We start from the raw sequence: 72,089 nt of genomic DNA on the forward strand, positions 1-72,089 counted from the left end.
GACTGGACCTCATAGTTTGTCTGCTTCTAGGGAATAGACTTTCTGGAAGTCTGATTGGTTTTGCTCTATTTTGTCCGAAGAGAATGTTCGGCCACTTCTTAAACATCAGGCCTCTTTTCCCAACAAATTCCTGACTTCCGGGCTACTTCTAAGACAAATATTGTCCAACTGATTGTGGAGAGCTCAAGCACCTGGTTAGGCTTTGATTGCTAGTGGGTGAAGGGACTGTGCTTAAATTGCATCATTCCTTAGAGCTTAATTGAGGTATAAACTGCTATACAAGAAACATATATTTGAAGTGTGTAACTGGGTAAATATCGATGAAAATTTATATATATAATCTTATATATTATATATATCATATATAAATATATAAAATTACCTATTAAGTAATCTTACATATATAAAATCGTGTGTGTGTGTGTATATCTATATCTATTTATCTATCATCTATCTATCTATATATATCTCCATGCAAAATAAAACACCATAATCAAGATAATGAAATATCTATCATTCCCTAAGTCCCTTAAGCTTCTCCATGGCCCTGGACAGAACATCCAGTGAAAAGTTGAAGAGAAGTAGTCCAAAGTGGTGTCTTGACTTGTTCTTCATCTTAGAGGGTAGTATTCAATCTTTTACTATTAAGTATGATGTTAGCCTTAGGTTTCTTGTAGATGTGATTCATCAGATTGAGGATGTTCCCTTCTGTTCCTTGTGTCCTGGGAGGGTTTTGTTTCTGTTTTTATTTCTTGGTCAGAATTGGATGTTAGCTATTGTCAGATGATTTTCCTGAAACTGTTGAGAAGATTGGTTTTTTTTTCTTGTTAATCTATCTACTGGTGAATTACTCTCAAAATCCTTTATACCCTTTAGATTCTGTTTGTCTATGATTACAAGTTATTTAAATACTTGGATATATCTTAGCAAAATTCTGGTATTGCTTTAGGCATTATATAGCTGAAGGCTAATAACTAAAGATGATATAAATATATATCTCAATTAGTATAGCAAATTCATAATTATAAGATACATCGCTGGATTTCTTATGACACCATGCAAATAAATTATATGGACCTTAACATTTATTTTTTTTTATTTTACATAAAATAAAATTCATTCCTGATGCATATAAGTCTGTCGGTTTTGATAAATACAGAGAGTAAGGCAACCACTCCTAAAATCATGATACAGACTCGTCTCTCTCTCTCTCTACCAAAATTCTCTCATGTAGTTTCTAGACCAGCCCAGCCCCTGCTTCAACCATGGCAACCATTGATTTGTTCTCCAGCCCTACAGTTTCACCGTTTTCTGAATATTACATGCATGAATTCAGAAAGTGTGCAGTCTTTGGGGAGGGGCTCTTTTATCTACTAAAATGCACTTAAGATTTGTTGATATCTCCTGTATCAATAGCTTGGGAGCACATTTTCCCACCAATTTCCTGAAGGGAAAAGAAAATAAGTTGTTAGGAATGTGGTATGTTTATCAAAAGGAAAAGGAACAAAATATATAAGTGGTGAAGTGGGGATTTGCTTTCCTCTTTGCCTTGCTGTAGTAGTCCAAAACTCACATTTTTTTCAGTATGTAAAAAAAAAAAGAAAGAAAGAAAAGGAAAGGAAAGGAAAAACTGTGAACTCTTCCAGTCAACAAGTGACAGTATCCTTTGATCCCACAATCAGGAGTGACCTTGTACCAGGCCCCAGTCTTTGGCATTTTTTCTATCCACATTCTATAGTCAGTTTGCCTGTTTTGCATATTCAGTAGTAATTCGTTAAATCCTTGATTGGTAAATTAAGCTGGATTAGATAGCATTGTGTGTGTAGTCTATATGGTATTGAGAAGGAAATAGTAACAGAGATGGGGTAGGTGGGGTCCGATTTAGTGAATGGATTTCTGTTTTCCTCCCCATTGAGGGCCCCTATTGGTCAGATACTCTAACAGATCAAGCAGTGTGGATCTAGGGCAGCATGAGGCCCAGAGGAAGCGTTTCAACAACAGCAGGAAAAAAGGATAGACATCATGTTGCCTTAGCCATTTTACTCTAAAGGTTTTCTCTAACTCTCTGGGGAAGTCAAATAAGACATATATATCAGGTTCCCATTGTATCATATATGCAATGGAATGTATGTTATGCTTTTGTTAACCATATTACAAACTATATATTCTTAGTCCATAAAGTAGGTTCAGCTCTGAACTGATATGTTGGCTATCTTGTAAGTCCTAAGATGTTAAACAAAATGAAACAATGCCCAGCCCCTAACCTCCCCCCCGCCCCCAACAAAAAAACCCCAAACAACTTCTCTAGATATTTCTAAAGACTGGCGGGTACATTTCAGGAGAAGCCCTCTTATTCCTAGCATAAGTCCTATCTGACCCATAGCTAGGTCAAGGTAGTTGGTGTTGGTGGGGAGCAGCGAGTCCTGGGGGCAGGTTGGAAGACTGACATTGACACTTTGTAGGGCATTTTGGAAAATAACGTTTCCTCCCTAGACAGCAGGGAGCAAATTACTAGGCAAAAGAAGCCCAAACTTAAAACAAAAGCTGTCAGGGGCGGAGCAAGATGGCGGAGGAGTAGGAGACCTAGATTTCGTCTGGTCTCAGGAATTCAGCTGAAGAGGGATCAAACCATTCTGAACACCTACGAACTCAACAGGAGATCGAACAGGAGAGTAGCAACAACTCTCTGAACAGAGAAGCGACCACTTACTGGAAAGTAGGGCGTGCGGAGAAGTGAATCCGAGGCGATATTCGGGAGGATAGACGGTGGGGTAGGGGCCTCCGTCGGCCGCTTCTGGCAAGTGCTAGAGCCGCGGAGCACAAAATCGGACCTTTTAGAAGTTGGCTCGGCGGAGGGACGTTGCTCCAGTGGCTAAGCGGGGGGTGGAATCCTCCCGGGACAGTGTGGTCTCAGGACCCTTGGGGTCACAGAGAGACCGGGGGTGCCTGAGTGCGCCGGAGCTCCCAGGTATCAGAGCAGGGAAGCCGGCTGCAGATACGGAGCAGAGTCGCGGGCTCTCAGCTCGGGGTTGCCATAAACTGTGATCTGCGGCCCAGTCGGGGCACGGCTCCCCCAGCAGGGACCCAACAAGCAGCAGATCCGGGGAGACTCCCCTTCCTTCCCGGGGAGGAGCGGTGCGGGAACGCACTGCAGGGATCTGCTGGGTTTGGAGACTCTGCGCAGGGTCGGGTGCCAGAGATAGAAACGCTCGGTCACAGGCCGGGTGAGCACGGAGTGCGGCCGGAGACCGGGGACACGGGAGTGACTGCTTTTCTCTGGGGGCGCACTGAGGAGCGGGGCCCCGAGTTCTCACCTCCTCTGAGTGGAGATTGGGAGGCCACCATTTCTGCCCTGGTCCTCCAAAGCTGTACCGAGAGCTTGCAGGGAACAAAAGCTCCTGCGAGCAAACCGGAGCAGCTTCCTTAGCCCGGACCGACAAGGGCGGGGCAATTCCGCCTCCGGCAAAGACATTTGGAAACCACAGCAACAGGCCCCTCCCCCAGAAGATCAGCACAAACAGCCAGCAAGCCAAGACCAAGTTGATCGATCAAGGAGAATAGGAGAACTCCAGCGCTAGGGGAATACTGCACATAGATTCATGGCTTTTTTTTTTTTTTTTTACCATGATTCATTATTTCATCAAAGTTAATTTTTGTTGACTGTTTTTTTTTCTTTTTCTTTTTCCCTTTTTCAACCAACATCTTATAAATCCCTTTTTAAAAAAAAAAAAAACATTTTTTATTTTTCATTTTTAGAGTCATATTTTATCCCTTCATAGTAGTTACCCTTATTTTTGGCATATATATATGTTCTCTCTTTAAAATTTTGAGGTACAGTTTCTTCTAACAGATCAAAATATACCCTAAATCACTAGTGTATGGCTTTGTTCTAGTCTCCTGCCTGATCACATTCTCTCCCTTTTCCTTTTTTTTTTTCTTAAATCTTCTTTCTTTTTTCAAACAACTTATCTTACCAAGTCCTTTTATAAAATCTTTTATAATTTTCATCTTTACAGTCATCTTCCATCCCTTCATTGTATCAACCCTTATTTTGTACATATATGTCTTTCTTCCTTTAAAATTTTAGGAGGCACTTTTTTTTAACAGACCAAAATACGCCCAAAATCTAGTGTGTGGCACTGATCTATGCACTAGCCTGATCATATTTGATCATATTCTGCCTTTTTTGTATTGTTTTGTTTTTGTTTTTATCTTTTTTTTTTTCTTTTTCTCTTTCTTTCCCTTTCTTTTCCCCTGGTTTCAGGTCTTTTCTGATTTGTATACAGTATATTTGCTGGGGACGTTGTAAACCTGTTAGCATATTGTTCTCTCATTCATCTATTCTCCTCTGGACAAAATGACAAGACGAAAGAAATCACCTCAGCAAAAAGAACAAGAGGTAGTACCGTCAGCCAGGGACCTACTCAATACGGACATTAGTACGATGTCGGACCTAGAGTTCAGGATCATGACTTTAAAGATACTAGCTGGGCTTGAAAAAAGCGTGGAAGTTATTAGAGAAACCCTTTCTGGAGAAATAAAAGAACTAAAATCTAACCAAATCGAAATCAAAAAGGCTATTGATGAGGTGCAATCAAAAATGGGGGCACTAAATGCTAGGATAAATGAGGCAGAAGAGAGAATCAGCGATATAGAAGACCAAATGATGGAAAATAAAGAGGCTGAGAAAAAGAGAGAGAAACAACTACAGGATCACGAGGGCAGAATTCGAGAGATAAGTGATTCGATAAGACGAAACAACATTAGAATAATTGGGATCCCAGAAGAAGAAGAGAGAGAGAGAGGGGCAGAAGGTATATTGGAGCAAATAATAGCAGAGAACTTCCCTAATGTGAGGAAGGAAACAGGCATTAAAATCCAGGAGCACAGAGAACCCCTCTCAAAATCAATAATAATAGGTCAACACCCCGACATCTAATAGTAAAACTTACGAGTCTCAGAGACAAAGAGAAAATCCTGAAAGCAGCTCGGGAGAAGAGATATGTAACCTACAATGGTAGAAACATTAGAGTGGCAACAGACCTATCCACAGAGACCTGGCAGGCCAGAAAGGACTGGCAAGATATCTTCAGAGCACTAAACGAGAAAAATATGCAGCCAAGAATACTATATCCAGCTAGGCTATCATTGAAAATAGAAGGAGAGATAAAAAGCTTCCAGAACAAACAAAAACTAAAGGAATTTGCAAACACGAAACCAGCCCTCCAAGAAATATTGAGAGGGGTCCTCTAAGCAAAGAGAGAACCTAAAAGCAGCAAAGAGCAGAAACGAACACAGACAACAGACAGTTAACAGTCACCTTACAGGTAATACAATGGCACTAAATTCATACCTTTCAATAGTTACCCTGAATGTAAATGGGCTAAATGCCCCAATCAAAAGACACAGGCTATCAGATTGGATTAAAAAACAAGACCCATCCATATGCTGTCTGCAAGAGACTCATTTTAGACCCAAAGACACCCCCAGATTGAAAGTGAGGGGGTGGAAAACCATTTACCATGCTCATGGACACCAAAAGAAAGCTGGGGTGGCAATCCTTATATCAGACAAACTAGATTTTAAAACAAAGACTGTAATAAGAGATGAGGAAGGACACTATATCCTACTGAAAGGGTCTATCCAACAAGAAGATCTAACAATTGTAAATATCTATGCCCCGAACATGGGAGCAGCCAATTATATAAGGCAATTAATAACAAAAGCAAAGAAACACATTGACAACAATACAATAATAGTGGGGGACTTTAACACCCCCCCTGACTGAAATGGACAGATCATCTAAGCAAAAGATCAACAAGGAAATAAAGACTTTAAATGACACACTGGACCAAATGGACTTCACAGACATATTTAGAACATTCCATCCCAAAGCAAAGGAATACACATTCTTCTCTAGTGCCCATGGAACATTCTCCAGAATTGATCACATCCTAGGTCACAAATCACGTCTCAATTGGTACCAAAAGATTGGGATCATTCCCTGCATATTTTCAGACCACAATGCTTTGAAACTAGAACTCAACCACAAGAGGAAAGTCGGAAAGAACTCAAATACATGGAGGCTAAAGAGCATCCTACTAAAGAATGAATGGGTCAACCAAGAAATTAAAGAAGAATTAAAAAATTCATGGAAACCAATGAAAATGAAAACACAAATGTTCAAAATCTTTGGGATACAGCAAAGGCAGTCCTGAGAGGAAACTATATAGCAATACAAGCCTTTCTCAAGAAACAAGAAAGGTCTCAAATACACAACCTAACCCTACACCTAAAGGAGCTGGAGAAAGAACAGCAAATAAAGCCTAAACCCAGCAGGAGAAGAGAAATCATAAAGATCAGAGCAGAAATCAATGAACTAGAAACCAAAAGAACAGTAGAACAGATCAACGAAACTAGGAGCTGGTTCTTTGAAAGAATTAACAAGATTGATAAACCCCTGGCCAGACTTATCAAAAAGAAAAGAGAAAGGACCCAAATCAACAAAATCATGAGTGAAAGAGGAGAGATCACAACCAACACCAAAGAAATACAAACAATTATAAGAACATATTATGAGCAACTCTATGCCAGCAAATTAGATAACCTGGAAGAAATGGATGCAATCCTAGAGAGGTATCAACTACCAAAATTGAACCAGGAAGAAATAGAAAACCTGAACAGACCTATACCCACTAAGGAAATTGAAGCAGTCATCAAAAATCTCCCAAGAAACAAAAGCCCAGGGCCAGATGGCTTCCCAGGGGAATTCTATCAGACATTTCAAGAAGAATTAATACCTATTCTCCTGAAACTGTTCCAAAAAATAGAAATGGAAGGGAAACTTCCAAACTCATTTTATGAGGCCAGCATTACCTTGATCCCAAAACCAGACAAAGACCCCATCAAAAAAGAGAATTACAGACCAATATCCTTGATGAACATGGATGCAAAAATTCTCACCAAAATACTAGCCAATAGGATCCAACAGTACATTAAAAGGCTTATTCACCAGGACCAAGTGGGATTTATTCCTGGGCTGCAAGGCTGGTTCAACATCCGCAAATCAATCAACGTGATACAATACATTAACAAAAGAAAGAGCAAGAATCATATGATCCTCTCAATAGATGCAGAAAAAGCATTTGACAAAGTACAACATCCTTTCTTGATCAAAACTCTTCAGAGTATAGGGATAGAGGGTACATACCTCAATATCATAAAAGCCATCTATGAAAAACCTACAGCGAATATCATTCTCAATGGGGAAAGGCTGAGAGCTTTTCCCCTAAGGTCAGGAACGCGGCAGGGATGTCCACTCTCACCACTGCTATTCAACATAGTATTAGAAGTCCTAGCCACAGCAATCAGACAACAAAAAGAAATCAAAGGCATCCAAATCGGCAAAGAGGAAGTCAAACTCTCACTCTTTGCAGATGATATGATACTGTATGTGGAAAACCCAAAAGACTCCACCCCAAAACTGCTAGAACTCCTACAGGAATTCAGTAAAGTAGCAGGATATAAAATCAATGCACAGAAATCAGTGGCATTCCTATACACCAACAACAAGACAGAAGAGAGACAAATCAAGGAGTCGATCCCATTTACAATTGCACCCAAAACTATTAGATACCTAGGAATAAATCTAACCAAAGAGGCAAAGGATCTGTACTCAGAAAACTATAAAATACTCATGAAAGAAATTGAAGAAGACACAAAGAAATGGAAAAACGTTCCATGCTCATGGATTGGGAGAATCAACATTGTGAAGATGTCAATGCTACCTAGAGCAATCTACACATTCAATGCAATCCCCATCAAAATACCATCCACTTTTTTCAAAGAAATGGAACAAATAATCCTAAAATTTGTATGGAACCAGAAGAGACCCCGAATAGCCAGAGGAATACTGAAAAAGAAAAGCAAAGCTGGCGGCATCACAATTCCGGACTTCCAGCTCTATTACAAAGCTGTCATCATCAAGACAGTATGGTACTGGCACAAAAACAGACACATAGATCAATGGAACAGAATCGAGAGCCCAGAAATGGACCCTCAACTCTATGGTCAACTTATCGTTGACAAAGCAGGAAAGAATGTCCAATGGCAAAAAGACAGTCTCTTCAACAAATGGTGTTGGGAAAATTGGACAGCCACATGCAGAAGAATGAAACTGGACCATTTCCTTACACCACACACAAAAATAGACTCCAAATGGTTGAAAGACCTAAACGTGAGACAGGAGTCCATCAAAATCCTAAAGGAGAACACAGGTAGCAACCTTTTCGACCTTAGCCGCAGCAACTTCTTCCTAGAAACATCGCCAAAGGCACGGGAAGCCAAGGCAAAAATGAACTATTGGGATTTCATCAAGATAAAAAGCTTTTGCACAGCAAAAGAAACAGTCCACAAAACCAAAAGACAACCGACAGAATGGGAGAAAATATTTGCCAATGACATATCAGATAAAGGGCTAGTATCCAAAATCTATAAAGAACTTATCAAACTCAACACCCAAAGAACAAATAATCCAATCAAGAAATGGGCAGAAGACATGAACAGACATTTCTCCAAAGAAGACATCCAAATGGCCAACAGGCACATGAAAAAGTGCTCAACATCGCTCGGCATCAGGGAAATCCAAATCAAAACCTCAATGAGATACCACCTCACACCCGTCAGAATGGCTAAAATGAACAAGTCAGGGAACGACAGATGTTGGCGGGGATGTGGAGAAAGGGGAACCCTCCTACACTGTTGGTGGGAATGCAAGCTGGTGCAACCACTCTGGAAAACAGTATGGAGGTTCCTCAAACAGTTGAAATTAGAGCTACCGTTCGATCCAGCAATTGCACTACTGGGTATTTACCACAAAGATACAAATGTAGGGACCCGAAGGGGTACGTGTACCCCAATGTTTATAGCAGCAATGTCCACCATAGCCAAACTGTGGAAAGAGCCAAGATGCCCATCGACAGATGAATGGATAAAGAAGGGGTGGTATATATACACAATGGAATATTATGCAGCCATCAAAAGGAATGAGATCTTGCCATTTGCAACGACGTGGATGGAACTGGAGGGTGTTATGCTGAGTGAAATAAGTCAATCAGAGAAAGACATGTATCACATGACCTCACTGATATGAGGAATTCTTAATCTCAGGAAACAAACTGAGTGTTACTGGAGTGGTTGGGGGTGGGAGGGATGGGGTGGCTGGGTGATAGACATTGGGGAGGGTATTTGCTACGGTGAGCGCTGTGAATTGTGCAAGACTGTTGAATCACAGTTCTGTACTTCTGAAACAAATAACGCAACATATCTTAAGAAAAAAGAAAAAGAAGAAGATGACAGGAGAGGAAGAAAAGGGGAGTATGTCAGAGGGGGAGACGAACCATGAGAGATGATGGACTCTGAAAAACAAACTGAGGGTTCTAGAGGGAGGGGGGTAGGGGGATGGGTTAGCCTGGTGATGGGTATTGAGGAGGGCATGTTCTGCATGGAGCACTGGGTGTTATGAACAAACAATGAATCATGGAACACTGCACCAAAAACTAATGATGTAATATATGGTGATTACCATAACAATAAAAAATTAAAAAAAAAAAACAAAAGCTGTCAGGCACTCATTTATGGCAAATGTCAGACTCCAGACACCAACTGCTAATGTGTTAGAAAACACTGATTAGGGATTACTGAAACTGCCTCTAAACTTTCTATTACCATTATTTAAGAAAGTCTGAAATGAGTTAATTCTAATTCCACCAGCATTTTATATTTTTCTTATAGGTTTCAAATTTGTGAATGTCAGCATTTACAAAATTGAGATGAGTGACATATTTCTAATAAATGCATTATGAAAGAAGGAGCCAGGTATTTAACAAATATAAGCATCAGCTTGATCTCTCTCTCCCTTTCTCTCTCTCTAGATAGATAGATAAATATAGGTATAGATATAGATGTATCAACTTTCATTTATACTGCATTAACTTTGAAATTGATTTGTATGATATACATAAAAATTATATACATTTAAACTGGGTAAGTTCCATGAGGGCAGAATTTTAATTCTGTTTTGTTAATTGATACACACCAAGCCCCCACAACAGATTTGTGCATACAATAAGCTCTCAGTAAATGTTGAACTGAAGTAGAGACCAGAAAATACAATAACAATATAAATATAGGTTTATATAGTTGCTTTGATTAGACCAGAAATTTGACTCTGAAGTTCTTAGAAGCTAAGGTGAAAATGAAGTTATACTTAATTATATAGCTCATTTTGTCAGAGAGGAGAAAGGATACCAATTCACTGAGGGGAAATTAAACTTACCTAGGGCTCAACTCCAGTGTGGAAATCCACAAGAAGCAGTAGTGGGATTTTAGGGTGATTTTTTTTCATAGCAATTGTAGGTAAAAGTTGAGAGCACATGCTAAACTTGAACATATAAAAGATATTTGTGAATGAGTTTAGGAAATAGTCTATTATAAGACGGGAGGAGGTGGAGAGGGGCAGCAGGGAGTGATACATAAAATTGTATAGGTAGGCAAAATCCCATGGTGGCTGAGAGAATTTGGCTCTTAGAAATATAAAGTGTTTTCCATTTGTGTTTTTAGCCATTTCCTGATAATATTGATTTAATCATTTTACTCAAAGTCATTTATAAATCAGTCTTTATGCCTCAGTTGCTGTGATAGATGTTGAAGATACATGACAAATTGTGCATAGTCCTGTCCTTAAGGAGTTCTCAATCTGGTGAAGGAGAAAAGCAAGTCAGTTGGCCATTATGGAGAATTGCTATGAGTAAGATCCCCTTAATGTGTGGGGGGGACACAGGAGAGGCATCTAAATTTAGCTGGAGTCAAGGTAGGCTTCCGAGAAGAGGAGACCGCAGAGTTGATTTTTTAAAGATATGTTAGGGTATCTGGATGAACAAAGGGGAGAAGGCACCCAGTGGAGGAGTGGCATGCAGACTGGGAAATTGCAATTATGGGCTGGGGTGGGAGGTGGTGCGGTAGAGGGAGACTTGCATCTGGGGTTTAGGAGAGAGGAAGGCAAAGGAATAGGAAGAAAGGTGATCAAGGACCTTGTAAGTTGAGATAAGAACTTTGAACCTTATCCTGAAGCTCTGGGGAAGTTATGACCATTGGAAAAATCCTTAGTGATTGCAAGGCACTTTTAATTTAATGATTAATGGCTTTAATCTTGGTCAAAGAGGGGTTTTAATGCTGTTCCTTTGGTTCTGAGAGATAATCAGTAACAACTCTTTTTACGTCAGAGAGTCAGAGAATTCTTTCTTTTCAGTGGTTCTTGGGACCAGAACAGTTCTCTGGTCCATCCTCAATATTTTATAGAAAAAGGTGCAAAGGGAGTAAATGGCTTGACCAAGGACACCCAGCTACCAAGTAGCAGAGCCAGGATTCCAACCTCACTGAAGAAACACTGTGATATGGTAAAAAGAACAAAACTGTGAGTCAGAGGATGTGCATTCAAATTTCAACTCTGAAACAAGTTTGTGACCTTAAGGTCATGTAATCTCTCTGAGCTTCAGTGCCTTCATCATAACACAGAGTTACTAATGACATCTTAAAATATAGATTTTAGGTTTACATTATGTGAAACAGCCCAGCTTATAGTAGGTGCTTAGTACTTGTTGATTCTGAAACGCAGGTGCTTTGGTTTCTACTTCAGAGTTGTTTCCCTGCAGCCTTTTTTGGAGGGTGGTGTCTGCATTATGGCCTCCTCTCTGTTCATTTTAGTCCACAGCATTCCTGTGCCTGTGGACTCAAGCTTCAGTCACATCCAAATGGACCCTTTGAGCTGGGACAACGTGGTTCTGCAGAAGGTTCCTGAAAAGTCTGTGTAGCAGACCCTGCAAGTTACTGGAATTCAAAGCAAGTGGCAGAAGCATGTGGTTCTCATTTGAACCTCTGGACAAGAACATTTCAAAGCTTAACACAGCCAGGATCTGCCCGTGCATCTGCGGATAGAGGTGTGAAATCATCCGGAACCTGAACACCACTCCTTAATGATGACAGTGCTTTGAGAAAGTGCTATGGCAGTGGGGGGAGGGTGGCTGGGACCTAAACACAGACACGGAGGCAGAAGCACATTTTTGAAATCAATTTTTCTTAAAATCAACCCATCCAACTTAAGTCATTATAAAGCTAACCAAGGATAACAGCTCTATCAATCAGAGCTTCTGCCTTCACAGTTGAGTGGAGTCTTTTTCTTTGCTTTATAACCAAAACTAAGAGGGTAGTTTAATTTTCCAGTTAGAGGCAAAGGAGTCTTTTCTTGACCCCTTGCTCTTCATCTTTACTGAATAGCTCACCCCATTTTAATGTTATGCTTTATTATTCATATTATTATTTTTGAAAATTATTCCCAGAGGGGGACGGATATAATGAAAAGGTATTAGGCTTCTCATTTGAAGAACTAATCAGATTTGAGGCAGACGAGCCAGTGTGCTGTGGGGTTTCCAGGCAGGAAGCAAAAATGATCTGGTCCCTGCTGTGCTTATGGAAGTATAGGTTTAGCAGAGAGTAAGTTTTCTGGGCTTTAGAGGGAGGGCTCCTAGAAGGAGCTGGAAGGCCCTATTGTGTAGCTGCAGGAGGGATACCAGACCCATGTTAAGAATATTCCCTTCTGAAAAATTGAAATTTTTATCCTAATAGCTGCAGCATATTAATTCTTCAGTCTCATTCCAGGAAGAAATGAAGTTACCATGAAAGGGGTCTGCCTCAAAAAAGATACCTGCATCTCAGCCAAGATAGGTTGATTTTAGCTAATGTATTACCCATGTGGCTTACTGTACTTTACAGAGCCCAAAGTATACCATACTATACTCATGAGACCAGGTCAGCCACATGCTGGATCCAACCTATAATGGTCAGAAAAATCAACAAGGAAATGGGGGTTTTCTTAATACCACTCCAAGTATCTAAGGAGTTCCAAAATGTAGGTGAACTGAGCTTTCTGAAGAAACTTACCTTCAGGACATAAGACAACTTAAGGAAGCCTTAATTTCAGGCTTTGATGTCATAACTGAAGAGCCAGAGACTAAAGATGGTATACGATTTGCAGACCAGGTCTTCCCAATTGCAGTACCAGCCTCTTTAAAAAAGGAATACTACCTTTACTAAGAATGCTAATTTGAGGGATGAGGGTAGAGGAAGAATCTAGTATTTGTTGGATAGTTAATAGATACTTAGAGTGGCACTTGAGGGCTCTTAAATTTAATATCTCATTTAATCCACAATTATCCTGTGAAGTCAGTATTATGCTTCCTGCACAGAAGCAGAAACTGAGGCTCAGAGAAGTTAACCTGGTCAAGGTACCGAAGATAGTATACTGGAACTGAAAATAGATCCCAGGCCAATTAGGTTTCCAAATTACCACAAACCACTACTTAACACTTAGGCTCTATGAAATCCAATATTCTCAGAAATCCTATATTCTCAGAGTTGGAATTGATGTGACCAACTTCTATCCTCAATTCAATACGAGCTTTTTCTCTACAGAAATCCTGAGAGATTGTTCACCAATTTCTACTTTAGTCCTCCAGTGATGAGGACCTCATTGCCCCACAAGATAGTAACCCTTGTAGATAATACAGTAGAAAATATTGCCTGTATTTGATTTCTGAGTTTATCCTTGTAACTCATATCCCCTAGGTCATCCTTTTATATTCCTTTCTGCATGATATATTCAACCATTTGTTTGTTAATTCAAAAATATTTATTGAGCATTTATTACATGCCAGGCACTATGCTCTATTTTGAGAGTACAATGATGAATCAAGCACGTATCATCCCTGTCTTCATGGATTTTGCATTGTTTAAGCAGGATTTGGGTGTAATTCATATCTGAGTAACTAGAAGAGGAGAACATTAATAAAAGAGCACATAGATTTAAAAAAAATGTAACCCAGGCTCTAAAATGTGGCTTGCTCAACCCTATAATGTTTATGTAAAAAGGCAACTGACATGCCATTGAGATCACTTAGAAAATGAAATATGGGGAGAATTTTTTCTCTGAGAAAGGAATGAAAAAATTTGCTTAGAGCATCTAAATTACTCCTCAGAGATCTGGCTGAGTTATGGCTGGTGACAGAAAGGAATCCCCAGCAAATAGGGCTGGATGTTTGGCCGCAGGCAAACTGTGCTGCATGCTAGACTTTCCACTGTGCAAATATTGACTCCAGAACTTGGTGTGAATAGGGCCATGGTCTGGCCCTGAAGTAGCAGCTGCTTAGCCGGGCTCTCAGAGGACTTAGGAGGAAAATCCAATTCAATCATAGAAGAGAGGAAACAGGCCTGGGGAAGGCTTAAAAGAACACTGCTGGGAAAAGACCTTCACCAGGCAAGGTTGAATGATCACTAAGCACCTACTGTATTCCAGGAACTTTACATCGTGATCTTAGGTAATCTTCACAGCAGTTCTCTGAGGGACGAATTATTAATTCCATTTTGTAGATGAAATAGACCAAGTCTTCTGGAGGTTAAATCCCCTATCCAAGTTCATAAGTAATAAGCAGAGGAGTTGAAACCCCCACCCATGTGAATCTGACTCCCACTTTTATGCATTTTGCATTACACTGTGCTGTTGTCTGCACAGAAATGTGAAGAAAACTGGCAGATTCCTTGAAACTTTGAGTCTGATCCAAGAAGAGGCAAGTTGGAGCTGGAGAAGTTTGAATTTCAGGGCCCTTCATTTGTATGGGACTCATCTGGGGTCTTGGGAGAGGCCTTACTGATAAAGTCATATATTTTTGTAAACCTGGCAACACTGAGATATTCCTATTTTATTTTCTTAAAGAGAACTTCCAAAATTGTAAAGCCCTTTGGCTCTGTAAGACCTGTGAAAGCCCTATTTAGAGAACAGTTACTCAACAAATACTACTTGAGTGCCTATTAGGCACTGAGTTAGTGCCTAACTCAAAACAGAGATTCCTGTCCCCACAGAGCTAATAGTCTAGAGACCATGTGCACTGGCAGGGTTCTGCCAAGAGAGGTATGCCACACTTAAACTGGATGACTTGAAGAAAGTTTAATAAAGGGACTATTTGCCAAGTTGTGCTTGGGTGCAGGTAAGCCATAAAGAATAATGCAGTGTTGTCTGGCTAGTAACAGGAAAACACTAGATTGATGGGCAAGAGGAATGAGTAGATACCAACATGGAGACAGAGATAGCTGGGTGAAGTAAACCGCTCGACAGGGAATTAGACCTTTGGTTGATGGCAGCTAACCAGTTATAATGGGAGGGAGAAGGGCAATGAAGACTCAGCCTCACTTTGCTTTTAACCTCTGATTTCCTGATGGTATTCCCCATTGACCATACCCAACTGGAAGGTAGAGAGCAGGTTAGCCTAATAATATATTCATATGGACCAGTCTCCTGTATCACATGCACGAAGGGTGGAGAGGCGAGTTGAAGGAGAAACAAATGATATCCAACTCATTATATGTGTCCAGTTCAACCCTTACAACTCCAGTGAGGATGTGATTTAGATTGTATCAAGTAGAATGCCAATTCTCCAGTACTGATATTGCTCCAAAAAGAAAAAAATAAGACAAAACAATTATTGAAAGCATATTCTGTTATAGATGGGAACTGAGAGTTTGCAGCATCTGATACCACATTAGCTCGTTCCTTGAAACAATATTCTAAATGGCTCTAAAAATTGGTCTTTCGCCAACTTGGAAGCATTTTCCAGCAATGTAGGAAGAGTTAAACTTCCTGAGGGATCCTTTCATATCTCTCTCTATCTTACATATGAGGGTGTGTGAGAAAAAAAAGAAAACCATTGAGTAACTGTATATATGAAGAATTCACATTCAATCAAAGATTAAGCAGCACTAATTACTAAATTCAAATGGATACTCTTTTGCAAATGCCTTAGTAACCCCCTGGTTCTCTCTCATATCGAGCACTTGCTAAAGGTCCATTGGACCTAGGAGGCAGAGTGTGAAAGACACTAGTCATCGAATAGTTCCCATTTCCTTCTTAAAATATTCTTAAGTAGAAAGGCTATTCCCAAAGAGGACCAACAAGAACTGACCCATTTATGAGAATGAATTGATTTGTCCACCTGAGAGACATGTTTCAAATCACTCAGGCCACTGAGATTGGATATGCAAATAAGTTCTTCCAGAGTTCCTCAAAGGTACCCAAAGTGAACTTGGAAAAGTTCACAAATTTCAAGAAAGCTAATAATTATTTCCTATACACCCGTGACATAGACATCCATTAGCCATACTGAATATCCAGAAACTCCTCTTGGTTAAAGTAAATGAGCTGCCCAAAAGTATCAGGGAAATCTAGACTCCAAATTACATTTTGAATTAAAGAAACTTTAAGCTGTAAATTGAGTTTACAAATTATTCATTGAATGTGCTCCTTTGACAGATGACAAAACTGACCTAGAAAAGGAAAATGGCTTGTTCAAGGTCACAACATGAGCTAGTGGCAGAGCTGTGATCAGTAGCCTTGTGTCCCATCTCTAGCTCTCTGATCCTTATAGTTATATCATACTGGCTTTCAGAGACATAGAAAGGGAGACCAGCAGTCGGAGAGTTTCTGAAGGTTGCTCAGTCAATGGGAGAAAGAATATTGATCACTTCTCTAATAATATAGAAGGGAAGAATCCACTGTTAAAGAATTCAATTGGAGAAAAAGTAGAGGAGAAAAGAAAGCTCCTAAAATATTCTTATCTGCCTACACTAAAAAAGGGAAGGTTTAACCTGTGCAATCTTCTTTGACCTCACTAGGTTGTTAGTTTCATGGAATGTGGGTTGGAACAATATTTTCTTCTGAGACTATACTTTCTTTCTTTCTCTCTCTCTCTCTCTTTCTTTCTCTCTCGCTTTCACTATTTCTCTTTCATTCTTTTTTAGAATATTGGCAAATGATCTTACCTTAAAGATATGTTAAGAAGTTTAATCAGCAGATCATACTTTACAACACCAGATTAGGTGAGAAATGAGTAAGTGGGATCTAGGGTCTGATTATTGTTGAACAGCTTCATTCTTTAAGAGCTATTCAGCTAACCTACACAATTATTTTACTCCTTTTCCTGTGTAGTCATGGACAATTTGAGAGACTTCTGTGTTCAGACTCCCCGCTCTCCCAGGACTCTGCTATGTGAATTTAGCTTTGGACAAAACAAGAAAATTCAGCTGTGCCCCCCCCCTTTCTTTAAAGATTTTATTTATTTATTTGAGAGAGAGAGAGAAACAGCATGAGAGGAGAGAAGGTCAGAGGGAGAAGTAGGCTCCCCGCTGAGGCGGGAGCCTGATGTGGGACTCGATCCCGGGACTCCAGGATCATGACCTGAGCCACCCAGGCGCCCTCAGCTGTGCCCCTTTTTAACTAGCATTTTTCCATTTAGGAAAAGTCCCACTGAGTTTGCCTGAGCTATAATCTCGTCACAACTTGTTTTCTAAGAAGCCATTAACCCCACTAGCTGTTATCTGCCTAGCATCGATTGCCACCTGAAGCATGAATATTATGGACTTTTTGTCTGATGTCACCCGGGATGAGAAGCAGTTGACTCCTTTCACTTATAGCTAATACCTTTTTTCTCTTCATATCTTTCATGTTTTTATTGGCCAGGGAGTCCTTCTCTATTCCCATGGAGTTCTCTAAGAACTTCCCTGACTGTGTATTCTTCCAAGAATCAATGCTCCCAACATATTTTCAGCTGGTTGGTGTTGACAAAGTCATATATTAAAAATGTTGAATCTTGAAACAGATTAAATTTGGGCAAGAATATTTATGCTAGAATGGAGAATTGGTGAGCTCCCTTGTACTGCAAGTTGTTATCCCCATTCCCATTTGGCCTGAACATTAGTAACATATGGGGATACTGTGGAACAAGTAGGAAGTTTCTCAAATATCCTATAGAATGACATTTCTACATTTCAAGGGAAAGAAACAATGCCCTTCTTAGTACGTTTTTATTATTTTGAGCCCACACAAGTTATCCCTTCATTTCCAATTCTGTCTCATGACCTAGAGAATCATCCATGGATCCATGTTCTGGACTGCAGGCCATGATGAGTAACAAAGTTCAGGCTAATTTTTCTATGGCTGCTAATAGGGAAATTTGGCCCATGGTAGGTATATAATGAATCCCATCTGAGTGACTTGTCAAATAAGCCTACAGAAATATAATCTGAGGTTTGTGTTTTTATGCATTTAGAATGAAAACAAATATACTCTGTAAATCTATGAACATTGGCATAATCAACCATTGTGGATCCTTTGAAGGTGCCTAAGTTACCTTAGATGACCACAGAAATTCAGCTATGCCCATCTCACGTGTTAACCTCATAACATTCTGAAGTCTCATTTTTTAGCTACATACTTACACAATTTTCAATATATGTATTCACTGCACTGAGGAAGATCTATGAGACAAATTGGAGAGGACTACTCAAATATCGTTTAATAAATGTGATTTGTACTCGATGTAGAATCAAGACTTAAAATAGGGTGAACCAAGAGCAATGAGAAATGACAGATGGAAAAGTGTATCAGATCTTTTTGGGTTGATTGACTTATTGTATCATTCAAAAAATATTAATCAAATGCTTACCAAGTTTGATGTACTATATCATACTTTGGTGACTAAAACATATGGTCTGTACTCTTACGGAATATACAGTCCAGTGGCCTTTAGATTGAGATTAGGCAATATTTGTAGCAACAGTATGAAAGTACATATCCATGAGGGAGCAATAAGCTTTTTTGACTGTGCTTTTAGGTAAGAATAAAATAATCTTGGTACGGGCCCAAAAGTCTCTCAAGAATGGGTACTCCTTACATTGTTCCTTTGCCTCTGCTTTACCTCAAGTGCTTGGTTTGTTTTAAAGGTAAAAAAAGTACACACCAACTTACGTTTGTTAGATTACTCCTTTCTGCCCGTGGATGCCGCAGAGTAAGCATCGTTAAAGTCTCCCCTCCCACCGCCGTCATGTCTAAGTCAGAGTCTCCCAAAGAGCCTGAACAGCTGCGGAAGCTCTTCATCGGAGGTTTGAGCTTTGAAACAACCGATGAGAGTCTGAGGAGCCATTTTGAGCAATGGGGAACGCTTACAGACTGTGTGATAATGAGAGATCCAAACACCAAGCGCTCCAGAGGCTTTGGGTTTGTCACGTATGCCACTGTGGAGGAGGTGGATGCAGCCATGAACGCAAGGCCACACAAGGTGGATGGAAGAGTTGTGGAACCAAAGAGGGCTGTCTCAAGAGAAGATTCTCAAAGACCTGGTGCCCACTTAACTGTGAAAAAGATTTTTGTTGGTGGTATTAAAGAAGACACTGAAGAACATCACCTAAGAGACTATTTTGAACAGTATGGGAAAATTGAAGTGATCGAGATCATGACTGACCGAGGCAGTGGCAAAAAGAGAGGTTTTGCTTTTGTAACATTTGATGACCATGACTCTGTAGACAAGACTGTCATTCAAAAATACCATACTGTGAATGGCCACAACTGTGAAGTAAGGAAAGCCCTATCTAAGCAAGAGATGGCTAGTGCTTCATCCAGCCAAAGAGGTCGAAGTGGTTCTGGAAACTTTGGTGGTGGTCGTGGAGGTGGTTTTGGTGGGAATGACAACTTTGGTCGTGGAGGGAACTTCAGTGGTCGAGGTGGCTTTGGTGGCAGTCGAGGTGGTGGTGGATATGGTGGCAGTGGGAATGGCTATAATGGATTTGGTAATGATGGAAGCAACTTTGGAGGTGGCGGAAGCTATAATGATTTTGGCAATTACAACAATCAATCCTCAAATTTTGGACCCATGAAAGGAGGAAATTTTGGAGGCAGAAGCTCTGGCCCCTTTGGTGGTAGAGGCCAATACTTTGCCAAACCACGAAACCAAGGTGGCTATGGTGGTTCCAGCAGCAGCAGTAGCTATGGCAGTGGCAGAAGGTTTTAATTACTGCCAGGAAACAAAGCTTAGCAGGAGAGGAGAGCCAGAGAAGTGACAGGGAAGCCACAGGTTACAACAGATTTGTGAACTCAGCCAAGCACAGTGGTGGCAGGGCCTAGCTGCTACAAAGAAGACATGTTTTAGACAATACTCATGTGTATGGGCAAAAAACTCGAGGACTGTATTTGTGACTAATTGTATAACAGGTTATTTTAGTTTCTGTTCTGTGGAAAGTGCAAAGCATTCCAACAAAGGGCTTTAATGTAGATTTTTTTTTTTTTTTTGCACTCATGCTGTTGATTGCTAAATGTAATAGTCTGATCATGACGCTGAATAAATGTGTCTTTAAAAAAAAAGTACACACCAACTATTTAAATATTTTAATTTTTATATGTTAATTTTCAAGTCAATTCTGTTTCACTGTAGTAGAAGAAGATATTTTTAAGGTAGAATTATAAAATATATTGTTTATTTTTCTTTAAAGAATCATGTCAGAAGAAAATTCCCACCAATTTTCTATGGATTTCTGGTTCTATTGTTTTTTTTTTTCTTCTTTACTCTTCTCCATGATATTAATTACCTACAATAACTTATTTGAGAGTCAATTTGACATGTCTATTTTATTTCATGGACTTTTATTGTTTTATATGTCTTCCAAACATTTGGTTGCTTTCAGGTTTAGATATTTTTGCAAACAGGATGCAATGGCTTGTATTTGCTATAAGTTGATCTAGTGCAATGGGGCAAACCAAGAGCAATGACAAATGAGAGATAGAAGGGAGCTAGTCAGATAATTCCACCTCATTTATCTTTTGGGGGATTTCTCTGAGGTGAAAAATTTCTTTGTAAACCTTCCAAGAAATCCTGCAGGTCAAACAAACATATCTGACAACAAACTACTATAAGTCTTTCTGACTTACTGAGAAAAAGTAACCAATGTGATAAAATACATTGCATTGCTTCTCGTATTTCCTTGCCTCATTTATTTTTTCTCACCTTTGTATCTTTAGGCTTGCTTCTTCTAAATAAAGTGTTATCACTTCAATCCTTGCCTCAGGCTCTGCTTTATAGGGACTTGGATAAAACCAGATGTGATTCTAGAAAACAAGATTTTAAAATTATATTTCCCACTTGTCTAGATACAGTAAGACCCGTTGCTGGTAGTAGGATGCTATACATTGTAATCACTTAAGTTTTACCTGTGGATACTGGTGTAGTGCGGTTGAAGGGCAAGGCATTGGGAGACCAAGAGGTTGTAGCTCTTACTTGGTATGGCAGCAAGGTTTTTTTTAAATAAAGTTTGTACATTTAGGTGGCTACTTATATAGCATTAGAGACATAGTTGAAAAAATAAAAGACAAAGGAGAGTCAATTTCAACTTAAGGAAGAATATGAAGACCAGAAGATTTCTATCAGAGCTTTATAGGCCAGTCTTCGCTGGCAGTCTCAGGGCAAAGCTATGATGAAAATTAGGTCCAGGAACTTACTATAAGGGTGACTGGGCTACAGAGGAGATACATACATAGTCTAAGTATGTCTCTTTGCCCAAATCAGGGCCTTGATAGAAAAAGAGTAGAACTACCAGACCAAGGAAAGTAACATTTGAGTAAATAAGTCTGAGAATCTGGAACCCGCAACCCCCCCCCCAATTCTCTTGGATCTTTCTGGCCAATAAAAGCAACATCTCTGTCTTTTCCAGAAGACAATAGTCTCCCCTTCCCTGGAGACCATATAATTATCTTGCCTGGTGCAGGTGTCTCAAAAAGTGAATCTCTATCTCAAGACTCGCCTCTACCACCCCTGATTGCCTCTTGGTTGACAATCAGGGTTAGGTCTCAGTATAGCCACGATAGAAAAGTACAAGCTTAGGTCTGAAAAGAAAAATTCCCAAGTCAAAGCAATACAAGGATTTGTCTAATGTGTATCAGGAAGAACAGGAGGGAATGGTGGTTGGAAAGTGCAGATCTCTGTGTCTCACATTTAATGTTACCAGGAAGCATCTACTGCAGGAGGGAGAATGACCTATGCTTAGGATGTCAGCCATATATCTTTCCTTAGTATCCCTGTGCTTGCGCAACTAATAGATACCCCCTGGAGGCAGATAGGTAGGTTATGCACAAGCTCAACGACATAAGATCCTCCTCCCCTAGGCTGATATAACCACTGTCACTGCTGAATGCAAACCTGCCAGCAGCAAAAACCAAGGAGCATTCCTCAGGAAGGACCAAGCAACCACCTAGTAGCAGACCACATCATAATCCTACTTTGGAGGAAGAATGTCATTTATCTTTACTAGAATGATACATACTCCACATATCAGTTTAATGTCCCTTCCTATAAAACCTTTCCTATCAGCACCCTCTCAAGCTTACAAAAGTCTTATCCATTGATACGGATCCAAAACAACATTGCCTCTGATGAAGAGACCCCATTTTTATAACAAAGGGAGTATGGCAATGGGCTCATGGTTATGGGTAATGACCCTCACTATGTGCCTTATTACCTAGAAACAGCCAGTCAGATAAGAGTGGAAAGGCCAGTGAAGACTCATCTGAGGGCCTTAGGACGGGGCAGTGGGACAATGCTTACAGGATAGGATACTGTCCTTCAAGATGTGGCATATATTTTGAACTGGTAGTATTTTGTCCTTGTTTAATCAAATACATTGCTCCGGAGAATAAGTGAAAGTGAAAATGGCCACCAACCTCATGCTCAGTGATCCGCTTATGGAATCTGTGCTTCCATTCGTTTAATCTTAGACTCTCCCATGTTACAGAACCTAGTTTTGTGGTGAGGGAACATTCTTTTCCAGGGGATAAAGTGGATTTTTACTAAACTGGTTATTGTAACTACTACCAAATCACTTTGGACTCCTCATATGTCAGTAGACCAATAGGCTAAGAAGAACATGACTATTACTGGCCATAGTAATTTATCCTATCACTATAAGGAGAAGGGTGACTACTACACTAAGGGGGCAGGTCTGTAATCCAGAGGAATCTCTGAGGTGTCCCTTCATACTTCCATGTCTGGTAATGACTATGGTCAACTCTAGCAAACATATCTAAACAAAGGCAGAATAATGAACAACTAAGAACTCAGATCTCTTAGGGATTAGAGTCTGGGTCACACCACTAGGCAAACAACGAAGACCAGTTAACATACTAGACAAGGGTGAAGGGAATCTAGGATGCATAGTTAAGGAGTTGATAAAGGATTTGATGAATATCAATTTTTCCCTCTAGACAAACTAATCAGTAAGACTGTAGCTTGTTTTACAAACTCTTGTTTTAATCTTCCAGGATATCACAACTGGCCACCATATTGAATGTGAATTATTAGATTTGTACCTGTCTTCTCAGGGAAGGTATTCTCCTTCCTTAAAAAAAAAAAAAAAAAAGATATCTATAATAGTCTTGGAGCTTCCTATGACAGAAGAGAGCAAATGGATCTGGGTGGTATGGGAGGTTGTCCATACGCAAACTAAACCTTCCTTTTGAGCTCAGTGTTTCTCTGGAGGGATTTACCAATCCCTGTTTGAACTTTGTCAGTCAATTTCTGTGGTTTTGTTGCTTTCACTAGATCCTTGTGAATCCATCTTAGATGCTCCCAGTAAGCTCACACTGTGACTAGTTGCAAGCAGAAACAGAACCTGTCTCTCTGGTTAGCTCACACTAAAAATCAGTACCCTAATTCAACCCACTAACTTATAAATATATAACCTCGGACTTAAAGAAGACTTAGAAGCAAAACTGCTCAACAGGAAAAATAATACAGAACACTGATTAGACTGGTCATGCATCACTAGACATTTTATTAATCAATTATTATGTGCCAGACATTGAATTATATAGAAATATACAAGGCATAATTTCCACCCTCAAGAGGGTAATAGTCTCAAGAAGTGATAAGAAAAATAATGGCAATATAAGCTAAAAAATGCATAGTCTCTTACAGAGTTGAGAATAAAAGGAACTCTGCAATTTCTCAGGGTGTCAGGAAAGGTCACAGAGGAGAGCTATTTAGAAAACTAGCAGTTATAAATTTTCATTTAATTGTTAGAGGTTTGAAAGATGACATAGAAATCCAAGGGTAGACAGAAAGTTCTTACTGGTTAAAGTGTTCCATTAGGGCATGTTGTTATGCTTTAAGAGTGTTATAGGATCCTTCTGTTCTTTCAAGTAAGAACACCTACTTTCTGCATTCTCCCCCAGAGGCACTTTTTGAAATCTGAGGCAGATGTGTCATCTCATCAAGTTGTGTGCTGTGGTGGGTAGGGGAAAGCGGAGCCCAGTGACTCTCTAGATAGAAGTGCCCTTCGTCTGAGTTGAAGAGACCTTCACATCCTCAGCTTTGAATCATAATTAGCACCAATTGCTGGTAGCCATTTCAGACCATTTCAGGTTTCATTGTGTGGGGAACCAGCATGGAATTGGCATTCTTGCAGCCTGGAGCTGATGTGAAATTGGATAAGACAAAAATTATTGGGGAAGTAGGTACCAAGTATATTTTTTATAAAGATAAGAAAAATAATTTTGGCTACTGTTTCTTGATATAGTCCTCTAGTTTCTAGTTAGACTTATGAATACATTTAAATGTTTACTTTTATTGGTTCCCCACAACCTTTGTCATCATCATATCCATTAGACAATTAATTGTTACTGGTTCAGTTCCCACCTAGGCCATCCAGCTCTTGGAGAGAATGAAGGAATCTCATAGAATTGGAGGACATTGAAACAAGAAAAGATGGAATCTGCTTCTGGCACTTTTAGGAAGCCTATGGGTTGCAGGAAAGCTACCAGGATACTGGTGCCTGCTTTGAGGCCACGTGGCAGCCAGTGAAGCACTAGGCTGAGTTTTGGGTTTGCAACATCAGTGGTAGGCACGATTCTAAGAATGACACCAGTGATCTTCATCCTTGTATAATACCCTCCCCTTTGAATATAGGTAGAACCTATAGATATTCAGATATCCTTTCGTGATTGTTGTTTTATGGCAAAAGATTATCTAAATGGGTATAATATAATCACATGGAACCTTTAAAAGCAGAGTGTTTTCTCTGACTGGTATCAGAAGAAGTCTGAGAGATTACAAGCATGAGAAAGATCTGTTGTGCTGTCTGACTTGAGGGGTCATGTAATGAGAAATGCAGGTGGTTTTTAGAAGCTGAACATAACCGTAGCTGATAGCCAGCAAGGAAATGGGGACTTCAGTTCTAGAAACGCAAGGAATTGAATTCCGCTCGTAACAGGAATGAACTTGAAAGGAGCCTCCGAGCTCCAGATGAGAACACAGCCTGCTGGTACCTTAATTTTAGCCTACACAGAGAGCCCATCCATACACTAACTAACATTTCTGCCCTATAGAGCTGTGAGATAATGAATGGGTGTTGTGTTAAGCGGCTAAATATGATCTGTTTTATGTTTGTTCATTTGTAGTAGAAAACTATGCAATATCCAAGGGTGGAAACAGTTTGAACATGGGCTCATCCTGAACATCATTTGTTACACGCTGGGTGATTTTGGGCTTAATTACAGATGTTTATTTCCTCATCTGTAAAAGGGATAGAATATTACTCACCTGATTCCTAGGACTATTGCCATAGTTAGATGAGATATAGCTTATAAAATGCCTAGCACACAATAAACATTATTTCCCATCCTCCAGTAAGACTGACCATTCTATTCAGAAGAGATAGAAATAGCCCATGACAGATACTGTGACTGACTTGCAAGAATTAGAACCACAGTTATCTCTGGAAGGGGACTAGGATGGAGCTCAGGAGAGAAATATTTGGGTAAAAATTAGGGAAGCACATTGTATTTCTGATAGTTTGGAATCAGAGTAGGACCTGAGAGTTACAGGATCACTGCTAAGACCAATATCTCTTTTAAAGCCAAGAATCATAGAGGCCCACACATCCTGGTCTAGATATGCCTGAGAAATCTATAGACTGACAGGGCTGCCAACCTGCACCCCTAGGAAAAATCCCATGAATTTATTTATTCACCCATTTCCCAAATATTAATTGAGCACTTGTGTGCATAGTAGTTATTCAAGATACTGGATTACAGCAGTGAACAAAAGAGGGTGAAAATTTCTGTCCTCCTGGGGTTATGTTTTCATGGGAAGAGGCAACCAATAGACAAGATAGTTTGTCAGATAGTGATAAGTGCTAAGGAGAAAAATAAGCTCAAAAAGAGGGATAAGAAATGTAAGAAAATAGTCCCCTCTCCAGCCACAGTTTTTTTTTAATTTAATTTTACTATTTTATGTTAGTCACCATACAATACAACATTAGTTTTTGATGTAGTGATCCATGATTCATTGTTTTTCTGTAACACCCAGGGCTCCATGCAGTGCGTGCCCTCCTTAATACCCATCACTGGGCTAACCCATCTCCCTAACCCCCTCCCCTCTAAAACCCTCAGTTTGTTTCTCAGAGTCCATAGTCTCTCATGGTTCATCTCTCCCTCCAATTTCCCCCCCTTCGTTTTTCCCTTCCTTCTCCTAATGTCCTCCATGCTATTCCTTATGTTCCACAAATAAATGAAACCATATGATAATTGACTTTCTCTGCTTGACTTTTTTCACTTAGCATAATCTCCTCCAGTCCCATTCATGTTGATGTAAAAGTTGGGTGTTCATCCTTTCTGATGGCTGAGTAATATTCCGTTGTATATATGGACCACATCTTCTTTATCCATTCATCTGTTGAAGGGCATCTCGGCTCTTTCTAGTTTGTCTATTGCAGACATTGCTGCTATGAATGTTGGGGTGCATATGGCCCTCTTTTCACTACATCTGTGTCTTTGGGGTAAATACCCAGTAGTGCAATTGCTGGGTCATAGGGTAGCTCTATTTTTAATTTTTTGAGGCACCTCCACACTGTTTTCCAAAGTGGCTGTACCAACTTGCATTCCCACCAACAGTGTAAGAGGGTTCCGCTTTCTCCACAGCCTCTCCAACATTTGTTGTTTCTTGCCCTGTCCATTTTGCCATTCTAACTGGTATAAGGTGGTTTCTTAATGTGGTTTTGATTTGAATTTTCCTGATGGCTAATGACGATGAACATTTTTTCACGTGTCTGTTAGCCATTTGTATGTCTTCTTCAGAGAAGTGTCTGTTCATGTTTATCTGCCCATTTTCTGACATGATTATTTGATTTTTGGGTGTTGAGTTTGAGAAGTTCTTTATAGATCTTGGATACCAGCCCTTTATCTGTAGTGTCATTTGCAAATATCTTCTCCCATTCTGTGGGTTGCCTCTTTATTTTGTTGACTGTTTCCTTTGCTGTGCAGAAGCTTCTTATCTTGAGGAAGTCCCAAAAGTTCATTTTTGCTTTTGTTTCACTAGCCTTTGGAGCTGTATCTTGAAAGAAGTTGCTGTGACTGATGTCAAAGAGGTTACTGCCTATGTTCTCCTCTAGGAGTTCGATGGATTCCTGTGTCACATTGAGGTCTTTCATCCATTTTGAATTTATCTTTGTGTATGGTGTTAAGAGAATGGTCAAGTTTCATTCTTCTGTGTATGGCTGTCCAATTTTCCCAACACCATTTATTGAAGAGACTGTCTTTTTTCTATTGCATATTTTTTCCGGCTTTGTTGAAGATTATTTGACCGTAGAATTGAGGGTCCATATCTGGGCTCTCTATTCTGTTCCATTGGTCTATATGTTTGTTTTTGTGCCAGTACCATGCTGTCTTGGTGATCACTGCTTTGTAATATAGCTTGAAATCGGGCAACGTGATGCCCCCAGCTTTGTTTTTCTTTTTCAACATTTCCTTGGTGATTTGGTGTCTTTTCTGATTCCATACAAATTTTAGGATTGTTTGTTCTAGCACTTTGAAAAATGTCATTGATATTTTGATCGGGATGGCATTGAAGGTATAGATTGCTCTGGGTAGCATAGACATTTTAACAAGGTTTATTCTTCTGATCCATGAGAATGGAATGTTTTTCTGTCTTTTTGTGTCTTCTTCAATTTCTTTCATGAGTGTTCTGTAGTTCCTAGAGTATAGATCTTTTACCTCTTGGTTAGGCTTATTCTGAAGTATCTTATGCTGAAAAATGTTTGGGTCAACCAGGAAATCAAAGAAGAACTTAAACAATTCATGGAAACCAATGAGAATGAAAACACATCAGTCCAAAACCTATGGGATACTACAAAGGCGGTCCTAAGGGGGAAATACATAGCCATCCAAGCCTCACTCAAAAAAATAGAAAAATCCTGAATTCACCAACTAACTTTACACCTTAAAGAACTAGAGAAAATCAACAAACAATGCCTAAGCCATGCATTAGAAGAGAAATAATTAAGATTAGAGCAGAGATCAATGAATTAGAAACCAGAAACACAGTAGATCAGATCAACGAAACTAGAAGCTGGTTCTTTGAAAGAATTAATAAGATCGATAAACCACTGGCCAGACTTATCCAAAAGAAAAGAGAAAGGACCCAAATTAATACGATTATGAATGAAAGGGGAGAGATCACGACTAAAACCAAGGAAAAAGAAACAATTATTAGAAATTATTATCAACAACTATATGCCAATAAATTGAGCAACATGGAAGAAATGGATGCCTTCCTGGAAACCTATAAACTCCCAAGACTGAAACAGGAAGAAATTGACAACCTGAATAGGCCAATAATCAGTAACAAGATTGAAGCTGTGATCAAAAACCTCCCAAAAAACAAGAGTCCAGGGCCTGATGGATTCCCTGAGGAATTCTACCAAACATTCAAAGAGGAAATAATACCTATTCTCCTGAAGGTGTTTCAAAAAATGGAAACAGAAGGAAAGCTTCCAGACTCATTCTATGAGGCTAGCGTTACCTTAATCCCCAAACCAGGCAAAGACCCCATCAAAAAGGAGAATTTCAGACCAATATCCCTGATGAATATGGATTCCAAAATTCTCAACAAAATCCTAGCCAATAGGATCCAACAATACATTAAAAGGATCATCCACCACGACCAAATGGGATTTATCCCCATGATGCAAGGGTCGTTCAACATTTGAAAATTAATCAACGTGATAGAACACATTAATAAGGGGAGAGAGAAGAACCATATGGTCCTCTCAATTGATGAAGGAAAAGCATTTGACAAAATACAGCATCCTTTCCTGATTAAAACTCTTCAGAGTATAGGGATAGAGGGAACATTCCTCAAGTTCATAAAATCCATCTATGAAAAACTCACAGTGAATATCATCCTCAATGGGGAAAAGCTGAGAGCCTTTCCCTTAAGATCAGGAACATGACAAGGATGCCCACTCTCACCATATTGTTCAACACAGTACTAGAAGTCCTAGTAACAGCAATCAGACCACAAAAAGAAATAAAATATATTCAAATTGGCAAAGAAGAAGTCAAACTCTCTTTTCACAGATGATATGATACTTTATTTGGAAAACCCAAAAGACTCCACCCCCAAATTACTAGAACTCATACAACAATTCAGTAATGTGGCAGGATACAAAATCAATGCACAGAAATCAGTTGCTTTCTTATACACTAACAATGCAACTGTAGAAAGAGAAATTAGAAAAACAATTCCATTTATAATAGCACCAAAAACCATAAGATACCTCGGAATAAACCTAACCATCACAGTTTTAAATAGGGTGGTTAATATATGTCTCAGGGAAGGACCTTGAAGCAAAGACCCAGGGAGTGACCCAGATGACTATCTGGGGTGAGAACGCTCTAAGAAGAGGGCATCTGGCTTAAAAGGCTCTGCATAATCTGGTTCCCATTAAGGAAAGCAGTAGCATCAGAACTGCTTGCTCTCCTCCTGGTGCCTGGACGACCTTTAGCAATCCAACGATGTAGGGATTTAAGCTACACTTTATTTGGCCCTCAAAGTTTAAATAGAGCCCAGCAAGGGGTCAAGTCTGATAATGTTTTAAAGCCCATGTAGCTCCATATCTCCATTACCAGGTATTTAAATACTTGTATGTGGCAGGCAGTGACTTTAGTGCTGAGAACACCTCCTCAGAAAAGCAACAGATAGGCTCTCTGATTCTTAAGGAGTTGACATCCCTTAGGGATGAGAGGAGATAGACATTTTAAGAAAATTAACAACCTCATTACAAATTGTGCTAATGGAAGAAAACACAGAAGAGCCCGAGGTAGAGAATGGCAGGGCAGGAACCGCTTTGTGCTGGTGAAAGAGGAAGGCTCTGAGAAGAGGACAGGGAAGTTGGTGCTGCAGTGTGGGGGCGGTGCTGGCCCTCTGTGCCCATGTGTGGCTCCTTGGGGCACTTGGGAAAAGTGTAGGGTTCTTACACCTTTCCTCAAGACCTAACAAATCCATTTGCACAGATCCAAAACCATCTCTGAGCAGCACTGCTCAAGACAGCCAAAAGGTGGAAACAACCCAAATATCCATCATTGTTTTGTTGGAAATTGAATGTGGAATGAACAAGGAATAGAATATTATCTGGAATCTTGTCATGCTGCAATGTGGATGAACGTTGAAAACGTGATGCTCAGTAAAGATGATGCCACCACGAAAGACCACATGTGGCATGATTCCATTTATGTGAGATGTTCAGAATAGGCAAATCTATACATAGAGACAAAAAGGAGGTTAATGGCTGCGAAAGGCAGGAGGGAATGGGAAGTGAGTAGTAATAGATACAGGGTTTCCATTTAGGATAAGAAAAAGTTCTGGAAGTAGATGGTGGTGATGCGTGCACAACATTGTGAATGTACTTAAGGTCACCAGAATGTATACTTCTGAATGGTTAAAAATGTACATTTTATGTTATGTATACTTTGCCATAATAAAAGTATATGAAAAAAATGGTCTCAAAAGCAGATGTGTCTGCAACAACTGTTTAACTCTCCAGTTTACCTGACTTCTTATACTTCAAGTCACACACGTGGAAGGCAGAGGATAGCAGCAGAAGTGGGCAGTCCACTTTTTCTGTCCCTCCCAAACCACTTCCTCTGTCTTGTGTATTTGAAATTACAAAAACTAGCATGGTCCACCCCCCACCCAACTCTCATGAAAAACATGTGTACAGGGTAAAACTGTACCACGCTGGAGTTGCACCATAAAGAGTGAAAGCCAGAGGAGAGAGAACATTCACAGCTGCTTATGCTTCATGTCTTTTGTGGGCACTCAGAAGTCTCTCTTGGGTCTCACTGGTTTTGTTCTTATTGGACTGATTTAGTTTTTCAGAATGTGTGCTTCTAGTTCTTAATTTTAAGGTCAACATCTTTCCTGACTGCTACCAGAGATGTTTAACAAGGATGACTAAACCATTCCTTGTTTCCGACTTTCATTTTCCAGTGTGTGTCAGAAAACATGCCGGCAGGAGATCAAACACCCAGGTTGAGCGCTTTGAAGTTGATGTCATGATAGATGTTGTAGAGGCAAAGACCCAACACGTTCTTTCAAGAAGCTAGAACAGGAGCAGGCAAGAATATTAACCCTTTAGAGACTGGACAGTGATGTCTCATTGATACACACTGTTCCCAGGCACCAGCTCTATCTTTTTTATGTGCCAGTGTGGAACTGTGGAGAAAGCGGAGGCTTTGGAGTCAGATAAGGGTTTTCAAATCCCAGTTCATCAACTCGGCTAGCTGTTGGACAATGGACAACTAAATTTCATTGAACTACAATTCCCTTATCTGTAAAAGAATTGAAAAGTACATATCAAAAGCAACCAGCACAGCATGATAGCTCATAGAAAATACTCAATAAAAGGAAATTAATAGTGGCCATAGTAATAATCAGAAGCTGCTCTTCAGTGAAGAAAGTGAGCAGATGTTTGAGGTGGCAGTTCACCAGTATAGAGCAGAAAAGGACCAGCTCTAGCCAAATTTTCTTAATAGATATAGGCCTATTCAGATTATGTATGTCTTCTTGTGTGAGTTTTGGCAAATTGTGTCATTCGAGTTACTGGTCCATGTCATGTAGGTTATCAAATTTGTGGGCATAGAATTGTTCTTAATATCACTTCAATATCTTTTCAATGTACATGAGATTGTAGTAATTAATGTCCTTCTCCTAAGATGGACTGTTCATTTATAGATTGGGGAAGAGAGAGAAGGAATATTTTGGGGGAATATCAAACCCCAAGTTTTAGACTGGTTAAATCTGAGATACCAATAAAACAGTTAAAAGGAGAAGTTGAGAAGGAGTTGGATAAACAAGATGTAGTTTAGTGTGTCCTATAAGCTAATTGTATGAAGGAAGAAGGAGGGAGGAACTATACTAAATGCTGCTAGTAGAGCAAACTAATGTGGATAAGATTTCATTTTTCAATTTATCATTTAATCTTTCAAAATAGTGATCTGGAATTGTTGATGTTTTGACAAAAACAGTTTTAATGGAGCTATGGCTCAAAAATTTGATTAGAAAGGATTCAAGACAAAGTGAGAAGAGAGGAATTGGATAATTAAAAAAAGTGAACTCTTTAGAGGAGTGAGTTAGACTGAGTCTTCTGAGAAGCATACTCCAAGGTGGGATTAAACGTACAAATATTCTATTAGGAACATACCTATGTTAGAGAAAATGGTGGGGAGCTAAACAAAACAAACAAAACAAAAACCAGGCATAGTCCTTTGTGACACAAGTCTGACCTTGCATGAAGGAGAAAGGGGTGGAAGGTTGGGGGGACACATCAAACTGCCATGCAGCTTAAAGACATTTCCATGGGTTATCAGAGGCCTTGAGCCAAAGTCTACCATCTGAGGTGTCCCAGTTTAGTGGACTAAATGTACCTCCTTTGGTGTCACACTGCACTCAGTCACTAAGAGTAACTGTGGGAACATGATCTTCATGCAAATGTAGAGGTAGATTTCAAAGCATAGCAATTGAGCTCTTAGTTACACTCCCTGTAGTTGGAGGCCACCAGATGCATTTTAATGGCTGCCAGAAGTATTATTTTCTGAAAAAAAGGTAGATGAGATATTGTGGTGCCTGGAGAAAAACCTTCTCTTTATAAAATGGGAAAATTTGCATGTCTATATGATCATGAAAATTGAGGATATAGGAAATAAAGTGGAGAATTGCTGGAGCTACATTCTTGAGGAGGTGTCAGGGATCTTGTTGAGGGTGGAAGGGTTGAGGTGTCCATGGGGGTGTAAGGAGTTTGGGCATTAAAACAGAAGGTAAAGAAGAAACAGGTAAATATATTTTGGGTTGTAAGCTTGTAAGTCATCTTTTGATTACTTCTTTCTTTTGATGGAAATAGTAAGCAAGGTCTTGAGAAAAGATGGGAGTAGGTGTAGTGGTTTGAGGAGAAAAAAATAAAAATAGATGGAATAGTCATGTAACAGAGTAAGAGAGTGAGTGAAATTAGCATAATTACCAAGCAACCTTAAAGTTCTGCTTGAGTTTAATAATTATGAATTTAAAATGAGAGCAATCATTAGGGTTTTGCTTTTTTCTCTAACCAATTCTGCTGTGAGGACTTTGGAGAGTAAATAGAACATTGTATTTAACTGAGATTGGTATTAATTGGTAACATGATGACTACACTTATCATGGTGAGCATTGGGTAATCTATAGAATTGTTGAGCCAAAATATTGTACACCTGAAACTAATATAACATTATATGTTAATTATACTTCAATAGTTAAAAAAAGTAAATTAAAAAATTTCCAATTGTATATTGTTTTAAATTATCTTTCTGTGAGTAACTTTCCACTGTATTAGTTATATTATGATCAGAGAATATGGTCTATATGGTGACAAATACTTGAAATTGGTTGAGACTTGTTTCATGACATAGGACATAATTTTTCAAAAAGGGTCTAAGTATGCTTAAACAGGTTGTGTGTTCTCCAACATTGATGCAACACTGTTCACTTATGTGTTCATTAGACCAAACTTGTTAGTTGTGTTGTTCAAAGTTTCTATATCTTTACTGATTTTTGTGCTTAATTTTATTTTTTTAAGGATTTATTTATTTGAGAGAGAGAGAGCATGAGCAGGAGGGGCAGAGGGAGAGGGAGAGAGAATCCCAAGCAGACTTTGTGCTGAGTGAGGAGCCCAACTTGGGGCTTGATCTCACAACCCTGAGATCAGGACCTGAGCTGAAACCAAGAGTTGGATACTAAACTGGCTGCACTACCCAGGTGCCCCTTTGTGCTTATTTTAGACAGATAATTATTTTAGGTATTTTAATTGGCCTTTGGTTTATCCATTTTTTACCTGAGGTTTCACTTCTTTTTGCCTTATATATTTTTAAGGTCCTCTTTTGAAGTGCATACAGATTTAAAATCATTAAAATTACAAGAGATTTGTGATATTTTACTATTATGTGATAACCTTTTTGGTTTAAAAAAGTGCTTTTGGGGCACCTGGGTGGCAGAGTTGGTTAAGTGTTGAATTCTTGATCTCATCTCAGGTCTTGATCTCAGGGTTGTGAGTTCAAGCCCCATGTTGCGCTCTACACTAGGTGTAGAGCCTACTTAAAAAAAAAAAAAAAGCTTTTGGCTTTCACATCAGTTTTATTTAATTTTGGTATAACTGATGTAAATTTCTTTTGGATAGCATTTGCCTGAGAAATCTCATTCCTTCCATTGCATTTTAATATTTTGTTCTGATGGTTTTACATATATCACTTACAAGTAACAAATATTAGTATTTTTAAAAAATTGAAACTAAAGAATTTTACTTAGGGGTTTTAATCTAGCCATATTTGTAATTACTGATATATTTGGATTTATTTTTAACATCTTTCTGGTGCTTTTTATTAATTTTACTTTTTCTATGTCTTTGCCTTTCTTCTTTTGGATGAAATTTTTAGAACTCTCATATCATTTTCCTCCTTTTACTGATTTCAAAATGATGTACTACTCTTTATTTTTTTCTGGTCAACCCTGAAATTTAAGTATTTATACTTAAAGTCTAAATTATATTTTCTCTCCCCTAGAATAATATAAACATCTTTAAATAGTCTAATTCTAATGGTTTACCAGCTAGCTTACATGGTGTCTTTTATAATATTTTAGCTTCAACTAGTATTATTTTATTTTCTTATTTTTTTAAGATTTTTTTTTTGTTGTTAGACAGAGGAAAAGCATGCACAGGCAGGGGGAGTGGCAGAGCGAGAGGGAGAAACAGACTTCCCACCAAGCAGGGGGCCCAATGAGGGGCTTGATCCCAGGACCCTGGGACCATGACCCAAGCCAAAGGCAGATGCTTAACCGACTGAGCCAGCCAGGCGCCCCCAACTAGTTTTATTTTAAACGTATGAGTTGAAAATTATTTTTTATGTTTTTATAGAGTAAATGTTTCTATTTCCACATGTTAACCGTATTATTTGTTCAATATTCCTTCTTGTGTGTCCAACTTTTCTTGTGGGGCTGTTATTTTGTGCCTGGAACACATCTTTTATAGTTCTCTTTATTGAGGGTCTGTTGGTGGTAAACTTACTCAGTTTTGTTTACCTAAAAACCTATTTTCTCCTGTAATCTTGAAAAAGAGTTTCACTGTATATACACTAACATTCTAGCTATTTTCTAATAGCACTCTATGTATATTTTCTCTCTCTTTTTAAGTTTCTGTTATGGTCATTAAGAAGTTAAGTGTCAGTCTAACTATTGTTGCCTTGTAGGTGAGTTTACTTTTCTCTTTATTTGCTCTTAAGATTGGTCTTTTTTTATTGTTATGTTAATCACCATATATTACATCATTAGTTTTTGGTGCAGTGTTCCATGATTCATTGTTTGTTCATAACACCCAGTGCTCCATGCAGAACGTGCCCTCCTCAATACCCATCACCAGGCTAACCCATCCCCCTACCCCCCTCCCCTCTAGAACCCTCAGTTTTTTTTCAGAGTCCATCATCTCTCATGGTTCGTCTCCCCCTCTGACATACTCCCCTTTTCTTCCTCTCCTGTTATCTTCTCTTTTTCTTTTTTCTTAAAATATGTTGTGTATTTGTTTCAGAAGTACAGATCTGTGATTCAACAGTCTTGCACAATTCACAGCGCTCACCGTAGCACATACCCTCCCCAATGTCTATCACCCAGCCACCCCCTCCCTCCCACCCCCAACCACTCCAGTAACACTCAGTTTGTTTCCTGAGATTAAGAATTCCTCATATCAGTGAGGTCATGTGATACATGTCTTTCTCTGATTGACTTATTTCACTCAGCATAACACCCTCCAGTTCCATCCACGTCATTGCAAATGGCAAGATCTCATTCCTTTTGATGGCTGCATAATATTCCATTGTGTATATATACCACATCTTCTTTATCCATTCATCTGTCAATGGGCATTAAGATTGGTCTTTGATATTCTTTTGTATTACTATGATATGTCCAGGTGTAGATTCGTTTTATTTATCTAGCTTGGGATTCATTGGACTGCTGTCACCAAGGTTGAAAAATTCTTAGTGATTGTCTCTTCAAATATGCTCTCTTCTCCATTTTTTAAAGTCATCTTTTGACAGAACTATAGTTAGAAACATATTAGACCTCCCCATGTTATTCTTTAGGGCTCAAAAACTCTTTTATATTGTCCCCATCTTAGTGTGCATTTCATTGTGGGTAGTTTCATTAGATGCTTCTCCAATTCATTCAGTCTTCAGCTATCTTATCTGATACCTAATGTATTATTTAAGTTGTTAACTTCAGTTATTATACATTCAACATTTAAAATTTCCTTTTGATTCTCTTTAAATTCTCCTGGTTCATTTTATTCTATTTTTTTAAGATTTTATTTATTGGAGAGAGAGAGATTGAGAGAGAGAGAGTGCGCAAGTAGACAGAGTGGTAGGCAGAGGGAGAGGGAGAAGCAAGCTCCCTGCTGAGCAAGGAGCCTGATAGGGGGCTCAATCCCAGGACCCTGGGATCATGACCTGAGCAGAAGGCAGACACTTAACCAACTGAGCCACCCAGGCACCCCTCCTGGTTCATTTTAATAACTGCTTGGCCTTTACTTGAAATTCCTCTTTCATTTCTTTTTTTTTATTTTTAGAGATTTATTTATTTATTTTAAAGAGCCAGAGAGAGAGAGCACAAGCCGGGAGAGGGGCAGAGGAAGAGAGAATCTCCAGCAGTCTCCCCACTGAGTGCAGAGCCTGACGCCAGGCTTGATTTCATGACCCTAAGATCATAACCTGAGCTGAAATCAAGAATCAGATAGCCACCCAAGCGCCCCTCCTCTTTCATTTCATCAAACTTTGAATATACTTTATGTATATAGTCTTTGGGAGTCTATTTTTGTTGTGGATGTTTTCTTGTGACTCACCCATGGAGGTTTTGGTTTGTTATTTGTATGCTTTGTGCTATGTGTAGTTTGTGCATTTTTACTGTGAAATTATATTTGAAATTACTTTACTATGAAATTTATTACTGGGGCTTCTGTAGGACCTAGATTAAGGGTGTATTTTTCAAAAGTGAATTGTGTTTGTGTATTTTAAGTGCTGGAAAGTGCTCTTGACCCAGAAAAATCTTTATTTTTAAAAAAATTTTTTAAAAAGATTTATTTATTTATTTATTTATTTATTTATTTGAGAGAGAAGAGGAGGGAGAGAGGGAGGAAGAGAGAGCTTGAGCAGGGTGAGGGGCAAAGGGAGAGGGAGAGAAATCCTCAAGCAGACTCCCCTCTGAGCTTGGAGCCTGATGTGGGGCTTGATCCCAGGACCCAAAGATCATGACCTGAGCTGAAACCAAGAGTTGGACGTTTAACTGACTGAGCCACCCAGGCACCTCCAGAAGACATTTAAATTAAATTTTTATGTTGTTGTTTTAGGAATGATGACACTGTTTTTTACAGGCAAAAATTCACAAGGGAGATACTCTTTCGCCTTTCATTCCTATCCAATGCTGAAAGAGTTAACTTTCCACGTGGGGCATTTTTTCTCCCCCCCCCTTTTTTTTAGTTCACACTTTTGTTAATGATATAGTGATTTGGGAATCTCAGCTCTTTGAGGGGTTTCTATTTCTACTTTCTACTTGTATTGGCCCTATGTTTCATAATCTCATTCTGGACAACCAGAAGGTTGTAATAAATATTTGAATCTGTACATATACAAAGGGCATTTCCCTTTTAAAGTGTTTGCTTACCTGTCTGAATTCATGCTCTTATATCTCATAATTAAGAATTTTACCTATGTTCTTGTAAACTTAGTTCTGCATTTACAAATACCCTTTTCTTATTTTATCATTATTTCTAGGTATTTTACAGAAAGAAGGTAGGCAGCATTTTCAATGAACCTTATTTATAGAAAAAAATCAGAAATTTTGTTTCTTGAATCTAATTGTAAAGCCATGTATTGCCCTAGAAAATAGTCACTTCATCCAGAACTTAAAACTTATTACAGTAGATTGCACAAATAATCATTTGCAGTAATTTCCCCTCTACTTTTAAGATATTTGTCTCCATTTCATTCCTTGTTTTGCATATTTTGTTTTCTCCCATTTATTTTTCTTAGATATACTAATGGCAAATTTATTTCATCAAAGGAACTCTCTGCTTGGATTTATTCAGCAAATAGACTGTTTAATCTATTTTCTAAGTCTTAAGTATATAATTAATATATTTTAATTTACTTAGAATTTGTGAATTTTTCTCTTAGTCCATTTTTGGCGAAGTTATATACATTTTGGTATCGGTGTTTTCATTTTGTAATTTTCCAGATATTTCTAGGTATTTTCTAGATATCCTCCTTTGTGACATGCAAATTAAAGAGACCATGTATGCTTTTCTCAATGAATTTTTTTTGTGTTTGCTTTATTTGCTTTTAGTATTGTTGTACTTTTGCCAGAAAATATAGTATGTGATAGTCTTATTTTCTGAGTTTTATGGAGGTTTTTAAATTTTTCTAATACACGATCATTGTTGAAACTGTTCCATGGATCCTTAAAAAGAATGTGTATTTTATATTTACAGATGATAAAGTTTGATTTAGCTCTATTTTATTTATTTATACATCTATTTCTCTAGCTTTGCTTACATCTACCTATTATTCCAAATTTTGTATTATTTGAGTACTCTGTGCCCACAAATTTTTAGCTATTTCACCTGCATTTTCATGGGTTTTGCTACATATGCTTTAGTTCTGTTTATTTCAGTTCTTTAAAAGTCACTAGTTGTAGTCTTATATGACATATTCTTAGTAAACCTCTTTGTTTAGGACATTTAATCAATTTTACCTTGATTCCGAGTCTGTCTGATAATAATTATAATGTATTCTTTCTTTTTTTTATTAGTCAAGCTTTTCCCCTGCCCTTCCTTCTTGTGTTAGGCATATCAATTTTTATTTGATGTAATATCAACATTTAAAATAGAATTTGCTCATTTATTCTATTGTAATTACTAATTATTGTTTTAACAAAATTATTGTGGTTTTACATCTGTCTGTTGCATTTTCTCTTCCTTTTTAGGATATGTCCTTTTTCATTCCCTTAAAAGCATCTTTAGTACAGTTTGAGAATTTTTTAAAAAAAGATTTATTTATTTTAGAGAAGGCAGGGGAGGAGTAGAGGGAGAGGGAGAAAAAGTCCCACGGAGACTGTGCTGAGCGCAGGGCCTGACGCGGGGCTTGATCGCACAGCCCTGAGATCAACACCTGAGCTGAATGAAACCAAGAGTTGGTTGTTTAACTGCCTGGGCCACCCAGGTGCTCGCTCCTTCAGTTTGAGAATTTTGTCACTGTTTTACTCATCTAGAAATTTGAAAGGTGTACAGTTTGTTTTTAGCTCCATTCATAATTATGTTTGTAATTTTAAGTAACTTAATCACGTTTATATTCCATAACATATGCTATATTGTGAAATTCTATCTATTCCAACAGAATTCTGTCAACTCTCTTGTGAAAGATGAAGACAAATTACATAGTTTCACCTTTATCAATTTCTGCTTTTACTCTATTTTTTGTTTTTGTTTGTATTACTGTATATTTTATACCATTCTATTATAGTTAACCTATTATTATTTTCATATTTATATATTTTTAATTAGCAAGTCATGGTTTTGTAACTATAACTATCATTATTTAGACTTACTTCTGGGATGCATGCATCTTTTCATATTCAACTTCCCCACTTTTGACCACTGAATTTTGATATCTTTCTCCTTTGCATGCAGTATATCTTTAAATAGGCTTTTAAGAAAAGGCATATGAATAATATATCTCCAAAAACTTTACCAAGGAGAATATTAAATTTCTGATGAATGTGATAGAAAGAAACCCCACAAAATAATAGTGGCTTAAATAAGGTAGAAGTTTATTTCTTTTTTCTGTAAATCATAACAGGCCTATAAAACAGCATGTTACGGTAAAGTAAGAATTGCCTGCAGCTGTGCTTTGCACATATTATTTCATTTAATCTTCACAAAAGCCCCTGAGGTGGCATTGAGCCTTCTCTATTCTAAAGACTGAAAATCACAGTTCAAAGGGCAAAAATCTGTGGCCCATTACTAGTAGGTGACAGACCTGGAGGGCGCGGTTGGCACCACCTAGCCCTCTTGTCTTCACTTCAGCATACCGCCTCTGAGGAATTATGTGGCATAATGGAGGTAAAGATAAAGTGTATAGAGACAGAGCTGAACTATCAGTGAATTCTTCCTGGGAACAGTCTTCCAGGGAAGCATCAGACAACAGTGGTATTTGAGAACATCTTTGAATAATTAATGCACGTTTTCAGGTGAGCAGGAAATGAGAAAGCATTCTAGGCTAAGAAGACAACAGGAGCAAAAGGTATGGAAGCTTTTGTTCCTTAAAGGAATGACTTAAAACTTTCTGTTCATTTCTATTACTTTTTAAAGATTTATTTATTTATTTGAGAGAGAGAGAGAGAGAGAGTGCACATATGTACACGAGTGGGGGGAGGGACAGAGGGAGATAATCTCAAGCAAAGCCCAGGCTGAGTGTGGAGCCCTATGTGGGGCTTGCCTTGGGGCTCACCATGGGGCTCACCATGGGGCTCACCATGGGGCTCAATTCCATGACTCATGAGATCATGACCTAAGTTGAAACTAAAAGTTGGAAGCTCAATCAACTGAGCCAGCCAGGTACCGCTAAACTTTCTGTTCATTTCTAAACACAAACTAGGTGCTTAATAAACTCTTATTGGCTTAATTTATATAGTCATTCTCTTTGTCTTATGCAGCAGACATGCTCTTGGCCTCTCTAATATGGTCTTCCCCTTTCTCCTTAATAAGAAAACCTGAGTTTTATTAGAGGCAGCATGCCCCCAGCCAGAAGGCTGTGGTTCCTAGCCTCCCTTGCAGCTTGAGGACATAAACAGAAATTGTGGGGAGGACTTCTGGGAAGTTCCAAAAGAGATGGATAGACAGCTCGTCCCTTTTTGCCCTTTACTCATATGTTCTGATTCCTTCTTAGGATCATGTAGTCACAGTCATGGGTCTAGTGGCTGAGACCATAGGTCAGCCTTGAGGATGGAAACCACATGATAGAGATGATAAAACTGGACAGCAGAAGGATCCTGCGTCCCTGACTACAGTGTGAAGTTACCATGCCAATTCTGAATGTCTATTTAGAGATATTTTATGCAAAAAATAAAATTCCATCTTGTTTCGGCTATTGTTATTTCTATCCTCTGCTATTGCAGCCAAATACAGTTTCTGAGTGATGTATCCCAAATTCAGTATCAATTCCAGGAGGGTAGATTACTGGGGCACTTATGAATACTTATGGTTAGAAATTACTACTTGGAAAATGTACAGAAATACTGAGAAAATTTCCCAGCTGGACCCCATTCCCAAGGTGGATCTCAAAGACAGTTTTATATCAACTATATAACCTGGAAGAATTCCAGAAGCCTTTCAGGAAGAGAAAGTGGGGATGCTGTTGCTGCTGAGATTGCTATAGTTGAGTGGAAACTGAAAGGCCGGAATGATGACCTTTCAAGAAGAACAAATGTTATTAAATAATGGATTTTGTCCCACCTCCTACAACAGTCAAGAGCAAAAGGATGAAAAGGGAATCCTATTCTTCTATTAATAACTCTGAGAGTCAGCCTCATGCTGACAAAGCAGAAAGCAACTGTAAAATTAGCAATTTTGCTTGCAAATTAGCCCCTTGCAAAGCCATAAAAAGAGAAAAGGAATCAAGAAAAAAATTCTATTAATGGAGTCAAGGATGGAAAAACCAAGAGTGACAGAGCATAAATACCCAGAAAACTGATACTTATTTTAAGGAAGATATTACCCAGGTTTTAAATAGCTGCTTATAGCGGTGTATGAAGAAAGTGTTAATTTATAGCCCTTGGATCAGTGGCCTTTCTTAATGGCTCCTTGGAGCAAATCTATCAGAACTTGAAAAGCGCAAAGCTTAGGTTGATGTTAATGAAAACTACCCTAGCCACCCCTATCTGAGATATTACTATTCCACTTTAGAATGAAAGGCAATGCAGGAGGTGGAAAGATGTTAAATTTCAGAGGCAGACAAAGTTAGGTTTGAACCTGGCTCTGTCCCTTTGCTAGCCTTGAGAAAGTCTTTTCACCGTCCTGGGTTGCTGTTTTGTCTTCTATCAAAGCAGAGTGTGATTATGCACTATTGTGTTAGTAGAATTAAATTAAGTAACATGCAAAGAATTTGGTCCCCAGGAGGTTGTTAGCAAATGTTAATCCCTTTCAACCTTCTCTTCCTCATCAGAGGGCCAGAAACATCAAACCTGGCAAACCCATGCCAAGCACTTAAATTGAGCTCGGTGAAGTTCTCCTCATAAGAAGATCAGTACTTACAGGGAAGCTGAACACATTTTCATAATTTATGACTGGTCTCAGGCAACAGACACCCATTTGCAATTTTATGAAAATGATAAATCAATATTCAATAGTAGGAAATAATCGGAAGAAAGGAACAGAGACTTCTTTACAATAAAAAGGCAGGGGGCTCCATTTCCAACAAGAAACATACCCAGGAGGAGAAATTTGAAATTGGTGCAATTTGCTTCATTATGGCATTGGCAGTTTTCACAACCATAGTCTAATCATCTAATGTCATCCAAGAGGAGGTGAGGAGTTTAGGGCTCTGTTGGAGGGCGTGGGTGAGTCTCCTCCTGCTTTCTTGGTTCAAGAGGGTATTTTATATCTTAAACACACATTTTCCCTCTTAGGGCTAAAAAATGGCAAAATATAGACAAAGCAATTAAATCCACAAATGCTTATGGAAGGCAAACACTGTTTGAAGGTGGATAAATTATTGAAAAAACATTTAAAAAACATCTCCTAGTTAAAGGCTGTAGCTTATAAGACAGGACAAATTTGTAAAACTCCATCTGAACTAGTACCATGAGTCAGAGTCACCTCCAAATATTGTAATGTAAACCCAGAATCCTTCCCCTCCAAGTTCTTCATATCTTACTGAAGGTCACAGGATCTGGTTTAGGTGGGAGTCTTAGAAATAATTGAAATTCCTCAACAACATTACCACTGAGTGGTCTTCCTACTTCTGTTTGAGCACCTCTAGCAATGGAGAAGTACATTCTTTCCAGAGACGGGTTTAGTTTAGTTTAAACAAATGAGTTGAGATGCTCTAATTGCTAGGCAATTGTTTGTGTACAGGATCTCCATTAATTTCCTTTGGCTGCCATAATGGAGTACCACAAATTAGGTGGCTTAAAACAATAAAACATTCATTGTGTTATTGTTTTGAAGGCACAAAGTTTGAAATCAAAGTGTTTGTAAGGCCATGTTCCTTCTGAAACCTGTAAGGGAGAATGCTTCCTTGCTCCTAGCTTCTTGCTTCTGCATTACTATAACCCTCTGCAAGAATTTTTTGTATATGTAATATCCCGCACATATGTTTGTGTTGACTTAATCCCTTGCATAATTTTTAACTCTAAGTGCAACAAGTCTCCTTAAAAAAGAAAAAAAAAAGAGGACTGGATTGCAGCTGAGGACCCTCATGGCAAGGTCAAGATTGGGACCATGAGCTGTATTCCTTTCAAGACTGGGCAGCCCAAGAAACAGATTGTCCCCACAACAGTGGAGAGAAACTTTGAAAGGGTATATGGAAAACTCCAGCACCTGGAGGAGCTGAGCAAGAGGCTGCAGAAGGACATGAAGTGTGAAATATCCTTGGATTTATTCTCCATTCCCCTCTGCGAGCAAGACCAGGATTTCCTGAACTTGGTGACTGCCCTGGACTTGGCCATGAAGTGGATGGATGCCCTTCACCAAGGAAAGGAGAACCAGATCCAAAACACTGTGATTAAACCCTTACAAAAGTTTGGCAGTGTCTTCCCTAGCCTTACATGGTGGTGAAATGGCGGAATGGTCCTTGTAGGACTATGGGAGATTGCAGGCCAAGGTGGAAAAATACAAGAAGAAGGAGAGGTCAGGGCCAGTGCTGGCCAAACTCCCCCAGGCCCAAGCAGAGCCTTGGACTGCATGGGATGACTCTGAAGCCAAGAACAAGCAGCTCCTGCATAAGATACTGTGGTTCTACAATAGTCAATACATTAATTCCAACTCAGCTCTGAGTCCCTGATTTAAGTACAGGTGATATGATAGTCTGAAATGCATAAGATCTTTGGAGACTTGACCCAACAGCTTGGCCAGCCTGGACACCTGGAAAAGCAGCAGGAGTGGGAGAATGAGGCCAAACTGAGTGAGCTCAGAGCCCCCCTCTATTGTGGCTGATGACTGAATCCCTGTCCCCCTTGGAAGATGCCTGGGACACAAGTCAGTCTCTCAAGTCTTTTCAAGCTTAGGCTCAGGTGTCAGCTCAGCAAAAAGCACCCCCATGGGAGAAGTATGGCAGCCCATAGACTAGGGATAGAGGCAGCTCCCACTCTACCTCAGCAGCCCTTTGCAATGAGCCTGGCACCAGAAGCCCCAAGCAGGTAGCTCTCTCCCCCGCCAAATAGCAAGGGCCTATAGACCCAGGTAAGCAGTATGGTAAATCCCCCAGGGGCTTTCTTATTTCCAAAGGACTGCCCAAAGTGCATCCTGTCCTAGGGCCAAGAGCAAGCTTCCAGCCTTCAGAGGGCATGGGCTTTGTCAGCTCATTTGAGGTCTAACCTTGCTTGCATAGTTAAGATTACATCTACCTCCAAAAGACCCATCCTGGGGAGCCCACTGACCCTTATTTCCTTTCCACTTCAAAGACTTTTTCTTTCCTGGAAGAAGCCCTGCTCTCTCAGAATGTGTGAATCTGGGAAGTTGGCCTGCCCTGGGGAGTGTTAGAATGATGGTCCTCCAGCCTGGACAGGTCCCTCACTCCAGCCTCCCAGCATGACAAAGGCTGGTTCACCCCACTTCTATCCATTAGGTCAAGGGCAGGGAAGAACCCCACGTTATACTTTCCCCAGGTAACCAGGACTCAACTCAGGTCAATGTCCTACCATACAAAATGTTACAGATCGACTCACAGGGCTCAAAGCCAGAACAGTGGGTTTTGCGCTAGCAGTTGGGTGGGGGCAGAAAGAGAACAATAGCCTGAGGCTGCTTTTCATGGGGAAGGCTCCAGGAGCAGGTAGAGATGGTCTCCTCGGACAAATTCTAGACACCTTGCAGCTGCCAGGAGAAAGAACTGCCCCGAGTGTATGCAATGCAGTGGTACATTTGGGTTGCTGAATGGTAGCTAGCACCCTTTAACCATGGTCTCTTGAAATCAGAGTGGCATAGGATGCAGTCAGTGGTCACATATGGGGACCTAGTACAAGATTTTGACTCCCTTAAGTCTGTGTTCTAAGAAACCAGACACCTATGCATTAGCTGTGAGTGATTCCTCCAGCTTTACACTCTTCCCCCATTGACTGTCAGAGTCTTCCCAAGGCCCTGTATCACTACCCAAGGACTCATAAACATTAGTGCCAGGTAACAAGCTCTCTGTATGGTTTGTCTTTTCAGAGAAATCCTAGGAGATTAGCAGCTTGGAAAACCATGATAGCCATGGAGTTGTTATCTGTTTCTATGTTCGTTTCCTTCATTTTATTGTCCATGCAGATCATATATTCTCTTGGAAACCAGCAGGAACCCTAAAAGCCTTTCAGAATAATATATTTCCTCCTGTTCTTTTGGGCTAACCTACTTCAAAACCCTCATGGATTTGCTGAGGTTTAATATGTTACACTTGATTTGTTTATCCACATATGGTTGTGAATTGAAGTATATTCAATATTGAAAAGGATGACTTCTTACTGGCAGTAGCTGTCAATGAGGATCTGTTTTCAGAATCTAAGCAGCAGAAACCATCTAGAGCAAGTTCTCAACCAGTGGTAATCTTGCCACTGCAATCCAGGGGATAGTGGCAATGTCTGGAGGTATTTTGGGGGTTCAGACTGGTATGTGTATAGGGTGCTATTGGTTTTTATTGGGTAGAGGCAGAATGTGCTGCTAAACACAATCACAGGACACTCTCACACAAAGAATTACCTGGCCCAAACATCAATAGTATGAAGATTGAGAAACCCTGATGTAGAGGAATATTTTTCTCCTACAACCTTTAGACATCACTTTGGAAACTGTATGACCCATATTCCAGGCTCAGATCAACTACTTATTAACCTAATGATTTTGGACTTCAGCTTGCTTGTATATAAAATGAGGAAAGCAGCTTTTGGGAAAGAAATTGGAACATGTTGAGTTACTAATTGTATTTTATGGTCAAAGGAAAAAAGTGTTTAATATTCAAAGATGCTTATTGAAGAATTATTTATAATAATGAATATTATAAAACAGTTTTGTTTGAATAGATGGCAGTTCATCTATTTCATAGAACATTATAAGGATCTTACAAAAACAGTTTTTATAACAAGGAAAATGCCTTTATTATAGTGTTAAGAAAAAAGAGTAATGGAATTCAGATTTGTATGTAAAATAGACCAGATGGAAATTTTTCACTTTGTTTCCTGAGTTGCCCTTCCATATTTCTTACTGTTGCACTCATCACAGTGACTAAGACTCACTCATTTATGTGTGTGTCTTCATGACCAGACTGTGTACTCCCTGGGGTCGGTAGGGAGGGATCTTAGTCACCTCTCCATCCCCAATGTCTTGCATATAACTAACTGTATGTATGGTCTCTCGTGAGACAGTTAAGTGCTCCAGGCTTTGGTTTCCTCGTCTGAAAAATGCAGGCAAAACTGTGCATACCTCAGAGGTGCTGAGAGCAATAAATAGGCAATGTTTGTAAAGATCATAACACATTGTATCTGACACATAATAACCATTCAGTAAAACTAGTTATTCCTTGCATGCCTGCTCCACCAGTAACAAGACATGTAACCTTGGGAAAGTAAATTCAGGTCTGGTCAGGTCTTCTCTTTTTTTCTTCTCTATTTTTCCCTCTGTAAATGCAAATGTGTACAAGACGATCTCAATTCTCCTTCCCATGTCCCAGATTCATATATCTTTTGATTCTAAGGATTAAAGCCTTCAGGATTCAGGCTTGTTGGAAGCCTAATCCTGCGCAGACTCCGTAGAGCTAAAATAGCGCCACCGACAATCATCAGGAGGGAGAGTGGTGGTGGGTGGGCTGGAGACCGTGTGGTGTAGGGGAAAAAGCCCTGGTTGAGGTATCAGGGAACTGGGACCTAACTTGGACACTGTGAGGCTCAGGCACATAGCATTTCTCCATGGCAGCTTCTGACTTCCTCACCAGTAGCAGCAGAAAGAAATAGCTAGCAAATTCAGGGACTCTTCCAAATCTCACCTTGTGAGATGGTGTCCTATTCATGTGCTGCCAGGCATGCTCTTCTGAATTTGTTCTTCTATTTGGTGGTTGTTGCCCAACCATGATGTGGCCGCCTTCCTCCCTCAATCTTTCTACGAGCCTAGGTTTTGATGTCTTCCCTTTTAGATGCTAGCTTATTAACCACTCTTTTTTAGCTGGTCAGAAGCCCCAAAACAATGCAAGATATTTGTCTGAATCCCTTAGGGTCTTTTCTATATCAGAACGACCATAATGAGACTCATGGGACTAACAGTACATTAAGAAAAAACTATCTGGTACTGAGAAACCAAAGGCAGTGGGGAAATCCTTCACAGGAACCAGAGAGTTTGGAGAAATAACAGATGGGAAGCAATCTGAAAACAGATTAATAATGACAAATAAATCATTAAATCTTCCACTTACGCAGTGTTGCTCCAGAAAGAACAACAGATAAATAATGAAGACAAATTTAGACTCGGCATTTGAATCAAATTTATAACCAACAATAAAACTAACTACCTTTCAAGGTAGGGAGCCTCCAGCTGGAGAGTGGAAAGGTTTAATGTTGGAGAAGTTTCTTGCCTCTGATGAGAGAAGAGATTTAATAATCTCTAAATTCTTTTCAGCCCTGAAAAGGTGGTTCTGCCTGTGAATGAAGCCGTGGCTTAGAGAGGACCAGTACCATGGAACAGCTTTCATAGCAGATGCCAGGCACTGTGGGAGAAGCCTTGATGTTTTCACAGGGACCCTAAGGAGAGAACCTTAACAATTCCATTTTTGCAGGTGAGAAAATTGTGACTCAGACAGGGAGATTGTTTTTCCCAAGCTTGTAAGAGGTACAACAGGCTTCAACTTTATATCTGAAGCATCCCGAAGAAGCCAGAAATCAGCTGGTTCTCACTGTTTTGACTGCACTGGTTTGGGCTCCTGAACTCTTCCATAGAAGACCCAATTAAAGGGCAGGTTGCTAGCTGCTCTGCGCATAGAAGGGGAGAGGAGGAGGAAAGGGGTTGTCTGTGAGGAGAGCTTGTCTGGAAGCTCCCACCACCTGGAACCAGTCAACTCATCCTCCTGGGAGCTGGACTGCAGGCCCCATGCCAACTCGTCAGTGGAGAAACTGGCCAGAAGAGAACTCACTCAGAGGCTGTCAGACACAAGGGCTGCCCACAGGTTACACTATGAAAGGGGCATCTAGGAGCAGGGGCGGGGTTGGTAATCTCAGCGATTGGCAGGAAGGGAAGGAAAAGAGAGGGGACTGAAATGCACCGTGTGTCTACTTTGTGCTCAACATGTGTTGTGCTCAGCACTTTTTAAATATTTCCTCTTTTAATTCCTCTCTACAGTCCTATTAAGTAGGTATTATTTTCTTCATTTTTACCAAATGAAGACACTGAGACCAAAAGAGTTTAAGTAAATTGCTTTACATTTTCCAGCAGGTCTTGGATATTAAGCCAATCTTGTCTGACTCCAAATCCCACATTTTCTACCAAATGATGGTTTTCCAAATTCTGTTTGCTGGTGTTCCCTTTCTTGTTTCACCATATCTGCATGCACTTGTACTGCTTCTCAACATTTTTCTGTAAACCACTCCTCTCCTTTCTAAATTTTACTTATATGAATGCATTTTAAAAGGAAGATGTACGAGGCCATCGTATATGGAAAGCAATTTCACTTGCCATAAGTAGATGGTAATAACAAAAATAATGAAAATAATGAAAACAAAATAGTGTTATTAAATTCTTGCTGTAGAGTCTTATGTCTGAAAGGCTCTGTGCCCAAGGCATACTTTCTTTCTGAAAAGTGAGGATTAGCTAACTGTTAGAGAGGTGCTGACGATACAAAGAACCAAAATAATGTTTTTCTCTTTGGTGTAATCAAACAGATTGAAAGATAATTGAAACTCTTGTGATGTGGTTCAAAGCTGTTTATGCCCTTTCTCTAGCCCACCCCACACCATCTCCAGGACCACAGCATTCCATGCCCACACTTTGGGAAGCTCAGTCAGGATGGTGGTGATATTATTAGCTTCTGTTCTGAAGTCAAGCAAGTGCTCACGTTGAATACCGTTTCAAGTGAAACAACACAGATTACTAGATAGAAATCAGAGAGAAGGAGTCTGAAGATAAATAGATCCCCTTAAATGGTTTTCCCACTCCAAGTCTTCAATCTAGTATATCATAATTAAAGGTTGTGACAATCTTCTACTAAGAAACATGAAATGGTTTCTTGTGGCAGATATAAACAATTCTCAGTTCCTTAGCCTGGCCTTTAAGGCTTTGCAAACTTCTGTTATGCCTTACCACCAGCATTATACTTAGGCCAAAGAGAGCCAAAATGAACCACTCATCATTTCTTTTATATGTCCTCAAAATGTCTTGCCCCCATAGTATTGCTAATCTGTTGCTATGTTTAGGGAAACTCTCCCTCTTCCCACTGCACGTCAGCATGTATAGTAGCCATGGGCAGAGAAAACCTGGAAAGATGAGAGAAAGAGCACGTAGTATGTGAAGGTCTGCAAGATGTCTTGCATTTGGCAGTATGAAAGGTCTGAGAAGCTTCTGTTCAGTTGTGTGTTAGGGAGGCTGGTGGATTGAAGATCAAATGGGAGTTGAGTAATGGGAGGTAGCAAGAACACGTTGAGATACAAGATGAAAAATGAAGTGTTGGATAGGAAGACACACAGGAGAGCTCTGAGCATGTTTTTAGGTGAGGTTTGGCTCCTTTTTGGCAGGAAGCAAAAAGTTAGGAAGAAGCTTAAGATGTAAATCTAGAGAATATGGGCGGGAACAGAATCAAGAAGAAACGTGAAGGGCTTGGCCTTGCACATAAAGATGGACACTTGGAGGAGCTCACAGTGAAGTGGTGACCTTTCTATAAATGGAATGGAATGAGCAGAGTGAATCCATAACACACACTACCACTAAGTAGCTGGAGAATCAGGATCTCTCTGGATTTATGCTATTCAGTATATAATAGGAGAGTCAGCCTGCTAATAATTATGTGGAGTCACAGAACATTTAAGGTTGAAGTCCAATCTTCTAGCTTATGCTTAGATCCCCGTCAGACAGAGATGAGGTCTACTCTCTTAACTTTAGTGGCAGGAGATTGATGTTTATTCAGAAGAGAAAATTTCGCTTCAGAAAGCCTTAGGTATCAGGAAGTCCTCTTCTAGGCAGAAGTAGTATCTACCTCCCTGCCAGATGGTGCCAGTTTTGCCCTTAAAAATCCATCAAGACTTAAATCCCTCTTCAAATATGTATATAGTGATGGATTTTTTTCCCCTTTGAAATAGTAGATTGTTCAACCCTTTTTAAAAATCTGTTTGTCTTTTTTTTTTTGTATGTACCAACATATATTTAAGTTGTGATGTCCACAAATAAAAATAACATTCCAGAATCCCAGATGTGGTTTGATCAGGGAAAGTTAGTAAAGAGTTCATTCTAGGCACTAGGTTTCATTAAGTCCGGCCAAGTTGCTGATTCAGATTTATAGAGTACTTATAATATGCAGGCAATTTCTTAAGAGTTTTAAAGCATCATCTTTTTTAATCTTTTCAACATGAGGTAGACACTTTTAATATTCCGTTTTACAAATTGGCAGTTGGAAGCCAAATAAGTTTCCCAGAGTAAGTAAGCTAGCAAATAGCTGAGTTGGGATTGGAACTCAGGTTCACTTGACTTCACTAAGTTATGATCTCTTCACATGTTGATGTGTTGTTAGTCATCTTCCTTCCATCCTGAGCTTCTTTCCATCCTGTACAGATAGGTTTCTTCAGGTGTTGTGCAAAGAATATGGCACACAGAGGTTCTTGTTAAACATGGTTTGGATCCTTATGGTATAGATATTACTAGCTCTCACTCTGCAGTTAAAAAAATGAGGCTCAGATAAACAAGTATTCACTAAGTGCCTACTAAGTACCAGACTCAGTGCTGTTGCCAATGGTGTGACAAAAGTAAGCAAGGAAGTAAGGACAAGTATATGAAAGTAAAGAGTCGTATCTCTGGGCTCAAAGGTCAGCATTATTTCCATTAATACCATAGCTTATTCATCCAGCAAAATTGCTCAGAGTCAATATAGAAAATGGAGTTTGCCCTCTCCAGCAAAAAGGAAAAGTGAAGGTATCCTTAGAAAGAGAGGCTACAGTGAGGAAAAACAACATTGTACACGTCAAGGAGTAGAGATTCTCTTTACCTTTCCCCCACAGATCTAAATTTTATTAATGCCCCCCCCAGCAAATGTGGCATTCTTTTAAATATGCCCTAAAAGTGTAAATCAGAGCAAAGACCATATTTCACGCCAAGAGGCTTGTATTTCCATCAGGTATTTATGACGCTGCTGTTAGCCAACTCTTCCATCTGGGATGCCTTTAGTCATCTTTCATCTGGTACACCTATTAGAGGAACTCCAGAGCCATCCATAACAAAGGGGCTCATCTTTTAGAACTCCTTTGGCAGGAGTGAGAAATCCAAAGGTTTCCCATAAAGCCTGTGTTTCGAATTGCGTTTAAAGCAGTTGTTTGATATGATAATGTCTTTGGAGGGAAAACTTGGCCCTGCCTCTCAAGGATAATAGAGGACAATTATTTTATTCTGTTGTGCTGTCTAACGAGGAACCATTTATTAAAAGCACAAGAGTTTCTGTAATCTACAAATTATGGAGGGAAAAGATTGCAGATCCTCTCTGTGCCCCCCTCCCCCCGCAAAATAACCCTAAAAGCTTCAGTGAAAAAAAAAGAGAGAGCTTTTTATCTTTCTAAATAGAGTAGTGAATACCTGCTATAACCCAAAATCAGTTTTAAAAAAGCACCCAGAGAGGAAAGATTTAATGGACTCTCCCATTAAATATGATCGAATATTCCTGGAACCAAGTTGTTTCCTATATACTTTCCAGTTTGACTCTGTTCAAGTAAAGGTAAAATCTAAACACGAGCTTTCTTTTTTAAATAATCATTTTGAAAGAGATGACTGCATCTCTGGGGGAAAAACAACAACAACAAAACAATAGCTTTAATTGTCACTTTGAACACCACAATACTATCTCATTAATTCCTCGGCAGAATGCCTCATTATTAAAATAATATGTGGGGAGTTTGTAGTCCAAAAAAGCCAGGAGAAAAATTCACTGCTAAAATGTTCCAGAATGTCTCAGAAAGGAATAAAACGACCAGAACTTTCATCCTATTCCAATTATAGACACATGTCCATGAAGAACTGTAATTCATTTTGACAGCGCTCTTTAGAGGGTTCCAAACACACAGACCCATGCTGGAGACCACTCGGGCTGTTCCCATCCTTGGCCTGGATGCGGAGACACCGGGCTGCAAGGGTCTCCCATCAATTAGTCATTCAGAACAGAGAAGGGCCGGCTCAATGCATGGGGGTGAGGAAGCTGCAGAGTTTTATGCCTTATTAATTGGACCTTGCTATTTAAACTCTTGAAAACTCCAAATGGCTTTGGCATGAAGTCAGAACCATAAAATAAATGGACTCAAGAAGTGAAAAGGAATACTCTGAGCTAGGCCATTTTCTGTTCCTCCCTAGAATCCTCAACTATATCTGGTACCAGAATTTCAAGTTCAGATCTTACCTGCATGCTCAGCCACCCATTTACAGGCTAATGTGACTGTAATCCAGACTTTTCTTTTTTCTCTTTTTAGTTCTGCCTTCTTCAAGAGGTGTTGGGATAAATAAATAACCACCTTTAGTTTTCATTGGCCAGCAGGTATGAGTCTGTCAAATTCGCCCAGCAAAATAACAACTCACTTGAGTTTGTGGTTTGTTTTTTTTGTGGCTAGAATTTTGTCAAGGCAGGGTGCCTCCTCTGATTTTCCTATAAACTTTCTGAGTAAATCATCCTGAAGAATAGTGACCTCTGGCACCAAGCCTGGGAGTGGTTCTGCTTCTGGGAGAGAAGGTAGCAGGAGAGGTCAGCCTTGCTTTCTTTTTGGCTTTGCTTCCTTGACAATCAAGACGGTCTTCTGGGGCGCCTGGGTGGCTCAGTCGGTTAAGTGCCTTCAGCTCAGGTCATGATCCCAGCATCCTGGGATCGAGTCCCGCATCAGGTTCCCTGATCCTTGGGGAGACTGCTTCTCTCTCTCTCTCTCTCTCTCTCATGAATAAATAAAAATAAAACCTTAAAAAAAGCCTCCTTTGTCTCATGAAAATGAGCAGTGTCAGGCAACAAAGCAGACACCTTTGTCATCAGCACCCCACCCCTCCTGACCCTTGTGAGGATTATGAGCAGATTAGCCTTTGGTACCTGGTCTGTGAGTAGGAGGCCATGGGGCTCTCTGCTCAGTGGGTAGTCTGCTTCTCTGCCCCCTAACCCCTGCTCATTCTCTCTCTCACTCTCTCAAATAAATAAATAAAATCTTAAAAACAAAAAAGAGCATGGGCCCTAGGGGTGCCTGGGTGGCTTGTTGGTGAAGCATGTGACTTGATTTTGGCTCAGGTCATGATCTCAGGGTCATAGGATGGAGCCCTGTGTCAGGCTCCTCACTTAGTGGGAGTCTGCTGGAGATTCTCTCTTTCCCTCTCCCTCTGCCCCTACCTCCCTCAAATAAATAAATCTTTTTTTTTTTTTTTTTTTAAGAACATGCGTTTACTCAGAACCCAGGGTTCAAACCCTGAGATCATGTCTCATTAGGTGGGTCACCTTGAGCAAGTTTCTACATCCATTTGCCTCGGTATTCTCATCTACAAAATGGAGATAGGAATGGGTTCCTCACAGATATATTGTTAGGATTACATGACATGATGTATAAGAGCACTAAGTATAGCATGGAGTGCTTAGTGAGTACTTCATAAATGGAAACTTATTTAGGGTAGGTGTTTAAAATTAAATGGTCTCCATATTTATTTTAGAGTTGATAAACAAAACTAACATCTATGGAAGGGATAAGACAGTACTATCAGAGAATGCTGACCCTTCCCCTAGGATGCTGAGGTCCCTTCCTACCCCTTGGAGGAAATATCCCTTACACTGCAATTTTTCATGTCTTGTAAGGTCCAATCAATACAATTGATTTAATGATTAATTTATTGTGTTCCTCAGTAAAAGCCCTGCATCGACGTCTTAAAATGGAATCTTATTGCATTTGAGACAAGCACAACTAATTGGCAACCATCACTTAAAGGGGAAGCACAAAGTGTTCTAAACACACATATATAATCAAAACCAATAATGAAAAAAAAAACCAAAAAACCCTTGCACTATGTTAGGAATGCAAAAGTGGAAGGATGAGTTGAGTGTTAGCATTTTCTGAGTTGCTGAGCCACAGAGAAAGATCATCTGGGCCAGTTATGCTATCTGTATCCTGACATTATTCATGACCTAAGAGGTCTGTGAGGACTTTAGGAGGGTTTTTCTTCCCCAGCTGTTAGTGTGAGGAACAGTTGTGTTCCTCTTTGGCTTGTGGTTTGTTTTTATCTCATAGTCTGTAAGCAATGAGGCCTCCATCCTTCCACTGGCCTATAGAAGAGCCAGAGACAAATCTGTGTCCTATCCATACCCTTGGGTGCATTTTTTAGTTATGCCTATTGTATATATTTTATTTCTGGACCTGTGTTTTTGTTTCTACAATTGTTTACCTTTGCTTCATCTTGCCCACCAAATTATAAAATGAATTACCTAACTGAATGTCAGTGTATCTTTTTAAGTTGCCTATAAGTATATTTGGAACAAAGTAATGGATACATAAAGTGATAAATGAACAAATACAGAAATCAGAAAAAAAGAAGTCTAATTTCCTGTTCTGCCATGCCACAAACTAGGTTTGTATTTGGTTACTTGCCACAAGATTTGTCTTCTGATGAAAACAAAAGGAACTCCACCAGCAGCTATCCCAACCCAGTGGCTGGTTCTTTTCAAGGATTCTGTCCTCCTTAGCGCCCCCCTCCTGAGAGTCTGAGTGTGAGAGGGGATCCAGGGAGGGGCTGGGGAGACCTGACTTGGCCACAAGGTGTCACTGTTGCTGCACTGGAGGGAGGTCTCTGGACCTTGTCTTTGGCAGCCGGAAATGCTTCCTCTTTCCTCAACTAACTCTTAGGTGAACCAGGATGAAATAGCATTCATTAGATTTTTTTTTTTTTTTTCCTGCTCTAGAGAGAAAGGATAAGAACTCTTTTTGATATATACTTTTCCAGGGGCTGTGAGTGTTAAGTTTAAGGCAGTGGAGAGATCAGTGATTTTTGAAATTAATTTTCTTCATCGGGAAACTGTCTTGATGGGATTGTCTACCTAGCAGCCGCACAGAGAGCGCCTGCTGAGACAGCCCAGGACTTTGGCCAAATCCTGGGCTTTGGAGCCCAACAAACTTGGGTTTGCATCTGGGTGCTCTTTCCTCTAGTCCTCCACCCTTACTAGCTGTGTGACCGTAAACAATTTTGAAACTTTCTGTGCCTCTGTTTCCTCATCTTCAAAATGTCATTTATAATACCTTCTTCAGAGGACTGGCGTAAGAATTAAATTGGGTTGGGCATGAGGAGCAGAAGCTCATAATAGGTGTTCAATAAAGGAGAGCTATTATCCCTAAAATGTGAGCTGGGGATAGCTGTCTGGTAACTCAAAATAAATCTTGTGTATTTTTTCCAATGTCTGCAGAAACTAGGCGGAAGGGTGTATGTGTGCATGTGTGTGAGAAAGACAAAGAGGCAGAGGGAAGGAGATGAGGAGGGAGGGAGGGAGACGGCAGCATGAGCTACGGTGTCTGTGTGAGCAAGGCTCTCAGGTGACATGCAAAGGGAGGAGAGAGCTCCTAATACATCACGTGACACAGTTGCTGAACCTGTACCCTAATATCTCTTTCCCTGCGTGACAGTTCTACAACTTCCTTCTAGTGATAGCCAACACTTCCGAGATGCTCACTTGTGACAGAAAGCACAGCACAGAACAAGGAGCAGCCTATCCCCAGGACCAGAGCTCACCAGCCTTGTGCTCTGCCATCATTTGCACCAACTCAGACAGACAGCCTCATCAAGGGAACGTGGGCTTTGGAGTCAAGTGTAGGTAGAGATTCCAGCTCCCAGACTTACTAGCTGTGTGACCTTGATGAATTTTTTACTCCTTCAGAGTTTCACTTTTCACCCTTTGTAAAAATAGGGTTTTTTAAATTTTTTATTATTTATTTATTTTTTTTTTGTTTGTGTTTTTTTGTGAGGGATTAAATAAGAGAGTACAAGTTCAAGTGCAGAAGACAAAGGACACAAGTTCCCGGTGGTTCTATCCTGTTCAGGGAGGAAAATGCTATCAGGACTGTCCGGTCTGGTGCAGGAAGATCCCTCCCTCGACCTGCAGGGTCTCTCAGAACTGCCTTGTTTCAGAGATGTGTAAAGGAGAAAAAACACAAGTTCTGTTTTAAACACATTAAGTTGGAGGTGTCTGTTGGATAGGTGGTGGAAATGTTTACCAGCAAGTTGGATGTGCAAGTCTACAGGAACTTTGGAGGAAGTCTAGTTGGAGATATGGAAGTCTCCTGAATTGGTCAAATTATACTTAAGCAAATAACTTTCTTTCTGGTCTTTTCTGTCCCACTGCCCTCCTTTAATTCAGTTGAACACATGCTAATTGTTGGACCCTACTTTCTTTCAAGGAGCCTTAGGCTAGATGGAGGTACTATTCTTTCCACTTGGCTCATGCAGTCTTCCTGGGAACCCTTACATTCCTGCCCAACTATCACTAAATATGAAATCTTCATGGAACTATGAAAGTCTCTTCCATAAGCTGTGGCTTCCTGCTTCACCCAATTCAGAGGTTTGAGACTGCGTATTCTCCAGGTTGACCTAGGATATGATATTGTTGTGGACTCTTAGAAAGTGCTGAGAGATGATGCATATCAATATCCTATTTTTCAGAATTGCCAACTGAGGCCTGGAGAATCAAGTGATTATTCTCATCACTCTGGAGCTCAGAGCCACCACATGAGCTACCTCCTTACTTTTAAGGCAACAGATTATAATCCAGATGGTGGTTCAAATACTTCTGAGGCCAGGGATTAAAGCCCAGCCCTTCTTATAAGCCAGCTATTCTAGGGTTGAAGGGAAATTCTTCAATGACTTTATATACATAGAACCCTCAATTACTGTGGGTCCTTGTGACACAGAATTTTATTTGTCACGGGATAAAAAAAATCTTGGCTTTCATATATAGCAATGAGTTAATGAAGCACAGTTTCTCGAACAGTAAGAACCAGAGGGATTGAAGCTGTGCTGGGCATCCATTTATGATATTCTGTCAGTCTTGGCCAATATTTCCCAGTGTGATTATGGAACATGAGTCCTTTAGGATGCCTAGTTAGGAAAAAAAAAGGTTTGGAAAAAATTTACACTCTCTCATACCCTTAAATACCCACAATGAAAATTAGCACACGAAGAACTGTAGTTCTAAAGAAATACGCTCAAAGTCTGTACCTAGTTCAAACCCATATTCCAAAACATGACTGACCATGGAGCTCAAAACATCTGTTAACATCCCATAGCATACGTGTTTTATGAATTACCATACTTTGAATTTCTGATATAAACACTATTCTGGGTCCTTTATTGGTTTTCATCTTTCATCTTTCCAACCAGCTCGTGATGTAGACATTGTGTATGAGCACTTGATGCTGAGGACACTGGGGCTCGGAAAGGTAAAGGAATTTGCTCAGGCTCACAGTGGGTGTCATGCTTTTCACTTTATCTTATTTATAATTTTTCATTCATCCTCCATATGCCCTTCCTCTGTGTCTTCAATGGTAATATTCTCAGGGCCTGGAATTGGATTCTCACCATTCCTGACTGCGAAAGCTTCCTTATCTCTTAAGATCTAGGTCAGGAATCACCTCCGTGGTGCTGTTTCTCCTCTGTGCTCTCATGGCTCTCTCCTTACCTCTACCTTCATATTGTCCACTTTATTGTGGAAGTGTCTATTTGTGTGCAAGATCCTTAAGAGCAAGTGTTATATATTCATTCTTGTTTGTATACCTACTAACAGATATAGTGCTTGCTTGACAATAAGTAGGCGTTTATTAACACGCCTGGCACAGAGGCTCAATGTCTCTCTGTTGCACTGAATTGAACTGAACTGAACCGAAGCCAGTTCTTACTATCTTCAAAGCCCCAAACATTTCCCATTATACCTCACTGCCTCCCATTCCAACTGTAAAAGTTCTATTATGTTTTGGCCCAAATAAGCAACAGACCTGTTTTTGTTCCCATGGTAGTTGGTAATGCTGTGGAGAATTATAGGGAGCAAATTTGGGAGGAGAATAGGCACCTAAACTCAAAGTTATATTACATCAAGGATTGCATTAGCGATTTATATATAAATCCCCTTAGTACAGGGCTGAGAACAAAGAAAGCTTTAGTAAACGTCAGCTCTTACTTAAACTATTATAATTTCAGAGAATGGGTTCAGTCATTGTCAAAAATGTTTTTGTTTCATGCCTGGAGTTACAGGTTAGATTCTGGCATTTTTGTTAATGAATACTTCGGCTGGGTAGATCCAACCTGAAAGTTAAGATTCTCGTGTTTAGAACAGATATAGGTAATTCAGAAGCTGCTTGGCAGGGGGCATTCTGGCATAGACAGGATATTCTCTCAGAGGGGGTTACCCACCCACACTGGATGCCATAGTCTGCAGTGGGGGTCGTTAAGACCCAGAGAGACGAGCTCTGCCTGGAAGTCTAGTTAAATCCCTCTCCCTACCTTGCCACCCATGTCTAGCACCATCTACCTATCAGGAGAGCAGGAGTCTGAAGCTTAAGCTTGACCAGAGTTTTGGCGAGTTTGCTATCATAATTCTTTAAGAACAGATTTATGAGGTTTTACTGTTAGTGTTTATGTGTTTCTCTCCCTTCTATTGAAGGCTTCGAGGCCTCTCTCCCTCTGTCCCCATCTTTGACATTAAGCTCTGAAGGTTATCATGCATAAATAACCCCAGGTTTAGTCTCTGGCTTATTCACAACCTCACATTCTTTGAAAAATTGGAATAGGCTCTTGACTTGTCTTCCTGCCCCGGATGATGTTAAAATAAATCATGCCAGTTCCATGCTTTAAGATCTCCCATGAAAAATTAGAGCTATTCACCTTGACAAGCAAAATTCTTCATAATCTGCCCCAATCACCAACTTCTCCAGCTATGTCCTTTATCACTTGCCTCCCTGTACCTGTCCAAGTACCCAGGTGTGCATTGGATTTCTTACCATTTCCCATTCTGTGCCTCTGTACATTCTCACTGTCAGGGATTTTCTTCTTCCTCATGTGTTTGGCATTTCCTACTCATCCCCCAAACATCCCTTCTTCTGTGAAGCCTCTCTTTCTCCTCAAAGGCAGCGTGCAAAGCTGTTCCTTTGGGCTTCACTGTATGTCACCAGCCCTCTGTTTCATTGACACAGAGTCCTCTCTCTTCTCTTTCATGAGAAAGAGAGTTCTGGTGATGTATGAAGGACCTTTTGTTGGAGGAACAAAGGGGTCATAATGACTACCTGCCATGTAACACTCTCTTTCTTCTCCTGTGGCTGGAATGTAAAATTCAGGCTGGGTAGACCTTTGCTGGGGAGTTCCTGAGACTGAGATGGCCCCATGGGACCAGGTAGATACCAGGAGAGAATGCAAAAGGGGGGAAAAAAACTTTATTTGGGATTTATCAGAGCTCTGTCTTAGAGTTTTCCCCTGAAATTTACTTTTGATTCACTTACCCCATATAGGATCTATTCCAGCTCTCTAGAGTAGGCAGGGATTCAGACAAAAACCATGGCAAGGAATAACCAGGGCACATATGGTTGGCATCCTTTATGTTATATTTTCTCAGGAGCTTTAAGTGACTGAGCAGGGATTTGGGATCCTCGCTCTATCACAAGCACACATTATAACACCCAGCACATTGAATTGTATTTGTTTCTGTGTCTTTCTTCCCTGTTAGACTATGAGCTTTTTGTGTCCAGGGTCTGGAGCACATTTCCCCTTGTTACTGTGCCAGGTCTTTTAGCTATCTCAGCAAAACAGCAGAGGTAGCCTGGTGGAAAATACCGTGGACTTCGAAGGTAGTCAGCTTAGGTTCAAATCCCACTTCTACCACTTTAGGGGCAAGTGACCTCAGGCAGGTGAAATAAGCTTTCTGTGCTTCAGTTTTTTTCATGCATTTAGTGAGGATAATAATAGTGTCTTTTCTATGTTGTAGTTAAGATGATCCAGTGAGCTAATGTGTACAGACTATTTGTACCTGTCACTTAGCAGACATTGAATAGTTGCTAGTTATACATAATTTTATTTCTCTAGGGCATAACATTTTATCAGCATATAGTAGGCACTTCCTAAATGTAAACAAATAAAAAAGCATTGAAGAGAAAATTTTTCAAGGCACTGTGCAAAGTGACTTGGGGCAGGGTGTTGTTCTCTAAAGAGGGTGGGTTGGGAGTAAGAATGAGGAGTTTGAATTATAGATTTGCCACCTCCTACTTTCATTAACATGGACAAGCCATTCAATCTGTCTCAGCCTCAATATTATTTAATCCCAGAGGTGGGTGTTATTTTCACCTTCTGTTTTATTTGTGTCCCTGCACAGTGTCTGGCGCCCCATTCTCCAGACAGAGAACTGCTTCCTTATGAACCAAAGCTTTGTGACAGACAATGCTAACTAAAGCAGGGAGCAGAGGGGAGGGCGAAATCTCCAATGACCAGGAGCATTGAGGACTCCTAAATTCTACGGTCTAAGTGGATATGCTTTGTGTGATCAGGACCCATGTTTTTTATTTGAGTATTGGTTTTGTTGAAATAGTAAACAGATATGTCTTCTGAATATGCCTTGTCTCTACTATTTCAGGTACTTTGGACACCATTTAGGGAAATTGTTAATTTCAATATATTTTAGAAAAAAGCCCTTTGGTTTAGTGAATACATCTGAATTAATTAATTTTGAGAATTAATTAATTAATTAATTAATTTGAATTTCAACCATACCCAGAAGTTTTAATACTCTTTAGTAGAGGTTATTCTGGGATCTATTTTGATGAAGAGATAAATCAGTAAAGACTCATTGGGGCTTGGGGGTGGGGTGGGCAGTGGTTGGGTGTTAAAGTTTATCGAGTGCTATTTTATGCTAAGCTTTCTCATTGTCATGTCATGTCAACCACCCTGTTTGCCATGAGTAAGCCCATTTTATAGGTTAGGAAATAGGCCCCAAATAATAGACATGAAGAGTAACAGTTTCAGAATTTGAAACCCAATTTGTGCTCTTTGGACTATGCCACACTGTGTTAGGAAGCAGCAAGTAATGACTCTCAGACAAGGGCTAGCACATAGGAGGGGCTAAATAAGTATTTCTTCCATCATGGATGGATGGACTGCTGGATGGAGGCACACACGCATAGATGGTTGCATACTCCCCAAATTCCCAGCAAGGTAAAATGTGTTCAGAGTCACAAGAACTGTGAAGAGATTTAGGAGTTTAGGGAGGCAGAAAGCATTTCAGTGTCTAGGTGAAGTGCCAAGTCACTAGGATGGTACCAAGTTCAACAGGTGCCAGCTGAACCCACAGACATCTGTAAGAAAAGGAACAAGCCTTTCAGACGCCTCCCCTGCAGCCCCATTTGCTGAGTTGACAAGTTAATTACTCAGCTATCAGGAGATAACTTGGTAGTGGTAACACGTGTAACTGTGTAATTATCAGGGGTTCCAGTAGTCGCTGTGTAATTATCAAGTAGTTTTCATGAAACAACATGTGTTTGCTTGTAAATATACAATTAAGTGGTGTCGCCACCATTAACTATAAAACAAAACCAGCATCTGGCACTTAAGGTACCAGCTGTGGGTCCCTACAATTAAACTTTTCTTTAAATAGGACTAACTTTCCAAAGGGCACCAAGTCACAAAAACTCACAGGAGCACATCTGATAACACCAATCATTCTGTTCTTTTTGACTGAAATGACATTTTCCTCTCATGCCTGTAAAAATCCAGTCCATTCTTTGTCAAGTTGAAATGCCTTTTTTTTTTTTGTATTTTGCAGATTCCTTTAAACAAGATGTAAATTCTGCTTCTCTAAATTCTCTAAACCGATTTGCACCTCTTATAACTTTTAATATATTCTGCCTACCTGGGAATTTGGGGCATAGCCATCAGTCAATCATGGCACAAATATTTATTGGGCCTTTATTATGTGGCAGGCCTTGGGCTAGGCAATTAGAGTATAGTGGTCATCAGAAGAGATGCGGCCTCTGTTACTACAAACCTTAACAGTCTAGAATAGGAGGAAAGATATATATACAAATAATTGCCAGTGTCATAAATCTTGTAAAAGAAGAAGTCAAGGCTAGTGCTATGGGTAGTAATTCTCTTTTAGTCTAAGTGAGTTGCGGGTGGCGGTCCCAGGTCCTATTTCCTCATTTACGCAATAATTATTTATTTAGCACATACTTTGTGCTGTTTGCCGTGTTGTGTACTAGGAATTTTACAATAAGCAAGATGGACATTGTCCCTGCTTATACTCTAAAGTCTCAAGGTGGTTACCTCAGGACCTGTAGTAATGTACTCAGTATATAGTTTTTCTTGCTAATGATATTAGCTAACAGTCCTAATATAAAATTATAGTATCCTTATCTTTATGTTGTCCAAAAGAATATAGTGATATATATTGTATTATCATAGAGTATAGATATTTTAACTGGTCATAGAAGATATTGACCCAGAAGTGAAAACTTAGATTTATAATTTGCTGTTATATTTTCTTAAAATTCCCCTATTTATTATAAAAACCTTTAAAGAAAACTTGGAAAATATACAAAATAATCACACAAAATTCTCCTACTCAGACAGACCTGTTAAGGTTAACTCCCCCCTTATATTTTTCACCAATATTTTTTAAGGTAAAAATTTTGTGTCCTGCTTTTTCTTCTACTTAGCATTAGAGCATGAAACATTTTTCTATATTATTAAAAAGTCATCTCAATTTAATTTTCAAATATTTTTTAAAGATTTTGTTTAATTTTTTTAGAGAGAGAGCACAGGAGCAAGGGGGGGGGTCAGGGGGAGAGAGAATCTCAGGCAGACTCCGCATTGAGTATGGAGCCCAGTGTGGGGCTCAGTCTCATGACCCTGAGATCATGACCTGAACCTAAATCAAGAGTTGAACCTTTAACTGACTGAACCACCAAGGCGCCCCAAGTCATCTCAATTTTAATAACTTTTATATCCCATAGATGTGACTAGAGTTCTTAAGCATTTCCTTAATGCCTGACTATATCATTCATTCATTCCCTTGATATTTATTTAGTGACTATTTCTTTTTATCAGCACTGTTCTAGGCACTGGAAATATGGTAAAAATTAAAACTGAGAAGGATTCCAAGACTTTACAGTCTGGAAGAGATATAATAAATAAATAAGTAACTATATAACTATGACCAATGATCTGAGATAAAAGAAGGTTAACAGGATAGAGGGTCCTGGGGAGGTACTCTTGTCATAGAGAAGTCAGGGATAGTGTCACTGAATAAGACCTGGAGGGGATGGGGTTCACATGCAGGAGTTTGGGGCAAAAGGAAGAAAAGCAAGTGCAAGGATCCTGAGGTGGAAGTGTGTTTGGCTTGTTCAAATTATAGCAAAGATGTAAGTGTAGCTGAAGGAGAGTCAGCAAAGGGGAAGAGTAGTGAGATCAAAGCAGTAAATGAGGATGGTGGCGTATGGATCACGTAGGGTCTTGTAGGCCACTGAAGGTCTTTAAGTCAAACAAGGAGCTAAAACACTTACATTTGAACAGATCACCCTGGTTGTCATGTTGAGAATAGATCATAGGAAAGGAGAAAGGGACAGGAGGTCCTGATAGAAGACTACAGCAGTGATGCAGAACTATTTTTTTGGTCTTTTAATTAGAAATAAGTTTTTAAAATATTTATTATAAAATTTTTAGTGAAATTTTGTAGAGAAATAAAAAAATAGCATAATGAACTCCCATACTCAACTTTAACATGAACAACACACCTGGCTAATTTTGGTTCATTAATATACCTACTCATTACTGACCCCCACACCCTGATGTATTTTTTTAAACAAACTTTAGACATACACTTTGATCTCTACATAAGGAAAAGCTTCCTAAACTAAAAATGCAGTGAAGAAATCCCCAAAGAAAATCTTACAGAATTTCCATAGACTAGAATTAAAGGTTCTGGACATAAAAATTATATTTGGGAAAGTATTTACATTAAATATACACAAAGTTTGTTATAAATAAAGAATTAATAGAAATTGATGAGAAATATTACTAATACCCCAGGATATATTTGGGAAAAGTCAATAAGGACCCTTTTAAAAATGGGTAAAAAAATGATACTAAAATCTGTAATTACATAAGAAATGAGATAAAAACAAGCTAAAACAATAAGATAAATAAAACCACCCCTCCCTCACCACCCCATTACAAACATTACTAAGAATGCCAAAAAATTGGAACCAACTTTGATGCCCAATCACAAGCTAGAATATTGATTATTTCACTCAATTAAAAACTTTTTTTAAGTTACTTTAGACTTGTAGTTAAATCACATGATGAACATTAATTGTATCTTGTTTGTTGTTGTTTGGTGGTTCTTTCATCTATACTAGGTCAGTCTTCCCAATAAGTACCATCTCATTCATAGGATGATACCTTCTCTGGAAAAAGTTGACTGTTTAATGCTTGTCTAGATCTGTCCAATCATTATTTGAAAATTGGTTACTGGTTCCTCTTTTAGTTCCCCAAATATTACCCAGTCAACGGGTTATTTCTTATCAGAATTAAGGAAGGCAGTCAGTGGGTGATGGCCCCCACCTACATTTGCATGTGCATGTCTCTGTTGCTTTTGAGCCCTGAGACTTAACATTCCTATGTTCACAGTGGCATGTGAATGTAACCACCATCTATCTAGTCAGACAAGCCAGAAATTGTGAGACCTCTCAGGCCTTCTCTCTCCCATTCAATCTATCAATTTCTAGTAATGTCACCTCTTAAAATTTCTTCAATCTGCCTGCTCTTTATCAAACCCAACTCTGATACATCATCATTTCTTTTCTAGATTACTTTCTACCTTGGTTTACCTACTTGCACACATGCATCTCTTCAATCTGTTCTCCATATTGCAGCTGGAAAAAGCCTTTTAATGCAAATTAAATTGTGTTGCTCTCCTAATCAAAACCATTCAGTGTCTTCCCACTGGATGAAAGTCATGACCTTAATCCCACCTATGACCTGCTTAACCTTCCTCTCCAGTCCATCCCACATCAATCTATCTATAGTCTTGGCTGGCTCCAACTAGTTGGCATTTCTTTCAGTCCCTCATCCTGGCAAGGTTCTAGTCCACCATAGGGTCTATGCATATATTGGAACACTTTTCCTTTATCTAGTGTAGAGGACAATGCTAGTGCTTTCCCCTATCTCCCAGAAGCTATTTCTATCAATTCTTTGCACCTCTCTTTATGTGCTCCACATGGTACCTTTAGCAACTTTGTGGAGGATTGTCCTCTGGTTACTGCAACCACTTTGTTGGCAGAAAGTGTCTGTGAATTTTAGCCCCCCTCCCACATGGATCTTTTTTTTTAAATTTTTTCATTGTTATGTTAATCACCATATATTACATAATTTGTTTTGGTGTAGTGTTCCATGATTCATTGTTTGTTCATAACACCCAGTGCTCCATGCAGAACGTGCCCTCTTTAATACCCATCACCAGGCTAACCCATCCCCCTACCCTCCTCCCCTCTAGAAACCTCAGTTTGTTTTTCAGAGTCCATCATCTCTCCTGGTTCGTCTCCCCCTCTGACTTACTCCCCTTCATTCTTCCTCTCCTGCTATCTTCTTCTTTTTCTTTTTTCTTAAAATATGTTGCGTTATTTGTTTCAGATCTATGATTCAACAGTCTTACACAATTCACAGATCTTTAACCAATAGCTCTAAGTGAGAGTTTGAGCAAACTTGTCATAGATCAGGACAACTCTGAGGCAAGGCTTACAATCTAGAATCCCCCTGAAGATTCTGGCTAAAGCAACTCTCTGCATAGCTGTGCCTGAGATCACACTATTGCTTGGCTTTCTCCCCTTCTCTGTACTACTTTCCCAGCCCTTACCCATCTCTGTGATAAATCTCTAGTAGAGGAATCTACTGTCTTGAGGACTGCCCTTAGGGAACCCCATCTAAGACACCTAGATAACTAGGACTCATTTTTAGAGAAAAGATCTCGAGTTGAATGTCACTTCTTAAAAATTCCTGACTATCTAAAGTTCTCCTCTCACTCCAGATGATGAGAATCTCTCCTTCATAGCACATTCCAAAAAATTTTCTATGTTGTTGGTGAGTCTTTGACCATAAGCCACATAAGGCAGGGGCCATATGTGTTTGACTTATCATTGTGTTCCCAGTGCTTAGCATAGTGGCTCAAGAACAATCAGTAAAGATTTATTAAATGAATAGTAAGTGAAGAATAAAAGTTGACACACTGTAAGTGTGATGGACATGAGTATAATGACAAGTTAAAAATTGTATTATTCAAACCATTTTTATTGAGTTGCTATATAACAGACACTGAAGTAGTAAATGTAAATTTTCATATTGTCTTATCCATAGTAGGCACTCAATAAATATTTGTGAAATGAATAAATGAATACATGATGCATGCCTGAGTGTACAATGGAAAATTACAATTTAGTTGGAGAAAATAAAAACATAGGTATAGGAAATTTGTTTTAAAAACTCCGGATTTGTTGACATGTCCCAGAGTTTGTCTAGTTGGTCTCCAAGTTACCTTAACAAAGAGAAGAGTTCATTCTTTTTGAATCTCAGCCAGATGGGCTATTGCCAATGTTATTTAAATATATTTGGCTGAAACTAAGGTAGCTGTGAGAAGCTAAGGCTCATTATAGCCCAACTATTTTTTGTGCATTCATCCTTACTTTTGAAGTTTTCCTTGGCACAATCTCGTTTTACAAATGCTTAGAATTGAAAACAGTTAAAGTTACGTGATTTTATAGCTAGTTTATTTTTCAGGGGTGTATGGAGGTCCTCAGTTTGACAAACCATAAATTGTAAGATCCCATTACCTATATTTTAGAGTGTTCGTATTGCTTAGAGTTCATAAACTAAAATCAGCATTGTAAGATGGAAGATGACGTTGTTCTCAAGTAAATACTAGTTTTGAATTTAGAGATTCTTATTCCAATTCCTGGCTCTCCCTAAAGCTATAAAATGAGCTCTTGCCTTTTAACAATAATGATATTACAGAGTGAATTCAAAGCAATTTTGGTTGCTTTTTAGATGAAGGGATTAACACGTTTACTGTACTGAGATCAAACTGGACTGAATTGAAGTTGTTGAGGATAAATTCTAAGCCAACTCTTGTTGAAGCTCTTATTCTGGAATATCAGATGTTATGCTAAGAAAAGAGGGCCAGCTGAATAATTAGCAATTGCTTTGATTTATTCTTTATTTGAATTTCTTTTTTTTGATTATGACTTAGATTATGTTTCACAATGTATACTTTGATAATAACGTAGGCAAAAATTATTGAGCATATACCAAATGTAGCACATCATAATGTTAACCTAGACATAACAAATAATTTCTTAAAGAGAAACAAATAATTTCATAAAGAGCGCATGCATCAATCCCATCATACTTCAGTTTTTAGCTATTAATAACTCAGTTGACTCCAACCAAAGGAGCCTCGATGGCATTTGGTGTTTCCTTTACAATTGTGTTTAGGTTTCCGAGAAGTATTGTAGTATAATGTAGTATAAGTATAATGGCTAAGTGCATGGACTCTGGGTTTAAGCTGTACTTCTCTACCATTTACTGTCTGAGTTCAGAGACAAACTGCTTAATCTCTAATTATTTTTGTGTCCTTGGAAAAGTCATCTACTTTTTTTGGTCCCACGTTTCTTCATCTGAAAGCTGATGATAATGACAGTAATGATGTCAGAGCATTTTTTTTTGTTAAAAATTAAGTGAATTTAATACATGTAAAGTGCTTAGAATATTGCCTGCAGTAATAAGCATACGTTGGAATTTAAAAAGTGATATATTAGCTCACTTTTTCACTGACGTTTGTGTGAAATTGTAAAATTGTGACGTTGTAAGAAATTCCTTAATGTCTTTAAGTTCTACTTTTCTTATCTGTAAAATGGGCCTAATTGGCAAAGTCTCCCTGCAGTGTTTTGTGAAGACTGAATGCGATCACCTAAGAATATTGCCTTGCCAACCACAAAGCATGTGGTCTTGTACATATCAATCATTTAAAAAATATTCATTGTATAAATGAGCCGAGTGAAAGAACAATTAATTTCTGTGTCACCCCTATGTCATATTCATTGATTCATTTCACAAGTTATTAAATATTTTCTAGGTGCCAGGTACTATATTAGATCCTAGGATGAACAAGATAGTCTCTCATGGAGATTTAGAATCTGATGTGAGAGATAGATATTAATTAAATAAGTAAGCAATTCATTATAATTGTAACATATGCTACAAACCATATAAAATAAGATGTGTGACTATGAGATTCATTAGGTACATTTCTTTCACTTTACAAATCAAGAAAGGGCCACATGGTTGGGACTGGACCAACAATATGCATAAAAATTTTATCAAGACTTTATTACTGCAGCGTGGTTTAAGGTTCACAACAAAGTTAAGAGGAAGATGCAGGGATTTTCCACATATGTCCTCACATACATAGCCTTGCCCATTATCCTCCACCAGAGTAGTACATTATATTTGATACAACTGATGAACCTACACTGAAACATCATAACCACCCCAAGTCTATAGTTTACATTAGCGTTTGCTCTTGGTGTTGTACATAATATGGATTTGGACAAATGTATAATGCCACATAACCACTATTATGATATCATGCAGAATATTTTTACTAGCCTTAAAGATCTGTGCTCTCTCTGCCTATTCAACCCCGCTGCTCCCCTTTCTCCCGCCCAACTCCTGGCAACCACTGATCTTCATACTGTCTCTATAGTTTTGCTTTTCCTGAATGTCATATAGTTAGGATCCTACAGTATGCATCCTTTTCAGGTTGGCTTCTCTTACTCAACAATATGCATTTAAGTTCCCTCTATGTCTTTTCATGGCTTGATAACTCATTTCTTTTTAGCATTGAATAATATTTCATTGTCTGGATGTAGCACAGTTTCTCCATTCACCTACTGAAGGACGTATTGGTGAATGCTAATTTTTTACAATGAACTCCATGCTGGATGAAATTGACTGGTAGCTGCTTATTATGCCTTACAAGATAGAATTAAATTTTGTTTTTCAGGTCAAAGTGTGGGGCTCAGTAACAGATAAAAGGGTTGAAAAAACACCTTAAATAAAAGGATTCATGGTTTCCAAGTGTTGACTATTTTCTACGTCCTAAACACTTTATAGTCATCATTTGGTTCAATCCTCACAACCTGTGTGAATAAGTATTATTGCAAAATAAGGCTCAAAGGGACTCTGAGCAAGATTGCTTTAAGATCATATGGCCAGAAAGTGCAGAGAGTGCTGTCTGCTTGATAGTAAAATTCATGTTCTTCCTAACACAGCAGCCTATTTCTACTTGAGAATAATTTAGGCTCAAGTCTTAGCCTTATCTTACAGATTTTTAGGTTTCAGAATCAGCTCCTGAGTTTCTGGGCTGAGCAAGGCCTGTTTGGGCACATTATTTACTATGTTCCCCCATGTCCCCAAACACATGAGAATTAGGATATCAGAAAGCATAATAGAGAAATTGGGAAATGAATACAGGATCTTTTTGATGCTCTGAAATTCCTTAATTTTTCAGCCAGCTCCAAATTAGAAAACAATGGAGATGATATTTGAGAAACATCCCTAATCATTACTAATCAACAATATCCTCTTGAGGAGGCCATTCTCTCCTACTTTTCAGAGGGATACCCTGAAACTATGTGTCAGGAAGAGTGTTGTGTTGTCACTCTTTTGGAGGCCTCTGAGGAAGAGCACAAGAGAACCTTTATTCTGAAGAGAACCACAGCTCAACTATGTACAAGGGGTAGAGATAAATAAGATTTCTATTTATTGAGTCCTAGGTCAAGCACTATGCTAAGACTTTACATGCATCTTCGCTCACCTTATTCTCTTAATAACTCATTTTGTCTCCACTTACAGGTGAGGAAACCGAAGCACAGAGAAGGTAATTGTCCAAACATGCTAGCACTCAGCTCCTAAGTGTGGAACTGAGAAGCAAACCTTGATTTAAGTGACTCAGAATCCAACCTTTTTTCCATTGGAGCACATTCCATAAACCGTTGTGTGTCATTAGGACGGAAGAAAGGAACACAAATCTGACCCATTGGTAAGTTGTGGTTTATTTGTCCTTATTTGTCCACAGCGTCTGTGGTTTCATTTTTGCCCTCTATTTCATATTGCTCAGCTGCTCCACTAGCAAACAGAATTTAAAATGCTCCTAGAACGTTTGACTTATTCAGTGACTTCATCATTAAAAGGACACTGGGGAGGGAGGCAAGAGTGGAGTTTTCCAAAATCCATTACTCTGTGCAAACTGTCTTCTCCCACATCTCTCTTGAAATATCACCACCCATTCAGCTTCATGCTATCACAGTAGCAATAAAGCAGCTCTCTGCAAGCTACATGGAAAAATCCATCAGTCTCTACTAGGGTAGAGGACTTTATGATACAAGGCCAAAAGGAAGAGGTATCATTGTGGTAACGTTAAGAGAAAAAAATGCATATGTCGTGATGATATTTACACATATGTCACACATAAACATTTAAAATGATCAGACTCATTTGAGCATGGAAAAGAAAAAAAAAGCACAAACAAAAACAAACCCAGAAGCAATACTCACTGTAATTGTTTTTAAATAGTGAGAGGTATTCCAATTCTGTGAGGACTGCATACACATGAGAAAGATTTAAGGTTGAAATTAAATAATTAAAAGCCTCTATAATGATGTGCATGATTATTATTGTGTATTGTAGTAATGAGGTATACATGGTAAGTCATTTACAATAAGAAAATAATTACTGTTGTGTGTGCTTTCTCAGTGCCTTGGAGAAAGAGATTCCTGTTTCAGTGGGTAGGTGAGTATAGTAAAGATCAGTGCTCTTCTGCTTTCATGACCATGGAAAAATACCCCTCCAAATTACCATCTCTTCAGCTATAAAATGAGCCCAGCTCACAGGGGATTCAAATAAGATAATGCATGCAAATTTCTCATCACTGTCCCTGCAGTTTAGCATTTGGTAAGCATTTTGGAGATGTTAGTTAATTTTTAATAATATTTTGTTGACTTCCTTGGCAAAACGTTGCCTATAAAGTACTTTCAGCAGCTAGCAGCTGGACAGGAGGGACCAAACACCAGGGATGAGGAACAGGTCTGACTCACATTAGGTCACGGAGTGTAATCAGATTTCATTGTGCTTTGGTGCTGTGAAGGCTGTGCAAGGATTCTGGGAGACATGCTAAAAATGTATATTCTGGGTCCCACTCCCAGAAATTCTAATTCAGTAGGTCTGAGACAGGCCTTGGGATGGGTATTTCTAAAAAAGCTCCCCAA

General features: G+C 39.3%; 1 protein-coding gene and 1 pseudogene across 1 annotated transcript; both read left to right on the top strand.

Moving 5' to 3' along the window:
* The first annotated feature begins 18,910 nt into the window (after positions 1-18,910).
* On the top strand, positions 18,911-20,277 carry LOC118356930 (heterogeneous nuclear ribonucleoprotein A1). The gene has a single exon (XM_035727365.1). The coding sequence runs from the start codon at positions 18,984-18,986 to the stop codon at positions 19,944-19,946; it is 963 nt and encodes a 320-aa protein (XP_035583258.1). The 5' UTR covers positions 18,911-18,983; the 3' UTR covers positions 19,947-20,277.
* Positions 20,278-43,821: 23,544 nt separating this feature from the next.
* Positions 43,822-44,542, top strand: LOC113914019 (annotated as a pseudogene).
* The last annotated feature ends 27,547 nt before the right edge of the window (positions 44,543-72,089 follow it).

Source organism: Zalophus californianus, chromosome 4 (genome assembly GCF_009762305.2).
Source record: "Zalophus californianus isolate mZalCal1 chromosome 4, mZalCal1.pri.v2, whole genome shotgun sequence".
Lineage (NCBI taxonomy): Eukaryota > Metazoa > Chordata > Mammalia > Carnivora > Otariidae > Zalophus > Zalophus californianus.

Coding starts and splice junctions, on each gene's coding strand:
- LOC118356930 (XM_035727365.1), top strand. CDS start 18,984: ATGTCTAAGTCAGAGTCTCCCAAAGAGCCTGAACAGCTGCGGAAGCTC.